General features: G+C 37.3%; 3 protein-coding genes and 2 pseudogenes across 3 annotated transcripts; 2 read left to right on the forward strand and 3 right to left on the reverse strand.

The window, feature by feature from the left end:
* Positions 1 to 6,618: 6,618 nt before the first annotated feature.
* Positions 6,619 to 11,580, reverse strand: LOC133329103 (uncharacterized). The gene has a single exon (XM_061537601.1). The coding sequence runs from the start codon at positions 11,578 to 11,580 to the stop codon at positions 6,619 to 6,621; it is 4,962 nt and encodes a 1,653-aa protein (XP_061393585.1).
* Positions 11,581 to 12,730: 1,150 nt separating this feature from the next.
* Positions 12,731 to 13,757, forward strand: LOC133329104 (uncharacterized; annotated as a pseudogene).
* Positions 13,758 to 14,031: 274 nt separating this feature from the next.
* On the forward strand, positions 14,032 to 15,072 carry LOC133329105 (uncharacterized; annotated as a pseudogene).
* A 13,786-nt stretch (positions 15,073 to 28,858) lies between these two features.
* Positions 28,859 to 30,181, reverse strand: LOC133329106 (foot protein 1 variant 2). The gene has a single exon (XM_061537603.1). The coding sequence runs from the start codon at positions 30,179 to 30,181 to the stop codon at positions 28,859 to 28,861; it is 1,323 nt and encodes a 440-aa protein (XP_061393587.1).
* Positions 30,182 to 36,435: 6,254 nt separating this feature from the next.
* Positions 36,436 to 45,384, reverse strand: LOC133329119 (putative odorant receptor 69a). The gene is made up of 5 exons (XM_061537616.1): positions 44,973 to 45,384; positions 38,874 to 39,306; positions 38,619 to 38,817; positions 36,548 to 36,703; positions 36,436 to 36,486 (listed from the first exon to the last, which is right to left on the reverse strand). Exons 1-5 carry the CDS (start codon positions 45,382 to 45,384, stop codon positions 36,436 to 36,438), a joined length of 1,251 nt encoding a protein of 416 aa, XP_061393600.1.
* Between the last annotated feature and the right edge of the window lie 26,705 nt (positions 45,385 to 72,089).

Below are 72,089 nucleotides of genomic sequence, written 5' to 3' on the forward strand. Positions count from 1 at the left end.
AATCAAACTGACTTGGTGTTCGATATCTATACTCTACCAATTGAAACATTGGTTATATGCCCAGTTTTTAGTATAGTTTATTATAGGAACCCACATTGTATAGAGGTCATAGTTATTAGACATCTAATATTGATTGGGGGAACCCATGGCATCTAGCTTTCAGTACTCAATATAGGTGTATTCAGGGCAAAGTGTAGTTATTGGATGAATCAAAGTCATATTACTCATTGGAGACATGGAAATGGGATGAAAATGGGATGATTCCTCTCAAAAAGCAATGTTGTGTAATTTGAGGAGGAAGCCAAGTTGTAGTCAATGTAGTCGTAATTGGTGAATAACACCATGTAGTATTGCCTTCTGGAGGTAATGTGGTGGTAATATGTGTGGCGCACATATTTACTATTTTCTTCTAGAAAAAAGATGCCTGTATGAGGACTTAGTTGGCACCTTAATTGCTCGAGATATTCTTTGAGGAACCCATAAAATATATTCTTGATCAGAATAAAATTCTATGGCGAATCTATGTGGCATTCAGCGTTCCTCCTGGGGGGGAAATTATTTGCGGAAATGTTTTTATATAGGTCAATGTTTTCACGTCTCGCCTTCATATAAAAATCCAACCGATTGCATGTATTTCGATGTTGCTATCCTCATTTGTGCTGTGTTTCGATGAAATCGTTGCAGACTTGGATATAGCTTCCATATAAATTATCGGTGATTTTATGTAACTGCTGTTCCAAACTCCCGAATGGTTATACAGCGTTCCAAATTAAGTCTAGAAGGACATACAGTGAGTCACAGTCAAAAATATCCACTTGATTTTTTCATTATAAAAGCACGTGTTAATTAATGAATACAACTTTATTCTTTTTTATAGGTGAGCATGAACATCCTAACCTTAAATTAATGAGTTAAAATGGTTGAACTGTCCGAATGAATGAACTACATAGGAACTGACTAAACTATATTGCGGCTGATTTGTGTATAGTGAGACTGTCTGATTTATAGAGAGGCTTCTTTATAATGCAGTGAGGCTCTGTGAACTAATGTGTGGTGTTCGGTGAGGCTGTCTTATATATATTGAGACTGAATGAGCCTATTGTGAGGCTTCCTGAATCTATAATAAAATTATCTCAATTATATTGCAGGTCTAGACTGCATTGAAGCTACATATAGTCAGACTGGTTGAAATTAAGTGATGCTATCTAAATTATAACGACACTGGCTGAGCTATAGTGGAAATGTACCGACATTGATGCTAGCTGAAACTCTAGTTAAACCGAAACTTAATGAACCTATTGTGAAGCAGACTGTATCGATAGTACAAATATCTGAATTATAATGCAGGTCTATAACAAGGCTGATTCTCTTTATTAAGCCTTATTTGACTGTAGTTAACATTTAATGCGTTTCTCTTAGCCATTGTGGCGTTGGCAGAAAAACATTGGGTATTTAGGACATTGCATGAAATCGGACGGAAATATATAGGAGTTACATCTTAGGATATTTGTTGGACCATTTATACGAAATCGGACGATATTTTGTGCGGAAATTATATCTATATCCGAATAGATATCAGCAAAACCCACATTAATATGCCATGCAAAATTTCGTCTCTTTTGGACAAACCCTGGGGTTTACACGCCTGCCACGTTTACATAAAATCGGACGAATGACAGGTATATGTATATATGTATATGTATATAAAGCTTCAGGTATAGGCTCTCAACATTTTTTTCCTATACAACTATGTTGTGAGGTCATTATAGCATTGTGTGGCCCCAAGTGTTTGTAACGCCGCGAAATATCGGTCCTAGATCAACCATTTAGCTTAGCGATATCGACTAACTAAGCCGATCTAGTCATGTGTGTCCTTCTAGCCATCTGTCCATTGTAATTTCTAAACTACACACAGGCCAATGGCCAATGAACCCCCTACTGTTTTTGGTAATGATCGGTAAGTATTTAGGGGATGAAATTAATCAAAAACGTTATAAATGTTTTTATTCCCTTCACCACACTGTGGCCTTTGTGCATATGTTTGTAACAGGCAAAAGGAAACGAGATAGACACATGGTTTCTTTTGAGAATATACATAGAATCACTCTCTGAGTCGATTTATGCATGTCCGTGCATCTTTCTGTCCATGTCTAAGGACGAATCCTATAAAAAAATTGGGAAAAATCAAAGATCAAAGAAAAGTCCTTATTTTTGATGGCGGGCATGATAACTCCTCACTGGAACATCGGTGAGCCTATTTTTTACCACAAACTAAGTTAAACAAGTGAAAAAGCGTTAAGTTCGGCCGGGCCGAACTTTGGATACCCTCCACCATAGATAAATTGGCAGGTACTTGAAATGAAGATATAGGGAAAACCTCAAAAATAGGACCTATACCGACATTTTTACAAACCGATTAAGTAAACAATAATACAAATTTCATAAATTTTTGGTGGATTATTATACCCTCAGTGTTATGGCTAATGAAGATGTATACAATTTAACACGGTGAAAATGTGCCTCATCGAAATATTGGTTCTAGACCCCATGTTTCTTTGGACCAAATTTGTTTAAGAACATTTTAATTTCATCCAAACTTTGCCCATCTTATTATTTCTTCCAAACTTAGTTCAAATTGGAAGATGGGGAATATCGGTCCACTCCTTCTGGAACCTCCACACAGTGGCTAGGTCTAAATGCGGCTATAGTTCATTATCGAATTTGTTATCTCTCTATCCTCCGCAGGTGAAATTATTACAACAGAATCTTAGAACCAAACTCAAAAGGCGGAACAAATCAGATAACTATTTTAATATAAACAAGTGAAAAAGCGGTAAGTTCGGCCGGGCCGAACTTTGGATACCCTCCACCATAGATATATTGACAGGTATTAGAAATGAAAATATAGGGAACATACCAAAAAGTGGACCTATACCGACATTTCTAAAAACGGATTATGTAAACCATAATTAAAAATTTTAGAAAATTTTAAAGGATAATTATACTCTCAGCCTTATGGCTAATGAGGGTGTATAGACTTTAACACGGTGAAAATGTGTCTCATCGAAATATTGGTTCTAGACCCCATGTTTCTTTGGACCAAATCCGTTTCAGAAAATTTAGATTTCATCCAAACTTTGCCCATATTATTATTTCTTCCAAGCTTAGTTCAAATTCTCGAACTTCCAATCAGGGGCTAGGTCTAAATGCGGCTATAGTTAATTATCGAACCTTACGTTCTAATTGTTTATCTCTCTATCCTCCGCAGGTGAAATGATTACAAAAGAGACTTAGAACCAAACTCAAAACGCGGAACAAATCAGATAACTATTTTAATATAAAAAAAGGGGGTTATATGGGGACTACCCCAAAAAGGGGGTGAATATTAAAAATTTTTGCTAGAGAGATTTGTTACCATATACGACTACAAATTACCAAATTGCAGCAAATTCGGTTGAAAAATGCGCTCAAGAACCCCCAAATACCGAAAATTGGGGGTACCCTTATATGGGGGCTATCCGAAAAAATGGACCAATATTCATAATTTTTGGTGGAGAGATTTGGAACCTATTAGGAACCCAATGTACCAAATTTCAGCGTATTCGGTTGAAAAACGCGCTCAAGAAACCCAAAATTCCGAAAATTGGGGGGTACCCTTATATGGGGGGTATCCGAAAAAATTCACATATGTTTATAATTTTTTGTGGAGAGATTTGGTACATATTAAGAACTCGAAATACTAAATTATAGCCAATTCGGTGGAAAAATACAATCAAAACCCCCAAAATACTGAAAATTAGGAGGTACCGTTATATGGGGGCTACCAGAAAAAGTGGACCTATATTTATAATTTTTTGTGGGGACATTAAGTACCCAATAAGAACCCAATGTACCAAATTTCAGCGTATTCGGTTGAAAAACGCGCCCAAGAACCTCAAAATACCGAAAATTGGGGGGTACTGTTATATGGGAGCTATGTCTAAACGTGGACCGATATATCCTATCTTCGAACTTGACCTTCCTGCAGACAAAAGACAACCCTATGCAAAATTTCAGCATCCTATCTCAATTCCTTCAGAAGATAGCGTGATTACAACAGACGGACGGACAGACGGACGGACGGACGGACATGGCTAGATCGTCTTAGAATTTTACCCTGATCAAGAATATATATACTTTATAGGGTCGGAAATGAATATTTCGATGAGTTACAAACGGAATGACAAAATTAATATACCCTCCATACTATGGTGGAGGGTATAAAAAGGGGGTTATATGGGGACTACCCCAAAAAGGGGGTGAATATTAAAAATTTTTGCTAGAGAGATTTGTTACCATATACGACTACAAATTACCAAATTGCAGCAAATTCGGTTGAAAAATGCGCTCAAGAACCCCCAAATACCGAAAATTGGGGGTACCCTTATATGGGGGCTATCCGAAAAAATGGACCAATATTCATAATTTTTGGTGGAGAGATTTGGAACCTATTAGGAACCCAATGTATCAAATTTCAGCGTATTCGGTTGAAAAACGCGCTCAAGAACCCCAAAATACCGAAAATTGGGGGTACCCTTATATGGGGGCTATCCGAAAAAATGGACCAATATTCATAATTTTTTGTGGAGAGATTTGGTACCTATTAAGAACTCAAAATACTAAATTACAGCTATTTCGGCAGAAAAACACAATCAAAACCCCCAAAATACTGAAAATTAGGAGGTACCGTTATATGGGGGTACCTCCTAATCCTATGGGGGTACCTCCTAATCCTATACCTCCTAATACTATACTTATAATTTTTTGTGGAGACATTTAGTACCCAATAAGAACTCAATGTAGCGAATTCGGTAGAAAAACGCGCTCAAGAACCCCAAAATACCAAAAATTGGGGGGTACCCTTATATGGGAGCTATGCCTAAACGTGGACCTATGAAGCCCATCTTCGAACTTGACCTGCCTGCAGACAAAAGACGACTCTATGCAAAATTTTGTCGACCTATCCCAATTCGTTTAGACGCTAAAGTGATTACAACAGACAGACGGACAGACAGACAGACAGACGGACATGCTTAGATCGTCATAGAATTTTACGCTGATCAAGAATATATATACTTTATAGGGTCGGAAATGATTATTTCGATGCGTTACAAACGGAAAAACAAAACTAATATACCCTCCATACTATGGTGGAGGGTATAAAAATAAGGAAGTTCTTCACCGATTGGCTTTATCCTAGTTCATACGAGAGCTATACACTCCCAGAGAAACGTGTCAAAATTTGGAACCGATTGGATTATTAGTTTTTGAGTTATCGTGCCCGCCATTCGCGTTTAAAGTTTGAGAAGCCCTTTAGCCGTCACTTGATGCTGACACAATAAATCGGCTATATCTTCAAGGGTTCTTGAGATTTTCACTTGAAATTTTGTAGGGACATTCTTAAATTAGTGTAGATTTGAATTAAATAAAGAAATGGGGGTTCCCTTAATTTCATATCATATGTAGAATATACCCATAGTGGTGAAGGCTAGCCCATTCCGACTTTACTACTTTCCTTACTGTTTTTTCTGGGTCAGAATTATGACCCGAACACCACAAATTTTACACGGAGAAAGAGATTAGACCAAGGAACGAGTATGAATCTTGTCAGATAATCGACTAATGTTTGGCAGATCAATGGACCCAGACTATTGTGTGAAATACTGCAAAATTTGTATTCTTTGGCGTATTTGTTTATTCCTGTAGACCATAGACCAAAGATGTTAGCAGTATATTCAAGAGAAGTATTTGACCTTCAAAGTGATACCAACTGCATTGGTGCATGTACTCGAATAGGTTAGTTATACGTAAATTATTTGTCTGTTTTTTATTCACTATAGAAGTCACAGGTATGGCCCGAATTTCACAAAATTAAACACATCACTTTTTTGAATATAATCGACCAATAGAAAAAATATCGCAAACGTTTGAACAGGTCTGGGATTTGCCCCGTAGAAATTTGAAGTAATAGAGTATCATATGAAGACAATACAAAAGACATTTAAATCATCCGATTTTCTATAGATAGAACTTGTGTACCTGTCGTAGGTATTTCTTATCAATCGCTTCTTATTTCTTATCATAATTGTGTGTGCTGTCAATATGGTGACTCTAATCAGCAACTATGTATAATAGTATATTACTTCCTCACTCAAAAAAAAAGTAATTATATTTCAATAATAGATAAAAATATTACAACAATGTGGATAAGAATAAAGTAGCTGAACAATATAACACCGATAACAGCCAATACACATCTGGCTTATAGTCAATATGTATTGAAAATGCGAACACTTAAAAAATCACAACAAATGACAGTTAAATAGCCATAAAAATGACAGATAAGTTTAGAAAACAAAAGTCCAGTTGCAAAACAAAACAAAAAACTAAAAAGAAATCACGTGCCAACAGTTATGATAAGTAACTGTCAGCTGCTATCAATCACTATAAACCAGCATGATGAACTAAGCCCTAAAATAAATAAATAAAATATTTATCGATTTATTAATGCATAATAATATTTTATTGTCGAGGGAATATCATAAAAAACAATTATTGAGTGATAAATAAAATCAAGATTTATTCCTTAATACCCAAAATGCCCGTGGTTGTCAAATCATCCAGAGGTAAATGTTTGATCACCTTGATAAAATCAGGCACTGAGCAGGCATAGGAATAGCCCTTGATCAAATCGTCCTTTTTCCAATTGATCCAATCGATTTTGTGGCCAATATCTTCGCAGATGACATATTCCTCCTTAATTTGTTCCAAGGAAGCATGGGGATTGTTGACACCAATCAGGACAATACCTTTGCGTGTCGCTCGATCGATGACCACACGGAAATAGATTTTGGGCACAGGAATCAAACCATTGTTATTTTCATCAAAAGCCAAATACAATTCCTGCTGCTGGCCATTTACATCTGCCAAGGTGGCAACTCCCCAAATGCCTGTATAACAATCAACTGTCATCTGCTGATCGACCACGAATTTCCTTACACCATCCTCAACACGTTCCCAATTACCGGCATTAAATGCCTGCCACTGGGGAGCAGCATTGACAAAGTAGAAGGTAGCCCTCTGGGGTGAACCAAAAATGAAATCCACCTTGGCAGCCATATGACCTCGGGCCAAATAAATATTGGTACCCTCAAAGTACGGAGAAGCATCCATACCCAAAATTTCGCTAATGGTTTTATTCTGTTGGACCTGGGTATACAACTGATCGACATTTTTGCCAGCATAAAAATCACCTGGCTTAAAACTTGGACGACTAACCGATCTCTGATAGCCATTACTTGAGGGTGTCAAAACGTGGTGTACGTAACGGGTCACTTCATTTACCTCATCATGACAAACATCCATGGTCTTCATAAAACCATCACTGACATCAAAACCAATTTCCAAAAGATCGGTACCACCATTGCAGCTGCGTCCAGTTCTGCGTGCCGTATAGACAGGCCAGGCACTGCAGCTAAAGTCACTGAAATTATATCTTTGACCTTCCACCAGGTATGTGAATTCACCTAGGCACTTGGCTGTTATTTTGACTTGGTTTACAAATGGAGCCGCAAATGACTTGGTACAGTACATATCCAATGATTCACCGGATTTTATTTCCATCACACCACTTGGATTGGGTTCTAACCACTGAAGACTGCCGAATTGGCTAAACAATGGAGCTGGGTCTTTTAAATCTCCGGTAACACGGAAAGTACAGTCCTCTCCTGTAATATCTTCATCCTCGTCGATACCCAAAATGCCCGTGGTTGCCAAATCATCCAGAGGTAAATGTTTGACCACCTTGACAAAATCTGGCACTGAACAGGCATAGGAATAGCCCTTGATCAAATCGTCCTTTTTCCAATTGATCCAATCGATTTTGTGGCCAATATCTTCGCAGATGACATATTCCTCCTTAATTTGTTCCAAAGAAGCATGGGGATTGTTGACACCAATCAACACAATACCCTTGCGTGTAGCACGATCGATGACCACACGGAAATAGATTTTGGGCACAGGAATCAAACCATTGTTATTTTCATCAAAAGCCAAATACAATTCCTGCTGCTGGCCATTTACATCCGCCAAGGTGGCAACTCCCCAAATGCCTGTATAACAATCCACTGTCATCTGTTGATCGACCACGAATTTCCTTACACCATCCTCAACACGTTCCCAGTTACCGGCATTAAATGCCTGCCATTGGGGAGCAGCATTGACAAAATAGAATGTGGCCCTCTGAGGAGAACCAAAAATGAAATCCACCTTGGCAGCCATATGACCCCGGGCCAAATAAATATTGGTACCCTCGAAGTACGGAGAAGCATCCATACCCAAAATTTCGCTAATGGTTTTATTCTGTTGGGCCTGGGTATACAACTGATCAACATTTTTGCCAGCATAAAAATCACCTGGTTTAAAACTTGGACGACTAACCGATCTCTGGTAGCCATTACTTGAGGGGGTCAAAACGTGGTGTACATAACGCGTGACTTCATTCACCTCATCATGACAAACATCCATGGTCTTCATAAAACCATCACTGACCTCAAAGCCAATTTCCAAAAGATCGGTACCACCATTGCAGCTGCGTCCAGTTCTGCGTGCCGTATAGACAGGCCAGGCACTGCAGCTAAAGTCACTGAAATTATATCTTTGACCTTCCACCAAGTACGTAAAGTCACCCTGACATTGGGCTGTCAGTTTCACTCGATTGACAAAGGGAGCCACAAATGATTTGGTACAGTACATATCCAAATATTCACCGGATTTTAATTCCACCACACCACTTTGATTGGGTTCTAACCACTGCAAACTGCCGAATTTACTAAACAATGGAGCTGGATCTTTTAAATCTCCGGTAACACGAAACGAACAGCCATTATCTAATGTATCGGGTTCTTCATTTATTCCCAAAATGCCCGAAGTTTCCAAATCTTCTAAAGGCAAATCTTTCACAACCTTAATGAAATCTGGCACCGAGCAAGCATAGGAATATCCCTTATATAAATCTTCCTTGGCCCATTGTAACCAATCGATTTTATGACCAATATCTTCACAGATGACATACCCCTCCATAATTTGTTCCAACGAGGCATGAGGATTATTGACACCAATCAGGACAATACCCTTACGAGTCAGGCGATCAATCACCACTCGGAAATAGATTTTGGGTACCGGGATCAAGCCATTATTATTTTCATCAAAGGCCAAATATAACTCCTTTTGGGTTCCATTGACATCAGGCAGGGTCGACACACCCCAAATGCCAGTATAACAATCCACAGTCAGATTCTGCTTGGCCACATATTTCCTTACACCATCCTCAACCCTTTCCCAATTGCCACCATTAAAGGACTGCCATTGTGGTCCAACATTCACAAAGAAAAATGTGGCCCTTTGTGGAGCTCCGAATATAAAATCGGTCTTAGCAGCCATATGTCCACGGGCCATATAAATATCGATGGTATCATTGAAGTAAATCGAAGCATCCATACCCAAAATCTTGCTCACGGTTATATTCTGTTGCACCTTGGTATAGAGATTATCAACATTTTTACCCTGGTAAAAATCTCCCTCAATAAAACGAGGACGAGCCACCGAACGCTGGTACATGGCACTGGATGGGTTTAGAACATGATGAACATATCGCGTAACTTCATTCACCTCATCATGGCATATGTCCATGGTTTGCAGGAAACCATCGCTAACCTCAAAACCCACCTCCAATAGATCTGTACCACCATTGCAATTGCGCCCAGTTCTACGTGCCGTATACACCGGCCAATCGGTACAGCTAAAGTCACTGAAATTGAATTTTTGACCACCAACCAAATATGTGAAGCCACTATGGCATTCCGCAGTGATCTTGGTGAAGTTTTCAAAAACACCCACAAATGATTCGGAGCAATACATATCCAAAGATTCACCAGATTTTAATTCGACTGTACCATTGGCGTTGGGAACAATCCATTGCAGAAGTCCCGCATGGCTAAACAATGGAGCAGGATCTTTTAAATCCCCTGAAACTCGGAAGCTACAGCCCGCCTTTTCTTCATTCTCCTCTATACCCAAAATGCCGGAAGTTTCCAAATCTTCTAAAGGCAAATCTTTCACCACCTTGATGAAATCAGGCACCGAGCAGGCATAGGAATATCCCTTGTATAAATCTTCCTTGGCCCATTGAATCCAATCGATTTTATGTCCAATATCCTCACAAATGATATATTCCTCCTTAATTTGTTCCAACGAGGCATGAGGATTGTTGACACCAATCAGGACAATACCCTTGCGAGTCAGGCGATCATTTACCACTCGGAAATAGATTTTGGGTACCGGGATCAAACCATTGTTGTTTTCATCAAAGGCCAAATATAACTCCTTTTGGGTTCCATTGACATCAGGCAGGGTCGATACACCCCAAATGCCAGTATAACAATCCACAGTCAGATTTTGTTTGGCCACATATTTTCGAACTCCATCCTCCACTCTCTCCCAATTGCCACCATTAAAGGACTGCCATTGTGGTCCAACATTCACAAAGAAAAATGTGGCCCTTTGTGGAGCTCCGAATATAAAATCGGTCTTAGCAGCCATATGTCCACGGGCCATATAAATATCGATGGTATCATTGAAGTACATCGAAGCATCCATACCCAAAATCTTGCTCACTGTTATATTCTGTTGCACCTTGGTATAGAGATTATCAACATTTTTGCCCTGGTAAAAATCTCCCTCAATAAAACGAGGACGAGCCACCGAACGCTGGTACATGGCACTGGATGGGTTCAGAACATGATGAACATATCGCGTAACTTCATTCACTTCATCATGACATATGTCCATGGTTTGCAGGAAACCATCGCTAACCTCAAAACCAACCTCCAATAGATCTGTGCCACCACTGCAGTTACGTCCAGTTCTACGAGCCGTATACACTGGCCAATCGCTGCAGCTAAAATTGTTAAAGGGCCTGATGATACCATCGACCAAAAAATAAAGACCCTGCAAACATTGCGCCGTAATTTTCGTTACATTTTCATATGGAGCCAGGAATGATTCCGAGCAATACATATCAATGTATTGGCCATTTTGAATTTCCACAACACCTTCCGGATTCGGTACAAGCCATTCCAATTCACCACTCTTGGTGAATAATGGAGCCGGATCATTTAAATCTCCCGTTACACGAAATGCACAATCACCTCGGACAATTACTCCCCCTGTTTCGGGGCCCTCTGTTACAGGTGGTCTGGATGTTGTTGGAGGATATGTAGTGGTGTCATTGTTATTTGATTCCGGACCCTCAGAGGTCCACGGACCCTCAGTTGTCCAAGGACCCTCAGTGGTCCACGGTCCCTCTGTTGTTGTTGAGGTATAAACCGGTAGCGTAACTGGCTTCCACACCTCCGGACCCTCAGACGTCAATCCATTTCCCAAATTTTCCCTTTCATTTGGATGCGAATAAATTATACCCGCCCTTACTACCGCACTCACGCATAGTAGACAAGCTACTACGTTAATTGTTACGTTCCTCATTGCGTCGCGAAATTTGACGTAACGCTTTACGTCGTCTTCAGTGGCCAAAAGTTGGCACTAAACTAATCGCCACAAATGACCATAACATTTATTATAACCAAGTTTGCAAATATTTTCGTTTATTTTAATCTAGAAAATAAAAAAAATATTTTTAGATTTGAAATCATATCGTTGCGGAATGATTTAGAGCATCCTGATTAGATCGGCCAGCTAGCTGTCTTTGGAGGCATATATGCGGGTTTCTGTTCTTGTTGTTCCCCTGGCGCGTAATTTGTGTCACAATTTGTTGCGATAATAAGTCGGTTACTTACAATGTCAGCGGTATAAAATATTAGCGATATGATAAGTTGCGCCGGCGATCGCTAGTTATATTTTGGGGTAATTTGATGGGAGAGCAAATAAATAACAGCATAATAAATGACGTATATACACCTGTTATTTTTGGAGCTCCATATAAATGTATTTTTTTATAAATGTGCGACCACAATATCCAGGGCTTTAATGATGTCAGTTGTGAAATATATGGCTAAACGGAATGTGGGTGTGGCTTTAATGATTCCATTAATATTTATATGACCCACTGACATATGACTGTTACGACAGAATTTATTTTTGAAACTAGGCCAAAGAAGATATTCTTGCTTATTAATTTACTGGCCACAATACCAGGTATTTAATAATTATGGCGATTGGGAGCAGCTTTAGGGTGGTGTAAGGAAATATATCGCTAAGCTGAATCTATATACTGGCATTTGGGTGATGTGTTGACTTTCCCGGATGTCAATGGAACCAGGTAGAGCTATATTTGGCTCTTCATTCGGGTAGGAATTGATCGCCTGACTTGTAAAGGTATTGTCCTGAATAATGCCAATAACTCCCATGCATTTTTTGGAACAAATTAAAAAGGAGTATGTCATCTGTGAGGTTATTAGTCATTAAATCGATTCATGGACCAAGGATGATTTATACAAGGGATATTCATATGCCTGTTTGGTGCCTGATTTTATAAAGGTTGTGAATGATTTGCTTTTAAAAGATTTAGAAACTTCCGGCAATTTAGGTGTATAAAAAAATGATGTAGAGACTTCTAATGTATTGTCTCCAATGACCAATGGTACAGTTAAATTAAAATCTGATCAATCACTTAGATATGTATTGCTCCGAATCATTTGTGAGTGTTTTTGAAAACTTCACCAAGATCACTGCGAAATGCCATAATGGCTTCACATATTTAGTTGGTGGACAATTGACCTGTATATATATCACGAAAAACTGGGAGCAACTGCAGTTTTTTGGCACAGGTCTATTAGACGTTGGCTTTAAGGTCAATGATGGCTTCTTGCAAACCATGGATATCTGTCATGATGAAGTCAGTGAAGTTACCATTTATGTCCGACATGTCCTGAACCAATATTCATGGTCTTCTAGAAGCCAGTGTATCAACATTCTGTGTCCCGTCCCTGTTTTATTGAAAGTGATTTTTACCCGGGAAAAAATTTATATAATCTCTATATCAAGGTGCAACAGAATATAACCGTGAGCATAATTTTTGGTAAGAAAACTTCGAGGTACATTAATAATTCCATTGATATTTATATATATATATATGGCTGCTAAGACTGATTTCAGGACTTTAATGGTGGCAATTGGGAGAGAGTGGAGGATGGATTTAGGAAATATGTGGCCAAGCAGAATCTGACTGTTATACTGGCATTTGGGGTGTGTCTACCCTGCCTAATGTCAATGGAACCCAAAAAGATTTATATTTGGCTTTATCTAAAAATAATAACTTCTTGATCCCGGTACCCAAAATCTACTTCCAAGTGGTAATTGATCGCCTGACTCACAAAGTTATTGTTCGAATTGGTGTCAAAAATAATAACTTCTTGATCCCGGTACCCTCTACTCCAAGTGGTAATTGATCGCCTGACTCGCAAAGTTATTGTTCGAATTGGTGTCAACAATCCTCATGCTTCGCTGAAACAAATTATCAAGGAATATGTCATCTGTGAGGATATTGGCCATAAAATCGATTGGATACAATGGAACAAGGAAGATTTATATAAGGGATATTCCAATGCCTGATCGCTATCAGATTTTATCAAGGTTTTTTACCCTTAAATTATTTGGAAACTTCAGGCATCTTGGGAATAGATGAAGAATCCAATACATTTTAAAACCTAATATATTCGTGTCACTAGAGACCTAAAAGATGGTTACAACCCAATCAACGTGGTGTGCTGGAATCAACATCCGGTGAAGCGTTGGATATGTACTGTACAAAATCATTTGTCAAAATAACAGCAAAGTGCCTAGGTGGATTCACATACCTGGTAAAAGGTCAAAGATATAATTTTAGCGTCTTGAGATGTATGACCTGGCCTGTCTATATGAACCTGGCCTGTCTATATGGTGATATCGATCTTTTGGAAATTGGCTTTGTGGTCAGTGATGATTTGTCATGATGAGGTAAATTATGTTACCCGATATGTACATCACGTTTTGAACCCCTCAAGTAATGGCTACCAGAGATCGATTATTCGTCCATGTTTTAAACCAGGTGACTTTTATGCTGGTAAAAATGTTGATCAATTGTATACCCAGGTCCAACAGAATAAAACCATAAGCGAAATTCTGGTTATGGATGCTTCGCTGTATTTCGAGTGTATCAATATTTATTTGGCGCGTGGTGATATGGCTGCCTGGGTGGACTTCAGTATTGCTTAACCCCAGAGGGCCACCTTAAAATTTTTATTAATGCAGCTCCCCAATGGCAGGCCTTTAATGCTGGTAACTGGGAACGTGTGGAGGATGGTGTTAGGAAATTCCATCAGCAGCTGACAGAGAATTTTTATACAGGCATTACCACAGTTACCACCTCGGCGGATGTAAATGGTCAACAGCAGGAATTGTATTTGGCCTTTGATGAAAATAATGATATGATCCATGTACCCAATATCTACTTCCGTGTGATTGATCGTGCTACACGTTAGTGTATTGGGCTGATTGGTGTGAACAATCCTCATGCTTCACTGGAACAAATAATGTCGGAATATGTCATTTGCGAAGATATTGGTCACAAGATCAAAGAGATCAATTAGAAAAAGGACGAATTATTAACGGATATTCCTATGCCTGTTCAGTGCCTGATTTTATCAAGGTTGTGAAACATTTACCTTTGGAGAATTTGGGTAGGATTAGGTATTTGGGGTATTGACGAAGATGAAGATATTACAGGAGAGAATTGTACTTTTCGTGTCACCGGAGATTTGTAAGATCCACCTCCAATGTTTAGCACAATTCGGCAGTCTTCAGTGGTTAGAACCTAATCCAAGTGGTGTGGCAGAATTAAAATCTTGTGAATCGTTGGATATGTACTGTACAAAATCATTTGTGGGTACCTTTGTTAATGAAGTGAAAGTGACAGCCCAATGCCAGGGTGGCTTTACATTTTTGGTAGAATGTCAAAGATATACTTTCAGTGACTTTTGATGTAATTCCGCAAGCAGAACTGGTCGCACTTGCAATGGTGGTACAGATCTTTTAGAAATTGACTTTGAGGTCTGTGTTGGTTTTATGAAGACCATGGATGTTTGTCATGATTAGGTAAATAAAGTGAACCAATCTGTACACTATATTCTGAACAAAGTAATGGCTGATAGAGATCGGTTAATCGTTCATTGTTTAAACCCAGTGATTTTTATGCTGGTAAAAATGACGACTTTTCTCTATATGGCGTTAACGCCTTTAACAGTTCGTATTGATTTATAAAACAGGCCTCCAGTTGCAAAAGTTCCTTGTGGAAGAGATTTATAGGTATCAGAATTTTTAAATAACTGCTGGCATTTTATGAAAATCCTAATATTTTCATCCCGGCCCCTACAATTAATTTCCATGTTCATACATCACATTTCCAATTGTACTGTCCTGATTGGTTTCAATTAACTTGATGATCTTTGTAACAATTTATAAAGGAGTAAATATTGCGACCAGCTTGTTTTTTTCCGTTCCCTGGTGTAGAATTTATAATCTACGTCAAATATTCTAATCGGGTGATAAAACTACAAAGAGTTTTTTTTCAATTTTTGAAAATAGTCATTAATTTTCAATTGTAGCCCTTATCAAAATAAATTTTAGAAATTCCCAGCTGATAAAAACACTCATTTAATGCTCTATGTCAAATAAAATCTTTACCATCTGGTAAAAAATATAAACAAAACTTCGGGGTATTAGACAATCTAGAGGCAGTCGTGAATTTATACTAAACCAGCTTCGGACAAATTTGTTGGACTTTGGACTTGTTAGACATAAATTACTCTCATAGAAAACACCTGTGTGGTTATTAGCCTGATGCTGTATTAAATGGCTATAAAAATTATATTTGAGCTTTATTCAGAAATTTTAAAAATTTTTTAATTCACTATTTAATCGACCGATCAAGAATACAATATGGTTATCTCCAGCAAATTTCTCTATAAGTGATAGAAATATATATATATATATATATATAGCAGACTGTGAACAAAATCAAGTATAGACAATAATTTTTTTTTTTTTTTTGATTACATTGATTTTTCACATCAAACCCTAATTATCAACCAATAACCACCAAATAAGATATGTGTTGCCTTTTACCATAACCTCAGTAAGAAATCTCATGGCGATCGTCGCATAACTGTGAACTGTATAAGTGGCAAACGCACACATACTTGAATCCAATCGTCAAGATACGATAACCGTTATACTTAACGGTATGACCATTATAAATAACAATTGATGGCATACTTTTAGGCGTTATATTGTAATTACACTTTTAAACCGAATTGGCCATAATTCTATATTTTGGTTTCTCATCGAAAGACACAATTATAACCAGTAAGGAAATCAGTAAAGTCGGACTGGGCCGACAATATGATACCCCTCAACTTGATACGTTGTGCAAAAAATCGTGTTAATCGGACAAACATTAGAAGGTTGGTGCATCATTTATGTAAAATCGGACGAATATATATGTATATGTGGGAGCTATATCGAAACCAGAACCGATTTTTCCGAAACTTAGCACACATCATTCTAGACTTAATTCAGTACGATGTGCCAAATTTCATGCAAATCGAAAGGTATATAGGAACTTTTGTGCACCATTTATATAGAATCGAAAAAAAACTATATATGGGAGCTATATCTAAATCTGAACCGATTTACACGAAACTTAGCACACATCATTCTGGACCTAATTCAGTACTCTATGCCAAATTTTGTGCAAATCGAATGATATATAGGGACTTTGGTGCACCATTTACCTTAAATCGGACGAAGATATATATGGGAGCTATATCTAAATCTGAACCGATTTTCTCGAAACTTGGCACACATCGTTCTGCACCTAATTCACTACTCTATTCCAAATTTCATGCAAATCAAAGGATATATAGGGACTTTGGTGCTCCATTTACTTTAAATCGGACGAAACTATATATGGGAGCTATATCTAAGTCTGAACCGATTTTCTCGAAACGAGGCACACATCATTCTGGACCTAATTCAGTACTCTATGCCATATTTCGTGCAAATCGAATGATATATAGGGACTTTGGTGCACCATTTGCCTTAAATCGGACGAAACTATATATGGGAGCTATATCTAAATCTGAACCGATTTTCTCAAAACTTGGCACACATCGTTCTGCACCTAATGCAGTACTCTATGCCAAATTTTGTGCAAATCGAAGGATATAGAGGGACTTTGGTGCCCCATTTACATTAAATCGGACGAACCTATATATGGGAGCTATATCTAAATCTGAACCGATTTTCTCGAAACTTGGCACACATCGTTCTGCACCCAATTCAGTACAAATTTCATGCAAATCGAATGATATAGAGGGACTTTGGTGCCCCATTTACCTTAAATCGGACGAAAATATATATGGGAGCTATATCTAAATCTGAACCGATTTTTCCCAATTTCAGTAGGGTTCGTCCTTGGGCCAAATAAGTGACTTGTGCCAAATTTCATCCAAATCGGATCTTAACTGCGACCTATACTTTGTTTACAATTTAACATCTACAGACGGACGGACATGCATAAATCGACTCAGAAAGTGATTCTATGCATATTCTCAAAAGGAACCATGTGTCTATCTCGTTTCCTTTTGCCTCTTACAAACATATGCACAAAGACATAATATCCTGTACCATAGTGAGGTGAAGGGTATAAATATTGGTACATGTTTAGGCAGAGCCTTCATATAACCGAACCCTCTTTTTTCGGTATTTTGAGCCTCTAATATAACATTTTCGGTTTTCTTTTGGTAGCAAATTGATTTCACAACCGAATTTGATTTAGTATAAAACACTCCTACATAAAATTATCGTTATTGGTCCATATTTATGTATTACCCCATATCACGATAACCCCAATGTTTGGCATTTTCAGAACAGGGTTCTTGTCCTACCGCTGCACTATGGGCAGGAACCACCCTTTATTTCTTCCATCAGCATACTGTTCTAATTATGGGAAAAAATGTGATCTCTGATCTACTACTGTCCCATTTACACACAATTCTGAAAGACTCCATTAAAAATTATAGAGAATTACAACCACATCGGTACAGCTAATACCTTCAAAATATTGAAAATGGGAGCTATACCAAAACATAAACCGGTATTGTTTATTTTTTGTAGAACAGGTACAAAAGTGTCAAACGGTGTTGCCGATCGGTCAGCCTATGGTTTACGGAGTTCTTCGGAATTACACACAGGTTTTGTTATTAGCTCTATACGTTTTTATACATTCTAATACAGTTTTGCAGAATTATCGTGAGAAAAGGAGAGAGCAGAAAGAGAAATTTTACCAACGAGTAAAACACCAAACCGAAGGCTTTGGCGCATCCTCCTGCAGGGATGAAGATGGAAACCTGGTGGCAGATACAGACAGCGTGGAAGGATCATTTTGAAAAGCTTCTGGTATCAAATAGTGGCGTTGAAGAAGATACCCCAGAACCAATAAGAGATGACGGTATAGATTGTATATCACCTAGCCCAGATAAGGTCAGAATAGCAATCAATCGGCTGAAGAATAAAAAAGCAGCAGGTGCTGATGGATTACCATCCGAACTATTCAAGGCAGGTGGTCAGACATTGATTAGTACAATTTGGCTAGAGGAATGCATGTCCAATGATTGGAACCTCAGCATCCTGTGTCCCGTACACAAAAAAGGAGACAAGACAATATGTTCCAACTATAGAGGAATAAGTCTCCTTCCCATCGCCAATGGAGAATGACATTATTAGACCATACCAATGCCGCATTCGACAGCCCTATCCGTTCAGAGGTGTTTAAAGCCATGTCTTCGTTTAGCATTCCAGCAAAACTAATTCGGCTATGCAGGATAACAATAACTGGCACAAGATCAGCAATTAAAGTCGGAAGGCACCTCTCGGATCCCTTTAATACCGAACGAGGATTCAGACTACAGTTGACAGTTTGTCGTGTGACCTTTTTAACATTCTGCTGGAAAAGGTCATACGAGAGGCAAAAGTGAACAGAAATTACACTCTGTACACCAAACAACACATGTTACTCGCCTACGCGGTAACAGCCATCTTTGAACAAATTTAGAAGGAGTCTGCTAAAGTGGGTCTGGCAGTAAACGGCGAGAAGACCAAGCTGATGGTATCAACGCGCAAGACGTCCAGTAGACTCGGACCAAATGTGGAATTTGAGAACTACAGCTTGGAGTTAGTCACAGATTTTATATACCTTGGTACCGCCATAAACAGGACGAATGACATCAGTTTTGAAATTCGGAGAAGGATAGTGTTGGTCAACAAATGCTACTATGGTCAAAGTAAGCAGTTTAGAAACAAGGCCACCTCCCGCCAGAGCAAACTTCTACTCCACAAGACGCTAATACTACCCGTGCTGTTGTATGGATCTGAAGCATGGGTACTTGCACAAGCAGATGAGGCAGCTCTTGGAGTGTTCGAGAGAAAAATTCTCCGAAAGATCTCTCGCCGTTCTGCATTGCTGTCCTCCAGACTACTTCAAAATTCCATCCGATATATCAAAAAGTGCACCGATGTAACCCAAGTAATAAACATCAGTTGGAAATGCGCATAAAATCATCAAAATACTTAAAGTCGGTATGCACCCAAACATCAGTGTCTGTGTAAACCAGAAATGCCCTCGGACCTAGGACCTATGAACAAACATGAACTTATATTGAAAATATTCTATGAAAAAGTGATTTACCAACCAAGTACCAACTCAAATATTATTTTTGGTATGTATATTTGCTACCCAATATATATTACAGGTATTTGGTTGAAAACCCTGCCCAAAATCCGCAAAGTTCCGAATTTTGAACGATCCGTTATATATGTGGCTGTATATGCCAAAGGGTATTAAAACATATACGAATTAAATGTGGCGCTAACATAATTTTGCAACCACCCAAACCACGCTCAAACCAGTAAGGAAAGTAGTAAAGTCGGACTGGGCCGACTATATGATACCCTTCACCACTTTGGGTATATTGTACATATGTATCCTAACAATATTATGTCTATGTTCCCTCTTTCTCCAACCTATCCTAACTTTAATTTCATTCGAGCAGATTTAGAGCCGTCTGCGTAATATGGGAAAACTTTATGGAAAACTATTGATAGCAAAATTGAAACACGCTATTCGGTACGCCGCGTTGTTAAAAATATAATCTATATGTGGGAGCTATATCTAAATCTGAACCGAAAATTAACACACATCTTTCTAGACTTAATTCAGTACGTTATACAAAGGGACTTTGGTGCCCTATTTACCGAAAATTGGACGAAAATATATATGGGAGCTATATCGAAATCTCGACCGATTTTCCCGAAACTCACCACTCATCATTCTAGAGTCAATTTAGTGCGCTAAGCCAAATTTTGTGCAAATCGAAGCATATAAAGGGACTTTGGTGCACTCTTTACCTAAAATCGGACGAACATACATATGGGAGCTATATCTAAATCTGAACCGATGTTCACAAAATTTACCAAGCATCGTTCTCGACTTAATTCAGAACGCCATGCCAAATTTCGTGCAAATCGAAGTATATAGAGACTTTGTTACACCATTTACCTTAAATCGGACGAAAATATATATGGGAGGTATATCCAAATCTGAACCGATTTTCAGGAAACCTAACACACATCATTCTAGACCTAATTCATTACGCTGTGCCAAATTTCGTGCAAATCAAAAGATATATAGGGATTTTGGTACACCATTTACCTTAAATCAGACGAAAATATATATGGGAGCTATATTCAAATCTGAACCGATTTTCAGGAAACTTGTCACACATAATTCTAGACCTAATTCATTACGCTGTGCCAAATTTCGTACAAATCGAAAGATATATAGGGACTTTGGTACACCATTTACCATAAATTGGACGAAAATATATACGGGAGCTATATCCAAATCTGATCCGATTTTTACGAAACTTCACACAGATCATTCTATTCATTACGTTGTACCAAATTTCGTGCAAATCGAAAGATATATAGGTACCGTTTACAATAAATCGGACAAAAATATATATGGGAGCTATATCTAAATCTGAACCGATTTTTCCCAATTTCAATAGGGTTCGTCCTTGGGCCAAATAAGTGACCTGTGCGAAATTTCATCCAATTCGGATTATAAATGCGACCTGTACTTTGTTTACAATTTTACATCGACAGACAGACGGACGGACATGCATAAATCGACTCAGAAAGTGATTCGATGTATATTCTCAAAAGGAACCATTGGTCTATCTCGATTATTTTTGCCTGTTACAAACATATGCACAAAGACATAATACCCTGTACCACAAAGTGGTGAAGGGTATAAACACTCATCCCCTATCAAATGATATATCGATCTTTTTTCTACTCTGCACCACTGTACATCATTACAAAACCCACATAACCCGAACTGACATAACATTTCAAAATGTAATTTTTATTCTAGACAAACAATCAGGAACACATTTCAGTGTTATCTCATTGTTCAGTGTTGCTATGGCACACTTCGCAATCCCCAACTGTCAAGATATTCGATGATTAATTTCGAAACGTGTTTGTTCACTACTCAAACACTAATTACTAATTGAATGCTTTCTGGGGAAATTCGATAAAAACTGAACAGAACAAAAAAAATTGAGTGTTGGGATCATTTAAACGGAACTTGCACAGTATTGGCTATTATTTAGTCCGATGAGATGAACTATATCGGTTCAATGTAATCAACAAGTAATAGATCTATACTTTCTAGGTCTATATTTTCGAGGTCTATAATTTCAATATATCGCGTACAAACGTTATTGTCCTCATGTAACGTTTTTGCGGTTAATATTTTAGGCCAGTAGATAGAAATTCTACATGTCAGAAAACGGGGCACACAAATGGACATACCTTTGACCTGTTCTGCTAGTTGAATTAAAGCCCCAACTATCGTTAAAATATGCGAGAACAAATTTTCTATTATTTTAGGATAATTTAATTTATTTCATAATTTACTTTATTTATAATACAATGATTCGTAAAAATATATTCAGATGCAAAGTCGTTACAGGTAAGCCTCGTTGAATGCACAACCATAATTTTGACAATTAAAAAATAGAATTACATTTTTAATTGTATTCCACTACCTTTGAGATCAACAATGACAAAGAAAAATATTTAAATTTCAAAATTTGCGTTAAAGGAGGCTTACCTGTTAATTGATTAATTCTATTATTTAAACAGGGAGTATTTAAAAACTATGTCTAAGTTTTTCGATGAGACCTGGTTTTGATTTGCTCCTAGTTAAATTATAGCTGGGTGTATTCCAAGGCCATGTGAATTTTTTTGTAGTCCATGAGCTATTCCAGGATGGTGTGGTCCAGCTGTAATTCCATGTTGGGGTACTCCATGAGTTATTCCAGGAGAATGTGGACCAGCTGTTATTCCACTGCGGTGTGCTCCATGAGTTATTCCAGGAGGGTGTGGTCCAGCTATTATTCCATTGCGGCGGGCTCCATGTTGGAGTAATCCATGAATTATTCCAGAAGGGTGTTGTCCAGCTGTTATTCCAGGAGGATGTTGTCCAGGAGTTATTCCATTGTGGAGTACTCCATGAGTTATTCCAGGAGGGTGTGGTCCAGCTGTTATTCCATTGGGATGTGCTCCATGTTGGCATACTCCATGAGTTATTCCAGGAGGGTGTTGACCATGAATTATTCCATGTTGGGGTACTCCATGAGTTATTCCAGGATAGTGTGGACCAGCTGTTATTCCATTGTGGAGTATTCCATGAGTTATTCCAGGAGGGTGTTGACCATGAATTATTCCATGTTGGCGTTGTCCATGAGTTATTCCAGGAGGGTGTGGACCAGCTGTTATTCCATTGTGGAGTACTCCATGAGTTATTCCAGGAGGGTGTGGTCCAGCTATTATTCCACTGCGGCGGGCTCCATGTTGGAGTAATCCATGAATTATTCCAGGAGGGTGTTGTCCAGCTGTTATTCCAGGAGGGTGTTGTAAAGGAGTTATTCCATTGTGGAGTACTCCATGAGTTATTCCAGGAGGGTGTGGTCCAGCTGTTATTCCATTGTGGGGTACTCCATGAATTATTCCAGGAGGGTGTGGTCCAGGAGTTATTCCATGTTGGCATTGTCCATGAGTTATTCCAGGAGGGTGTGGTCCAGCTGTTATTCCATTGCTGTGTGCTCCACGTTGGATTACTCCATAAATTATTCCAGGAGGGTGTTGTCCAACTATTATTCCAGGAGGGTGTGGACCAGCTGTTATTCCATAGTGGAGTACTCCATGATGGTGTGGTCCAGCTATTATTCCACTGCGGTGTGCTCCACGTTGGAGTACTCCATGAATTATTCCATGATTGTGTTGTCCAACTATTATTCCAGGAGTGTGTGGTCCAGGAGTTATTCCATGTTGGTGTACTCCATGAATTATTCCAGGAGAGAGTAGAATAGAGACCGGTCATCGATGTTGGTGTGCTAAATGTTGGTGTACCCCATGAATTATTCCAGGTGTGTGTTGTCCAGCTTATATTCCACAACGGTGGACTCCATGTTGATGGATTTGTTAATGGAGGAAACCATGTACTGTTCCAGGAAGGTGTCAAATTAGTTGTTGATGGAGCCCATGTGCTATTCCATGATGGTGGTCGCCAGGTGAAATTACTCACTGGTGGCCACCATGTTGTATTCCACAATGGCGGAGTCCATGTGCTGTTCCATGATGGCGGACGCCATGTCGAATTATTCACTGGTGGTGACCAAGTAGTATTCCACCAAGGTGGACTCCATGTTGAATTTGAATTTGGCGGAGACCAAGTGCTGTTCCATGAAGGTGTCGAATTATTCGTTGGTGGAGTCCATACAAATTTTATACCCTCTTCAACCTGATGATTTGGAATTTCACCATCCCTGACATCATAATTACCAAACCATTGTGGAAAAACTCTGGCCTCTATTTGGTTTATACACAGCAGGCATAACACCACCACTACAAATGCTGTCGAATTCATATCGACAACTTTTACAATCGAGACTAGATAGTTAACTGATTGTCAGCATGTTTAAAGGCATTTTATATGGTTATAAAAATTTTGGTTCACTATTTCCTTATCGCATTGGGAATGTTTTGCCCAAAGCCTACCGATTTTTTTCTGATAAAACTGATTAATTGAAAAGTTTTATTTGTTGTTTTTTTTTTTTTTGGGCTTTCTTTCACCCACTTCAACTATCATTTGTGATAAGAATCATTTCGTAGTTCACGTTAAAGAGATTTTATATTGAATGATAAGGTTATCACTCTTTTTATTTTAAAGCCGAAATAATTGTTGTAATCTATAATTGAGATATAAATGAAATATTACTTGAGTCCAATAGTATTTAATAATTAACTGTCGTTAATTATACTAGATTAGAAGAGAAACACATACGTGGATTTACCATTTAAATAGACCAATTAGTTTCTGCAGAAACCAATTGGTCTTTGCATAGAACATTTGTTCTTTATAGAGAACTATGGTCTCTACAAAGACCAATTGATCTCTCTATAGAACTCTATGGTATTCAAATAGACCAATTGGTCTTTATAGAGACCTGCGGTCTCTAAATAGGCCAATTGGTGTTAATAGAGACCTGTGGTCTCTAAAAAGACAAATTGGTCTTCAAAAGGACCTGTGGTCTCTAAATATACGAATTGGTTTTCATAGAGACCAGTGGTCTCAAAATAGAACAACTGGTCTTCATAAAGACCAGTGGTTTCTTAATAGACCAATTGGTCTTCATAGAGCCTCAATGATCTCGCAATAGACCAACTGTCCGTTATAGAGAACTGGGGTGTCTAAGTAGACCAATTGGTCGTTCTAGAGACCAATGGTCTCTACATAGACCAAGTGGTCTTTATAGAGACCAATGTTCTCTACAAAGACCAACTGGTCTTTATAGAGACCAATGGTCTCTACATAGACCAACTGGTCTTTATAGAGACCAATGGTCTCTAAATAGACCAACTGGACTTTATAGAGACCAATGGAGACCAACCAATGGTCTCTACATTGACCAACTGTTCTTTATAGAGACCAATGGTCTCTACATAGACCAACTGGTCTTTATAGAGACCAATGGTCTCTACATAGACCAACTGGTCTTTATAGAGACCAATGGTCTCTACATAGACCAACTGGTCTTTATAGAGACCAATGGTCTCTACATAGACCAACTGGTCTTTATAGAGACCAATGGTCTCTACATAGACCAACTGGTCTTTATAGAGACCAATGGTCTCTACATAGACCAACTGGTCTTTATAGAGACCAATGGTCTCTACATAGACCAACTGGTCTTTATAGAGACCAATGGTCTCTACATAGACCAACTGGTCTTTATAGAGACCAATGGTCTCTACATAGACCAACTGGTCTCTACATAGACCAACTGGTCTTTATAGAGACCAATGGTCTCTACATAGACCAACTGGTCTTTATAGAGACCAATGGTCTCTACATAGACCAACTGGTCTTTATAGAGACCAATGGTCTCTACATAGACCAACTGGTCTCTACATCTCTACATAGACCAGTTGGTCTCTACATAGACCAACTGGTCTTTACAGAGACCAATGGTCTCTACATAGACCAACTGGTCTTTATAGAGACCAATGGTCTCTACATAGACCAACTGGTCTTTATAGAGACCAATGGTCTCTACATAGACCAACTGGTCTTTATAGAGACCAATGGTCTCTACATAGACCAACTGGTCTTTATAGAGACCAATGGTCTCTACATAGACCAACTGGTCTTTATAGAGACCAATGGTCTCTACATAGACCAACTGGTCTTTATAGAGACCAATGGTCTCTACATAGACCAACTGGTCTTTATAGAGACCAATGGTCTCTACATAGACCAACTGGTCTTTATAGAGACCAATGGTCTCTACATAGACCAATGGTCTCTACATAGACCAACTGGTCTTTATAGAGACCAATGGTCTCTACATAGACCAACTGGTCTTTATAGAGACCAATGATCTCTACCGCAACTGGTCTTTATAAAGACCAATGGTCTCTACATAGACCAACTGGTCTTTATCGAGACCAATGGTCTCTACATAGACCAACTGGTCTTTATAGAGACCAATGGTCTCTACATAGACCAACTGGTCTTTATAGAGACCAATGGTCTCTACATAGACCAACTGGTCTTTATAGAGACCAATGGTCTCTACATAGACCAACTGGTCTTTATAGAGACCAATGGTCTCTACATAGACCAACTGGTCTTTATAGAGACCAATGGTCTCTACATAGACCAACTGGTCTTTATAGAGACCAATGGTCTCTACATAGACCAACTGGTCTTTATAGAGACCAATGGTCTCTACATAGACCAACTGGTCTTTATAGAGACCAATGGTCTCTACATAGACCAACTGGTCTTTATAGAGACCAATGGTCTCTACATAGACCAACTGGTCTTTATAGAGACCAATGGTCTCTACATAGACCAACTGGTCTTTATAGAGACCAATGGTCTCTACATAGACCAACTGGTCTTTATAGAGACCAATGGTCTCTACATAGACCAACTGGTCTTTATAGAGACCAATGGTCTCTACATAGACCAACTGGTCTTTATAGAGACCAATGGTCTCTACATAGACCAACTGGTCTTTATAGAGACCAATGGTCTCTACATAGACCAACTGGTCTTTATAGAGACCAATGGTCTCTACATAGACCAACTGGTCTTTATAGAGACCAATGGTCTCTACATAGACCAACTGGTCTTTATAGAGACCAATGGTCTCTACATAGACCAATTGGTCTTTATAGTCTTTATAGAGACCAATGGTCTCTACATAGACCAATTGGTCTTTATAGAGACCAATGGTCTCTACATAGACCAATTGGTCTTTATAGAGACCAATGGTCTCTACATAGACCAATTGGTCTTTATAGAGACCAATGGTCTCTACATAGACCAATTGGTCTTTATAGAGACCAATGGTCTCTACATAGACCAATTGGTCTTTATAGAGACCAATGGTCTCTACATAGACCAATTGGTCTTTATAGAGACCAATGGTCTCTACATAGACCAATTGGTCTTTATAGAGACCAATGGTCTCTACATAGACCAAATGGTCTCCATATAGACCAATTGATCTTTATAGAGACCAATGGCCTCTACATAGACCAATTGGTCTTTATAGAGACCAATGGTCTCTACATAGACCAATTGGTCTTTATAGAGACCAATGGTCTCTACATAGACCAATTGGTATTTATAGAGACATGTGGTCTCTAAATAGACCAATTGGTCTGCATATAGCGTTGTGGTCTCTAAATAGACCAATTGGTCTTTATAGAGACAGAGACCTGTGGTCTCTAAATAGACCAATTTGTCTTCATAGAGACCAGTGGTCTGTAAATTTATCATGAAGACCATTTGGTCTACATAGAGACCAGCGGTCTGTAAATAGACCATTTGGTCTTCATAGAGACCAGTAATATCTAAAAAGACAAATTTGTCTTTATAGATACCTGTGGTCTCTTAATAGACCAATTGGTGTTAATCGAGACCAACTGGTCTTTATAGAGACCAATGGTCTCTACATAGACCAATTGGTATTTATAGAGACATGTGGTCTCTAAATAGACCAATTGGTCTGTATAGAGCGTTGTGGTCTCTAAATAGACCAATTTGTCTTCATAGAGACCAGTGGTCTGTAAAATTATCATGAAGACCATTTGGTCTACATAGAGACCAGCGGTCTGTAAATAGACCATTTGGTCTTCATAGAGACCAGTAATCTCTAAAAAGACAAATGTGTCTTTATAGACACCTGTGGTCTCTTAATAGACCAATTGGTGTTAATCGAGACCTGTGGTCTCTAAATAGACCAACTGGACTTTATAGAGGCCTGTGGTCTCTAAATAGGCAAATTGTTCTTTATAGAAACATATGGTCTCTAAATATACAAATTTGTTTTTTTAGAGATTAGTCAGTTCACCCAACTAATTCTATTAATATTTGATAAGTAATCATATATAAATTTTCATCGCTTATTGTGACTCTCAAAAATGGGGCGGTCTCTAAACCTTATCATGATTTTATTACCGGCTTCTGTTAATAATAATTTCCTTCATTTCCATTGGTCTGTGTGGGAAGAAAAAAAATAAAGTCATAAAACTCTTATCTCTCTCTATTCAATAAAAAAAAAATCAGTTATTTCGATTACGAAGAAAAAAAATAAAGTCATAAAACTCTTATCTCTCTCAATTCAATAAAAAAATCACTTAGCGATTGCGAAGTGCATTTTTGTTTTCAAAATGTCCGAATAAGCTCAAAGTTTTAGATCTCATTTACATTTATGATTGATGATGCATATACGTGTTGACACAACGCATACGCCATCGGCTATATGTGTATATTTTTGTAGGCAGTGTTAAATATTTCTAAGAAATCCGCCATGAGTCAAACATTTCTTTCAACTTCACAGTCAAGCCCCATAAAAAAACCAATCAACTTTTCTTGCCATTTTTTTTAATTTATTAGAAATTATTGTGGATTATTAAAAAATTTAGAAAAAAGTCAATATTTTCGAAATATAAATATTAGTTAGACTCGAGGAAAATAATCTATTAAGCTGGAGTTTTGAAATTTTAAATGGATCTCTTTATAAACGGGTGCTAAACCATCTTATCTGAGCGTATAGTTTTTTTAATTCCATGTCGGTGGAGTCCAGGTGAAATTTCCAGATGGAGGTGCCCATGTTGAGTTATTCGTTGGTGGCGCCCAAGTGGTATTCCATGAAGGAGGTGCCCAAGTGGAGTTCGATGAAGGAGGTGCCCAAGTTGCATTCCATGAAGGTGGTGCCCAGGTGGAGTTCCATGAAGGAGGTGCCCATGTCGAGTTGTTCGTTGGTGGCGCCCAAGTGGTATTCCATGAAGGTGGTGCCCAGGTGGAGTTCCATGAAGGAGGTGCCCAAGTTGAATTCCATGATGGAGGTGCCCAGGTTGAGTTCCATGAGGGGGGTGCCCAAGTGCTATTCCATGATGGTGGTGCCCACGTAGAATTATTCAATGGTGGCGACCAGGTGGTATTCCAAGAAGGTGGCGCCCAGGTGGAGTTCCACGATGGAGGTGTCCAAGTAGAATTCCAGGTAGGTGGCGCCCAAGTGGAATTCCATGAAGGTGGTGCCCAAGTCGTATTCCATGAAGGAGGTGCCCATGTGGAATTCCATGAAGGTGGTGCCCAAGTGGAGTTCCACGAAGATGGTGCAATGGTTGAGTTCCATACTGGAGGTGCCCAAGTGGAATTCCATGAAGGAGGTGCCCAAGTGGAATTCCATGAAGGTGGTGCCCAAGTCGTATTCCATGAAGGAGGTGACCATGTCGAATTCCATGAAGGTGGTGCCAATGTGGAATTCCATGTTGGTGGTGCCCAAGTAGTATTCCATGCTGGTGGTACCCAAGTAGAATTCCATGATGGCGGAGCCCATGTAGAATTATTAATTGGTGGACTCCATGTCGTATTCCATGAAGGAGGCCTCCATGTCGAATTATTTATTGGTGGCGCCCAAGTTGAATTCCACGATGGTGAGGAATCGTTACCCGATGGATTCCAAGTTGTATTCCATAATGGTGGAGCCCATGTCGAATTATTCACAGGTGGTGTCCAAGTGGTATTCCATGAAGGTGTCGAATTATTTTGTTGTGGACTCCATGTCGTATTCCATGATGGAGGACTCCACGTGGAGTTATTCACTGGTGGCGCCCAAGTACTGTTCCATGACGATGTCGTATTATCATTTGGTGGAATCACAGTTGTATTCCAGTGGGATGAATTGCCATGATGACCATAGTGATGGTGAGGTAGATGATGATGTCTTCTTCCTTCGTAATGTTTACCCTCAATTTTATAGGGTGGCTCATCACTTTCATGACTATCTTCCAGTTCACGGCGAATATCTTCACCCAGCCAACGTCCATCAATGGCACTGGCACACAGCAGACCAATCAATAATATTGCTAACGACCTCATATCGATAAGCAACTAATGTTTCCGGTGGTAACTAAATTACCAACTGATTTTCATATTTGACAGTCACTTGTTTTTATAGGCGGATGAAAGTTTTCTTTTCATTTTTCGGATATTTGAAATGTGTTGTCATGAGTCACTTTCTTTTTAAATTTTGTATGGTAGATAAGATTTCACTAGAAATTTGAATTAAATAGAACATTTTATCAACTGATAATATATTCGAAATGGATGTATATACCCGGACAACTATTTATTTCGGATGGTATTCGGATAAAAAGGGGAATAACTGTTATCACTTATGTTGTATCCACAATTGTTGGAAATCATATAAAAATGAATACAGTGTGTTTATTAATGTGTCTTCAGACACATTAAAATATTGAAACGATATAAAAGTATAATAAATGTTCTATTTATTATACCCTACACAACTATGATGTCAGGGTATTATAGCTTTATGCAGCCCCAAAAGTTTGTAACGCCGCGAAACCGATCGTCATATCTCGACTAGCTGAGTCGATCTAGACATGTGTGTCCGTCCGTCCGTCTGTCCATTATAAATTGTAAACACGATACAGGCCACAGTTATGGACCAATCTTCACGAAATTTTGCATGTAGGATGGGTTCTGACCAATGAAGACCCCTATTGTTTTTGGAAAAGATCGGTTAATATTTAGGGGATGAAATGGACCAAAGACATTATTTTTGTCGGGTTTTCCCAAACATGTTTTGATAAAGATCAAAACATGTTTGGGAAAAGATCGGTTAATATTTAGGGGATGAAATGGACCAAAGACATTATGTGTTTGATAAAGATCAAAACAGTCGGTTAATATTTAGGGGATGAAATGGACCAAAGACATTATTTTTGTCGGGTTTTCCCAAACATGTTTTGATAAAGATCAGTCAATATTTAGCGGGTCTAATGGACCCTGACTTTTGTGTGAAAAATGACAAAATTTGTATTCTATGGCATATATATTTACTCCTGAAGGATGTAGACCCGAGGAGTTGATAGCATATCCAAGAGGAGTGGTTGGACTTTAAATTGATACCAAATATAGAGATGTATCTAATCAGATGTGGGAGTTACAGTGAAATATTTACAGGCGCTTACGTATTCAGATATTATTTAGTAACCCATTACCACATTAGAGGGGGAAATATCGCGCTGATGGCTTTGAAATTTTTCATGAAGTTCCAGTTATGGTCAAGGAAAACGCCTACAATTTTCGGTGATGATCAGATTAAAATCTTGGGATTTGTTTTCGAGTCGAGTATAATCCGAAAATCACAACACAACCCACCGTGAAGGTAATCTGGACAAGTAATTAGAAGGACCGTACTGAATATTCAAAAAAGTAAGGAAAATGTGCTGTTGACTTCTAATCGGGCAAGAGGGAGCAAATATCACGAAATATTACTCAGACTCGGAATAAAGATCCTCAGAAAGTTAGAGTTCGTGGTAGTTGTGTAGGGTATCGTATGGTCGGCCCCGTCCGAATATACTGCTCCGCTCACTGGTTTACTATTTTTTTTATTAATACCAATTGAAACCTATTCAAATTCGAGACATTTTGGAACCATTGATATATTTGGTTGTAGTAATGCCATTGTGTACAACCAAATATTCTACAAATAACCAGCAGTTTTATCAATTTCTTACGTTCTGACTCAATCAACCCAAAAAAACCAGTAAGGAAAGTAGTAAAGTCGGACTGGGCCGACTATATGATACCCTTCACCACTTTGGGTATATTCTACATATGTATCCTAACATATGTAGGATATATCTGAACCGATTTCAGGGAAACTTGCTAGACACTAATATATATTACATCAGTACGTTGTGTAAATCGGCCTAGCTATGGATCTTTTAACGAAGCTTAGCAACATCAGTACTTAATTCAGTACCCTATACCAAAATTCGTGCAAATCGAAAGATATATAGGGACTTTGGTGCACCAATTACATAAAATCGGACGAAAATATATATATGGGAGCTATATCTAAATTTGAACCAATTTTCACGAAACTTACCACACGTCATTCTAGCCTTAATTCAGTACTCTATGACAAATTTCGTGCAAATCGAATGATTTTCAGAGATTTTGGTGCACCAATTACCTAAAATCCGATGAAAATATATTTGGGAGCTATATCTAAATCTAAACCGATTTTCAAGAAACATTGCACACATTATTACAGACGCAATTCAGTACGCTATGCCAAATTTCGTGCAAATCGAAAGATATGTAGAGACTTTGGTGCATAAAATCGGACGAAAATATATATAGGAGCTATATGTAAATCTGACCCGATTTTCAAATTTGCCAAATTTGTGCCAAATTTCGTGCAGATCGAAAGATATTTAGGGACTTTGGCACACAATTTACCTTAAGTCGGACGAACATATATATGGGAGCTATATCTAAATCTGGACCGATTTCCAGGAAACTTAACACACATCATTCCAAACATAATTCATTACGCTATGCCAAATTCCATGCAAATGAAACGATATAGAGGGACATTGGTACACCATTTACATTAAATCTTACGAAAATATATATGGGAGATATATCTAAATCTGGACCGATTTTTCCCAGTTTCAAAAGGTTCATCCTTGGGCCAAATAAGTGACCTATGTCATATTTCATCCAAATCGGATCATAAATGCGAGACGGACTGACGGACGGACATGCATAAATCGACTTAAAAAGTGATTCTATGCATATTCTAAAAAGGAACCATGTGTCTATCTCGTTTCCTTTTGCCTGTTACAAACATATACACGAAGACATAATACCCTGTACCACAGTATGTTGTACCTTGTACCACAGTGTGTGTTTTCTACAATAAAAAAATTAAAGCCGTTCGGCTTCCTTTTCGCTGATAAAAATACAATAATGATAAACAGAATAATTAGAAAAATAATTAAATAAGCAGTATTATGAGTATTTTATGAGTCATGGCAGCCCTACGGCACTCATATACCGATTGATCTGTTGTTGTAGCTTGTACTGATGTGTATTTCTTCTTAATCTTCTTAATGACGGGCAGATATTATCGAACTTGCCTTCAATTCGTGCCCAATATGAATTGATGTGGCTACACCATCCTGATCTTAATTGTACCAAGACCGCTCTGATTTGTCGAGGTAGCTGCTGCTCTTCTGCAGCTATCGTAGTCAGATGATCACCGATGATTGTATTCACACCATATTCTCGAATTGCTTCCTCAACTGTATCCATGTGTATACGATCCAATCCCGCTTAATAGGCCTGTTGATCTAAAGGCTCCCTTTTGTACCTTTGGACCACTCTCTCTCTCTCTCTCTCTCTCTCTCTCCAGATCATGAAGATCCTTCCCGAAATGCCTAGATGATGGGTGTCTACATCTATAACACCCAAGCAGGTATTGCATCGACAACATCTTGTTGTGGTGATGCACAGGAAGAATCTTCATCTCCTCATGAAAGTGGTCTATGGGAGTCATGAGGAGATACCCTGTTGCAGTTCTCAGGGCGGCATTCTGGTAGTATTGAAGACTTTTCCACTGTTTTGCACTGACGTTAGCGGACCACACTGTGTATGTCGTTAACAAGGTTTCTTTGTCAGCTACCCAAGTGCTGCCGGCTAGCGACTTGAGAACATTGTTTCTGCTTCTTATCTTATCGCAAACAGTTGTGGCATGCGCGAACGATTTATAAAGGCTATCTAATGTGACCCCTAGGTAGTCGAGCGCAAAAGTCGACTTTTCCATTATTGCCACAGATCAAAAAGTCTTCTTTTCGATTTTTGCTTTTGACTAAAAAATCAACATTTCGATCTTTCGATTTTGTCAAAACTGTTCAAAACCGATTTTCGACTTTTACCGACTAATGTAAAATCGACTCGAATTTTTATTTTTAATGTTGTCACTCCGTTTGTAACTCATCGAAATAATCATTTCCGACCCTATAAAGTATATATATATATTCTTGATCAGATCAAAAATCGATTTTTGCCTTTGACTAAAAAGTCAACATTTCGATCTTTCGATTTTGTCAAAACTGTTCAAAACCGATTTTCAACCTTTACCGACTAATGTAAAATAGACTCGAATTTTTATTTTTATACCCACCACCATAGTATCAAGGGTATATTAATGTTGTCACTCCGTTTGTAACTCATCGAAATAATAATATCCGACCCTATAAAGTAAATATATTCTTGATCAGGGTAAAATTTTAAAACGATCTAGCCAAGTCCGTCTGTCCGTCACTCTATCTTCTGAAGGAATTGAGATAGTGTGCTCAAATATTATTATAAAATATATTAAAATAGTTATCTAATTTGTTACGCGTTTTGTTCTGTCGCAATCATTTCACCTGCGGATGATATCGAGATAAAAAACTAGAACGTACGGTTCGATAATGAACTATATATGAACGCATTTTGGCATAGCCCCTCTGTGGGAGGTATCAGATGAAGTGGACCCATATTTCCCATCTTCGAACTTGAACTAAGTTTGGAAGAAATAATAAGATGGGCAAAATTTGAATGAAATCAAAATTTTCTGAAACAAATTTGGTCCAAAGAAACATTGGGTCTAGAACCAATATTTCGATGAGGCTCATTTTCACCGTGTCAAAGTGTATACACCCTCATTAGCCTGAGGGTATAATTATCCATTAAAATTTTCTGAAATTTGTATCATGGTTTACATAATCGGTTTGTAGAAATGTCGGTATGAGTCCGCTTTTTGGTATTTTCCCTATATTTTCATTTCAAGTACCTATCAGTATAACTATGGTGGAGGGTATCCAAAGTTCGGCCCGGCCGAATTTAACGCTTTTTCACTTGCTTATATTAAAATAGTTAATTGAATTGTTTCGCGTTTTGGGGGTATTCTGTTCTCGAAAATATACAATTCTAAGAAGTTCTTGCTTATTTAGCCATCTGTTGTTGTCATTCCATCTTCGGAGGATATCGAGATAAAAAAAATTAAGCCTAGCTCCCATAAAATGATACCTACCGATTTTCGTATTTTTAATACTTAGCGTGAAGGAAGGTTTTGTGATGGAAAAAGGTTAGGTTCAAAATTGAGCTATATGAGTCCTCAATTAGGCATATCACCTCATATAATGTAAACTCCAAATATTCGGTAATTCCTACACGATGCAATTAATACTGGTCCTGCATTAGGTATAGCATCCAGGGAAACTTTTGATATTGAAACAGCATCTTCCATCCCACCACCCGACAAAATAAATTTGCCTGACATTGACAGGGCCTAGAAATTATCAAAATTTTACTAAAAACATTGGGGTTCTGCCACAGCCAGCTACGGGTATATTAATAAACCAAATTGTGGTATTGGGGGTTCTGAGAACCCTGTAGTAATTAAATAGTAAACTGTGGCTCATCATTTTCGACATTTTCAATGCCTTAGCACATTTTTACAACTTGAGTGTCTGTAGTTTGTATTTCGTTTTCTTCTGGTAAAATTTATTCATGTCATAATCGCCATATAAAGTCCCTATCAATTGAATGTCCTAATCATGACCGAGGGTTTTAAACTCTTAGCATCTCGCTGTGCATATCTGCTTCTGTCTATAAAATACTAATCAGTCCTATTTAAAGTTCGCTTCATATGATGACCTGCAATAGCCTCACTGTTAATAGCAGATCTTCTGCTTGTAAAAGACCTATCGATAAAAAACTTCGAGTGTATTTTTTTCTTTGTGCCTTCAAAAGGTCATTAGATGATATCTACCTACCTATCTAGAAGATCTTGCAACCCAACACTCCCCCATGTTATCTATTTTATGAAAAAAATAATTATTTTTTATACAATTTCCATTTCCCAGAATACCGAAAAAATATTCGATAACACCTGTTCCGATAAATAAATCCACTGATTGTTATTAGTTTTCAGAATTATGTTAAATTTTAATTTTTTTTATTTTCACTAATTTGCAATCAATTCCCGATAACAAACACTTCTTAGAACTACAAGCATATGTTTGAATATTTTTTTCCAGTTGGCCAGTTGGTAACCTAGTTATCTAGAATTCTCCGAATTGAAACAACATAGCCAAACATCAAATGACCAGCACAGAAATTAGGTTTTACGTCAATTGCTTTCAGGAATTAACTTGTTTAGATTAGTTGTGATTTTATTCATAGGAAAATGGTTTTGATTTCAACGATTAAAAAGTTTTATAGGTCGAATCTTTTTGTAGGTATTTTAGTAATAGGTTGGCCCCTTAATCCATTGCCTGAAGAAATGTGAATAGTTGATAGGAAAATTTCAAAATCTGCAAGAAATATGAAATTATTATCAAATATCGATTTCATAGAATCCGCAACTCATCTTACCGCCATAAATGTTGGCAGCGATACTGTGGTAAATTTATAAGCTCTCAAAACATTCGACTCCCCAGAACGTAAAATGAAAAATAAAATCATGCGACGATATGCAGCATTGCCTTCATACCAGTTATTATAGAATGCCGATGGCATTATGGCATCGCTCTGGAAAAAAATTAATAAAATTAAACAAGCAAACAAATTTCTTTCGAAAATGTGTCAAAAATACTCAATCCTCGGGAGCGACATAAAATACATCTAAAAGTGGATCTAAGAGTTCTTAGTCCAATGTTTAAACCCTTCACCACACTGTGGTACAGGGTATTATGTCTTTGTGCATATGTTTGTTACAGGCAAAACGAAACGAGATAGACCCATAGTGCCTTTTGAGAATATGCATAGAATCACTTTCTGAGTCGATTTATGCATGTCCGTCCGTCCGTCTGTCCGTCTGTTGGTGTTAAATTGTAAACAAACTACAGGTCGCATTTATAATCCGATTTGGATGAAATTTGGGACAGCTCATTTGTTTGGCCCAAGGACAAACCCTATTGAAATTGGGAAAAATCGGTTCAGATTTAGACATAGCTCCCATATATATTTTCATCCGATTTAAGGTAAATTGTGCACCAAAGACCCTATATATCTGTGGATTTGCACTCAATTTAGTATAACGCACCGAATTGAGCCAAGAACGATGTCTACCGAGTTTCGTGAAAATCGGTCCAGATTTATATATAGCTCCCATATATAGTTTCGTCCGATTTCATGTAAATGGTGCACCAAAGGCCCTATATATCTTTCGATTTGCACGAAACTGGGCATAACATACTGAAATGAGCCTAGATTGGTGTATGCCAAGTTTCGAGAAAATCGGTCCAGATTTAGATATAGCTCCCATATATATTTTCGTCCGACTTCATGTAAATGGTGTACCAATGGCCCTATATATCTTTCGATTTGCACCAAATTTGGCATAACGTACTGAATTGAGTCTAGAGTGATGTCTGCCAAGTTTCGAGAAAATCGTTCCAGATTTAGATATAGCTCCCATATATAGTTTCGTCCGATTTCATGTAAATGGTGCACCAAAGTCCCTATATATCTTTCGATTTGCACGAAACTGGGCATAACGTACTGAATTGAGCCTAGAGTGATGTCTGCTAAGTTTCGTGAAAATCGGTCCAGATTTAGATGTAGCTCCCATATATAGTTTCGTCCGATTTCATGTAAATGGTGCACCAAAGTCCACATATATCTTTCGATTTGCACGAAATTTGGTACAGCCTAATCATTTAGGTCTAGAATGATGTCTGCCAAGTTTCGTGAAAATCGGTTCAGATTTAGATATAGCTCCCATATATAGTTTCGTCCGATTTCATGTAAATGGTGAACCAAAGTCCCTATATATCCTTCGATTTGCACGAAATTTGGCATAACGTACTGAATTGATCCTAGAGTGATGTCTACTAAATTTCATGAAAATCGGTCCAGATTTAGATATAGCTCCCATATATATTTTCGTCCGATTTGATGTAAATCAGGCACCAAAGTCCCTATATATCCTTCGATTTGCACGAAATTTGGCATAACGTACTGAAATGAGCCTAGATTGGTGTATGCTATGTTTGGAAAAAAAAGCGGTCCAGTTTTATATAAAGCTCCCATATATAGTTTCGTACGATTTGATGTAAATGGTGCACCAAATGCCCTATATATCTTTCGATTTGCATCAAATTTGGCATAATGTAGTGAATTGAGCCTAGAGTGATGTCCGCCAAGTTTCGAGAAAATCGGTCCAGACTTAGATATAGCTCCAAAATATAGTTTCGTCCGATTTTATGTTAAAGATTCACCAAAGTCATTCACAGACATAGCCCAACGGTCCAACATTTGTCCCATTGTAACAAACAAATGACATGCTTATAGATTGATCTAAGTTGATTCACATTTAGATAAATATCGCATATTTTAGTTCATCCAATTTCATGTTAATTGTCACCCGATAGTGGTGAAGGGTATCATATAGTCGGCCCCGTCCGACTTTACTACTTTCCTTACTGGTTTTAGTTTTACTTACCGCCTCGGTAAATTCCTCACCATTATAGCAGATGAAAAACGTAAAGACCAAAAATGACAACAAGCCCACCGAATATTTAACAGTATGGATCATGCTTAACATGACCATGGAACAGGCCATCATGCAAATGGCTATCGAAGAGGTTATAAAGTTGACCAAAAATGAAATATTGAAAATGTCATTTATTTCCTTCGAGTATCTGTAAGAGAAGACAATTTTTACCGAACTCTCTCTCCTCCCTTTCCCCCTCCTTACCTCAACAACTTCGTATGATAAATAATTAAATATTTCAATTTTGTATTGGCCCTCGGCGTCGCAGCATCCAAACTTGCCAGCGCATTGGTCAAATAATCGAAATGCATTTGCATCTGGGTTATGAAGAAACACAACATAAATTCCCCGGCCATTATAAAGCCAACTCCTGTTAATGAGGATTGCACTTGGCATAGATAGCAGGCCGCGAAATTCCACCATGTCTTCGTATTATCCTTCGTCTGCCACGGATACCAGGTGTTCGATTGATAACGATACATAACCTCACCATCCGACCGAGTAACTTCATACAATAATCCGCCAATGGGTAGGCTATTGTAAACGCAAAAGGCAAATATGAAAAACTTCATGGTGCGGCCCATCAGCTGTTGCGAGTATTTAGCAAAGTGGTGTACGCGATAGAGACGTGGGGTGGCTGGATGTGTAAACAAAATGCAAGAGAAAACAATTTGTTAACAGTCCGAAATGGAATTTCAATAGAATTTTTTGCCAATAAAATATTTGTAGCTACAAGGTGTCTTCTATGTAGTACTGTTTGGAGGTCTTCTACCTCCAGAGCAATTCTCGGAGGAGCTCCAAAGAGTAAAAAAAAAATATTGTCAAATAAAAACCTGCAGCTACAAGGGGTATTCTAGGTAGTAGTTTTCAAAGATATTCTACCTTTTGGGGCATTCTCGGAGGACGTTTCTCTAAAAAGACATTCAGGAAGTATTTTATATGTAAAAGAGGTACTAGGATATATAGAGGACCTATATTATATAGACGTCCAAGGTTTGTATATCGGAGAACTACTAACAGAAGTGTTGCATGAGGTATTCTATACATTAAAGTGCTATATGAGGTTTTATTTTTTTGTTATAGATGACCTAATACCAGACCTGCTGCAGCTGCATGTTCAAGGTATATATTAGGTATTTTACCTCTAGAGTAACTGTCGAAAGTCTTCCATATATATAAGAGTTCAGGAAGTCTATTATCTGTAAAGGGATACGATAGGTTCTCTATGTACAATATGTGGTATATTCGAGGTATATTATGTATACACAGATTTCAGAATAACTTCTATCAATAGAAGAACTGCTGGAAATTCTCTTTTTGCAGATGACCTCCAGGAAATCTCCAAATCTCAGATGGGAAGAGAGCAAAATAAAAATATGAAAAATTTTACCACCAAATGGGTCTCTAGGAACTCTCGACGATCTTTCACTTATAAATGAGCTCCCTGTAGTCTTATTTTTGTAAAAGAACTGTTAAAGAAGGTCAAACCGAGCTCTTTTATATATTAAATAGCTTTTTACAGATTACCTACAGGAGGTATCACGTCTGTAGACGAGATTCGATGGGCAAACTATTTACAAAAGAACTCTGAGAGCTATATAAGTTCAACAAGAGAGCTTCTACATACGGTAGGTCTGCCCGATGTTATTTATTTATAGACCCTACAGATGACAAGCAGGAGATCTCACATCTACAAAATATAACACTGCATATCCCCTAGGTATTTAATATATTCAAAAACTTTTTATAGATAACCTGCTGGAGGTCTATGTCTATAGATGATATTCGAGAGGTCCAATATTTACAAAAGAACACCAAAAACATTCATATTAGAGTTTCTATATACGGATGGGCTGCCCGATGTGTTCTACATATAGACGATCCAGAAGAGAATTTTATCATTCTTCTTTTCATTCGCAACTTCAGGTTGCCTTCTACGAAATATAATACAGCATTAGGACGTCCATCTATAGATAGGTCTATAGGAGAGCCTTAATATAAAAGATTTCCAAAAGGTATTACAGGTCTATCTATAGATAGATGTATAGGAGAGCCTCTCTGAAAAAGATTTCCAAAAGTTCTTACAGAAGTGCTAAATAGCTATAGGTCTTTTTAAAGAGTTCTGAACATTTTTTTAAAGATGAACTACAAGAAGTCTTCCACATATTGAATAGCTTCGAGGCGTATTTTATGTAAAAGACCTTCAGGAGGACTTATATATTGAGGAGCTTCAGGAGGTCCTCTTTCTATAGAACTTCTATATATAGAAGAGATGAAGGAGGACATTTAGAAGGGCTGCTGGAGGATTTTTTTTCGAGATGGCCTAATAATCCTCCCATTTAATCAAGAAGAAGAGCTGCAAGAGGTATTCAATACATAGAAGTAGTTAATTTTATATAGAATATCCGAGGAAGGTTGTATTTATAAAAAAATCTGCACGAGGTTCTCTATCTATAAAGAGACTGCCCGAGAACCTCTATGTATGGAAGAATTGCAGGAAATCTTCTAGAAGAGCTAAATAAGGTATTTTTTATAAAATACCTGCAGAAGAACTTCCCTCTATTCGAGAGATCTTTCGTGCCAGTAAAATTTCAGTAGGCCTTCTGAAGAAGGTCGTCTATATAAAATAAATGAAGAATTATAGAATGCCAGGCCCAGGCATATAGAAGATATGAAGTATGTCTTCTAGAAGGGCTACAGAATGTATTTTTTCGAAATGACCTGTAGGAAGCCTTTCATCTAACACACAGGATGCTCTCTTCAGGAGACTCTCTATTTATAAAGGGGCTGCCCGAAGTCTAAAATGTACCGATGATCTGAAAGAGAACATCTATTTTCTAAAAGAATAGAAGAGCAGGGCAATAGAAGAGCTATATAAGATATTTGTATAGATAACCTGAAAGTACTCTTCCATTAATTGAAGGCGTTCGATAGGTCTTCCATGTGAGGGAAGCTTCAGGGGGAAATTCTATATATAGAAGCGATAAACTGTTTATAGATGTTCTAAAGAGGGTCACCTGTAAAAAAATCTACAGAAGATCCACTATTTTCAGTAGGACTTCCGGAGGCATTCCATGTGTAGATGATCTACAGAAGAATCTATATGTATAGAAGAGCTGCAGGAGGTCTTCCAGAAGAGTTAAATTTTAATGCAAAAATAGCTTCGGTAGCTATCTATGTACCGAATAACTCATAGAAGACGAACTCTATTGGAATTGGAGATAATCGGTTCACATTTAGATATATAATATCTCACCCAAATCACGATGGCTTCGAGATGGCTTCTACACAATAGTAACTACAAAGAAATTGCATAAAGGCTTCTATAAGTAGTTCTACAAATGGTCTCTAGGGAATGATTCCAGGATAACTTCTTTATTTTGAAAACTTCTGGAGGATTTTTTATCTTGAAGTGTTTTGTGCGAGTACCTGCCCATAGGCCTACCTCGCAGTGGCGGAGCCACAGGCGGATATGCGCCCACCAGCGCACCAGCACCGAAGTGCTGTACCAATCGGAGATCATGTTGAAGACATACTCTCCCCCCGCGAAGGTCCCCAGGGGCCACACCAACTGTCAGGCTGGATCAACAGATCCAGGGGCACCTGACACCCGCGGTACGGAAAACCTCCGCTCAGGCTCGAGACCGAAGCCTATCCCAGTTCGACGCAAGTCCGGGCTGGTATTCGAAAACAAATATCAACAGCATTCAAAAAACGCAGGCGGCAAGGAAAAACATTGCACCAAGCAGTGGCGACGTCGAACAAATACACATAACACCAACAATTAACATGCTGTCCTCACGGACTGCACAAAGGGCCCAAAGGACCGCGGCATCGGACATCACAACACAAACAATCAACGAAACTGCCTACACGACATCCACAAATGCAGAAGTGAAGTAGACCACAGCAGCAACAACAACTGCAGCTCTCCACCAACAACAGCACAACCGCACCACCGCCACCCGGCGCACCAATCCACCACCACCCGGTGGACCAACTCCACTAAGTACTGTCCTTCTCCTAAATGCTTCACGAGCAAAACTATTTAAACAACTAAAGGTCCGATCGTCTTCAAGAGCACTACTGAAATCCCACCCCGCCCCTCCATTCGATATACCCATACTTGCTAAATCTCTAATGTCATCATAGTAACAGCATTCCGTCAGTATATGCTTCCAGTCCTCAGTCATCCCGCACTCAAATAAATCCGTCTGGGACAGGTCTCTTTTATGCAGAAAAGCATTGAGAGAATCATTCCCCGTCAGTAAGAAACCAGTACTTAAGCCGAAGCGAAAGTCTAGCCGGTCCACTACGAACGTTGCGTCACGAATAAATTCGTACGTCACCCTCCCTTTGTCACTCTTCGTCCACCTTGTCCTCCACCTATCAACAAAACAAACCCGAAGGATAGTGCTGTACCGCCTACTCTCCCCATCCACCAAATCAGAAGACCTGAGCCAATCATCCTCATCCAACTGCAAACCACGCTTAAGCTTATACATGAAAGCCGTACATCTCAATATCAAGCGACGAGGCGCAGCACCTGCAACGCCTCTATTGAAACAGTGCGACACACTGGCAAGCTCGCTAACATGACGACCCGCAGACACGAAAGGAACTTCTTCTGCCCAAAGACAGAAGAGGTAGTTCTGTATCATATAAGTGCACCATAAGTTGCGCAGGCAACAAAAAGCCCACCATATATGATATGCACAGAACGCCTACTCAAGCCCCAATCAGTCCGCAAAACACTGATCCCAACGACCGTTGTCAGCTTCTCCTTCAAAGTGGATGTAAATTCAAACGCTCTGACACCGTTATTCCGAGATATTTAACAGTACACGAATACCTTATGCCGCGTTTACCAGATCGAATGCTTCTGGAGGACAGTCGGAGGTATACTAAGCGTAGAGATCCTACAAAAGTTTTCTGTCTATAGAAGAGTTGCTGAATACACCGGAAAGTCTTCAAAGTGCAGAAGGTGTAAAAAACTTGCAAGACCTCGTTTTTATCTATTGAATTGAATACCCTGATATTATACAGACAGAAAACTAATACCCTGCTTCTCTGCAGATTTAGTTAGAAGTATCTGCTTCTGTGTCCTATACAAGACTCTGCTCTTGAATTCTTCAGATACAAGGATCTAAGTTTTTCAGACCTCATATTCTACAGATAGAAAACCAAGTGCTTATATAGATAGAATACCCTGCCCCTCTTCATATAGAAAAGTCTGCTCTTCTAAAATACAGAAGACCCTATCCTATCCATAAGATAGGAGACACTTCTCTTGTCTACACCTCTATAAGTTAGATATTTCCTTTCTTCAGTATGATAGAAAACACTAGTCTTCTATATATAGCGAACACTGCTATTTCTGTTGTTCTATTCTATAAAATACCCTGCACTTCTATAGGACAGAAGACCCAGCCCTTCTATTAGATAGAATACCATTGCAGTAGGATAGATGAACCTGCGCTTCTACAGATACAAGGTCCTATACTTTTCTTCTATTTGATTGAATTGAAAACACTGAAAATCTACGGACAGAATACCCCGCTCTTCTACATATAAAAGGCCGTGCTATTTTATAAGACAGAAAACCTATGTCCATCTACAGAATACAGGGGAAAGTTCTTATACGGGACATAAGGTCCTTCTCTTCCATAAATAGTATACCAAGATAGTCTTCAAATGAATAGCCCATTTCTTGAGTAAATAAAAGATCCGGACTTACTGTAAATAAAGTTATAAGTTTTTGTAGACAGAAGACCTAGGTCTTCTATCGGTAGACAGAAGACCCAGGTCTTCTATCGGTAGACAGAAGTCCCAGGTCTTCTATCGGTAGACAGAAGACCCAGGTATTCTATCGGTAGACAGAAGACCCAGGTATTCTATCGGTAGACAGAAGACCTATGTCTTCTATCGGTAGACAGAAGACCCAGGTCTTCTATCGGTAGACAGAAGTCTCAGGTCTTCTATCGGTAGACAGAAGACCCAGGTCTTCTATCGGTAGATAGAAGACGGGTCTAATACAGCTTGTATACAGAAAACCGAGGAGTTCAATAGGTAAAATACCAAGGTCTCTTGGTAGAATATTCAGATCAGATAAATGTATCAGAATCGGGTCTGCGCATTTCTTTTACAGATAAAAGGTCATTCTCTTCTACTGATAGAAGTCCTAACTCTTCTGTAATATAAGGAAGACTATGATCTTATGCAGGATATATAACACTGATTTCCTTTAGAATAGCAGACCCTTCTCATCTATAAACAAAGTCCACTGCTTTTCCGTTTACTCACCAAATTGTTCGTGTTCCCCTGGGAAAATCTCCTGCAATTCCTGCAACAACATCGATATACGTCCACCATGCCAAAATATAACAAACATCTTACATACAGCGACTATTGTTAGGCCCATTATGCCACATGTTTCCGATATTTTAGCCACAAATTCCACATCATCAAATATTTCACTGAGTTGGGGTAGCAGCAGATAGGCCAACATGCCAACATTTTGATAAATCAAATTTACAACACCAAAAACGAACCACACCTTAATTAGCACAGATTTCATAAAGCCACGGCATCGGCTTGATGCTGTTTGAATCTCTTCCATTGTACCACCATTCAAATCAAATGGCTGAACCAAGGCCATAGTCAGGGCAATATTTGGATAAATCATAAAATCTTGCAAACGATAGCTGTGGTACATGACGATTGGTGGTTTGGTAGCCTGTTGAATGTTGTTTCGGGTTTTTTTTTATTTCTATTCCGTAACTTGTTGCTTGAAGTGTTGCCCAGGATGGTTTGGTAACTTTTAAAGCGTTTCACAGACAATCATTGGGGTTTTATGGAATTTTATGTGTGTGTGTGTTTTTTTCCGAAACCAATTAGTTGCAATAATGTGTGGGAAAATATTTCAGTGCTTGGCTAGAAATTTGGGCAGGAGTTGCCATTGAAAAAATATGCCATAATAAATTTATATGTAAACCAGTAAGGAAAGTAGTAAAGTCGGACTGGGCCGACTATATGATACCCTTCACCACTTTTGGGATATTCTACATATGTATCTTTACAGATGTCGTCTTTTCGGAGGAAGGAAGGAAGGAAAGGGAAGAAGAAATTGAGCGAACCTTAAAATGCAATCTTCATCTATAAATAAACCGACTAACATCAATCCTTACACATTCTGCAATCTATTCCATACTTCGTAAATATATTTTAAGCAAACTGAACGCACGCTATTTGGTATGCTTCACTGTTTAAAATGTAATATCAATCAAGCACCCATTGATTATTTGGTTTACAATCAACATGAATAGGTCGAAATTATATATAGAAGCTATGCTATACCTAAATCTGAACCGATTTCAAGGAAACTTACCCAAGATTAATTTATATTAATTTTAGTACGTTTTGCCAATCGGCCTAGCTTTGGGTCTTTAGTACACCATTTACTTCAAATCGGACGAAAGTATATATTGGAACTATATGTAAGTCTGAACCAATTGCAAGAAAACTTGACACACGGAAGGCTATAGCAACTCTTTGGTTCTTTAGTGCACAATGTACATTAAATCGGACGAAAATATATATTGGAGCTATATCTAAATCTGAACAGATTTTCACGAAACTTAGCCCACATTATTGTGGACCCACTTCAGTACCCTATGCCAAATTTCGTGCAAATCTAAATATATATAGGGACTTTGGAGACCCATTTACCTTAAATCGGACGAAAATATATATGGGAGCTATATATAAATCTGACCCGATTTTCTCGAAACTTGGCACACGTCATTCTTGACCAAATTCAGTACTTTATGCCAAATTTCGTGCAAATCGAAAGATATATAGGGACTTTGGTGCCCCATTTACCTTAAATCGGACTAAAATATATATGGGAGCTATATCTATATCTGGTCCGATTTTCACGAAACTTAGCACACATCATTCTAGACTTTATTCAGTACGATGTGCCAAATTTCGTGCCAATCGAAACATATAGGGACTTTGGTACAACATTTACATAAAATCGGAGAAAACTATATATGGGAGCTATATCTAAATCTGAACTGATTTTTCCCAATTTCAATAGGGTTCGTCCTTGGGCCAAATAAGTGACTTGTGCCAAATTTCATCCAAATCGGATCATAAATGCGACCTGTACTTTGTTTACAATTTAACATCTACAGACGGACATGCATAAATCGACTCAGAAAGTGATTCTATGCATATTCTCAAAAGGAACCATGTGTCTATCTCGTTTCCTTTTGCCTGTTACAAACATATGCACAAAGACATAATACCCTGTACCACAGTGTGGTGAAGGGTATAAAAATTGGGAAGAAATGTAATATGTGTGAAGTATGTCCATGGTCGTATAATGAACTAAGGAATCTTACCAAAAATGCCCACAAATATGGCAAGGCTGTTTAAAAAGCTTTCCTAATTGTTTAAATGGTTAGTTAATGTTGTGACAATTTTTTGTTTGGTGGTAATATCTCACACATTGCACACTTTTACATACACATATAGATAATATGAATATAATAGCTCAATTCTCAAAATTTCCAACCAATTTATTTTATTTAAAAATTTACAAATAAAGACAAAGTGCTGAGTTAATACCAATTTAAATAAATAATTGCTAGTAAACAGCGTTAAAGGTTTGGGAATTACTAAATACACAATTTTAACATATCAAGGATGCGTGGACAGAATATTAAGTAATTACTTTATAGAAACATATGAATTCGTACACTATTGTTATACCCTTCACCACACTGTGGTACAGGGTATTATGTCTTTGTGCATATGTTTGTAACAAGCAAAAATAATCGAGATAGACCCATGGTTCCTTTTGAGAATATGCATAGAATCACTTTCTAAGTCGATTTATGCATGTCCGTCCGTCTGTCTGTCTGTCTGTCTGTCCATGTTAAATTGTAAACAAAGTACAGGTCGCATTTATGATCCGAATTGGATGAAATTTGGCATAGGTCACTTATTCGGCCCAAGAACTAACCCTATTGAAATTGGGAAAAATCGGTTCAGATTTAGATATAGCTCCCATATATATATATATATATATAACCGATTTAATGTAAACGGCCCCTATATATCTTTCGATTTGGACGAAATTTAGTACAGACTAATCATTTAGGTCTAGAATGATGTCTGCCACGTTTCGTGAAAATCGGTCCAGATTTAGATATAGCTCCCATATATAGTTTCGTCCGATTTCATGTAAATGGTGCCCCAAAGTCCTAAATATATTTTCGATTTGCACGAAATTTGGCATAACGTACTGAATTGAGCCTAGAATGATGTCTGTCAACTTTCGAGAAAATCGGTCCAGATTTAGATATAGCTCCCATATATAGTTTCGTCCGATTTCATGTAAATGGTGCCCCAAAGTCCCTATATATCCTTCGATTTGCACGAAATTTGGCATAACTTACTGAATTGAGCCTAAAATGATGTCTGCCAACTTTCGAGAAAATCGGTCCAAATTTAGATATGGCTCCCATATATTTTCGTCCGATTTCATGTAAATGGTGCCCCAAAGTCTCTATATATCTTTCGATTTGCACGAAATTTGGCATAACGTACTGCATTGAGCCAAGAATGATGTCTGCCAAGTTTCGTGAAAATCGGTCCAGATTTAGATATAGCTCCCATATATAGTTTCGTCCGATTTCATGTAAATGGTTCACCAAAGTCCCTATATATCTTTCGATTTGCACGAAATTTGGCATAACGTACTGAATTGAGCCTAGAATGATGTCTGCCAACTTTTGAGAAAATCGGTCGAAATTTAGATATAGCTCCCATATATAGTTTCGCCCGATTTCATGTAAATGGTGCCCCAAAGAACCTATATATCTTTCGATTTGCACGAAATTTGGCATAACGTACTGAATTGATCCTAGAATGATGTCTGCCAAGTTTCGTGAAAATCGGTCCAAATTTAGATATGGCTCCCATATATTTTCGTCCGATTTCATGTAAATGGTGCCCCAAAGTCCCTATATATCTTTCGATTTGCACGAAATTTGGAATAACGTACTGAATTGATCCTAGAATGATGTCTGCCAAGTTTCGTGAAAATCGGTCCAGATTTAGATATAGCTCCCATATATAGTTTCGTCCGATTTCATGTAAATGGTGCCCCAAAGAACCTATATATCTTTCGATTTGCACGAAATTTGGCATAACGTACTGAATTGAGCCTAGAATGATGTCTGCCAACTTTCGAGAAAATCGGTCGAAATTTAGATATAGCTCCCATATATAGTTCCTTCGATTTCATGTAAATGGTGCACAAAAGTCCCTATATATCTTCCAATTTGCACGAAATTTGGTACAGCCTAATTATTTAGGTCTAGAATGATGTCTGCCAAGTTTCGTGAGAATCGTCCCAGATTTAGATATAGCTCTCATATATAGTTTCGTCCGATTTCATGTAAATGGTGCTCAAAGTCCCTATATATCTTCCGATTTGCACGAAATTTGGTACAGCCTAATTATTTAGGTCTAGAATGATGTCTGCCAAGTTTCGTGAGAATCGGTCCAGATTTAGATATAGCTGTCATATATAGTTTCGTCCGATTTCATGTAAATGGTGCTCCAAAGTCCCTATATATCTTTCGATTGTTTCGTCCGATTTCATGTAAATGGTGCATCAAAATACCTATATGTCCTTCGATTTGCACGAAATTTCGCATAACGTACTGACTTGAGCCTAGAGTGATCTGCCAAGTTTCGAGAAAATCAGTCCAGATTTCTATATAGCTCCCACATATAGTTTCGTCCGATTTCATGTAAATGGTGCACCAAAGTCGCTATATATCTTTCGATTTGCACGAAATTTAGCATAACGTACTGAATTGAGCCTAGAGTGATGTCTGCCTTGTTTTGTGAAAATCGGTCCAGATTTAGATATAGCTCCCTTTTATTATAGATTGATTTTAAGTAATTGACGCACCAAAGAACCAATAGGAACAAAACGTTCTGAAATTAGTATAACCTAACCTGTGACAAGTTTGTTTGAAATCGCTTAATATTTGGTTAGAGCTTCCATATATATTTTCGCCCGATTTCAAGTAAATTGGACATCAAACTCCTCATGTTAGTCAGATTGACATCAAATTTTGCACATCGTACAAAATTGAGCATAGAATAACGTAATTGTGTTTTCTAAAGTACAGACATAGCCCAACGGATGACCTATGTATATTTGTTTGAAGTCGATTTACATACTTAATTGATAGATCTAGGTAGATTCACATTTAGATAAATACCACATTTCTAGTTCATCCAATTTCATGCTAATAGTCCTGTTTAATATACCCATAGTGGTGAAGGGTATCATATAGTCGACCCCGTCCGACTTTACTACTTTCCTTACTGGTTTATTATAAATTAATATGCAAACAATGGTGAATGCATACCCTTCAAAATAGTTTTTATAGAACTCATACTGATCAACAAAATATTTTATTGATATAAGGCTTTTATATCTCATTCTCAGTATGCTAAGGACATTACCTGGATATTAGACCACCTAAAGACTTTTAAACATTTATAGAAAGAACTCAAAAGGAACTATGCATCAATCTCCTTTCTTGTGTATGCGAAAAATCGTAGAGTACCCAAATAAATATTCTATAGATAGATGAGCATTTACGTGATAGAAAATATTCTACAATTTCGGGTCTCTATCTGTAGCTGTTTATTAAATTCCTAATACAATATTTTACCTCGTATTACCTTACCAGTATTTCGTTTTATACTTCGTAGATGTAATAGATTAATGAAATTATTGATTAAATGCCCAATGCAACCATTCTATCTACAAATCTACTGTTTCCACATATAACATAGATACACTTAAACTCACCAAATTAGAGTGTTATTCAGATAGAATTGTTTTAAAATTTTGACGTAGGCAGTTTTTAAGCTATCTAAAATAAGCATTTTCGAATTGAATATCTAAAATAAACATTTTCGTATCGTTTATAAACTCATGAATAGTATGTTAGGTTTTCAGATATGGTGCCTTTTAGAGGGCGAGTGAGTTTCCAGATCTCTATTAATCTTAAATAATTGTGAAGGCTTTCATTTTATGGAAAGTACTGTTTTCGTCTTGCATTGATTTGTTAAATTTTTCGGATTAAAATAAAATCATTTAAGAAATGCTCTGTGAAAATGGCAGCGAAATCGGTTAAGCCGTTCTGAGTTCTGTATTCTGTATTCAAAATTGTATGTGAGGGAGGTATCACATGCCTTTCGATTTCCCAAAAGTAATATCCTATTTTCACCACAGTGAAATGCTGCATGTTCTGGGCAAATTTTATCGAAATCGGTTCAGCCGTCTTGAGAATAATAGAGCGTATGGGAGATACCACACTTGCATGTTCTGTCAACATTTCCGCTAAATCGGTTTAGCCGTTTTCGAGTCTATAAGAAGTATACAAACAAACACACATACAACCAGTAAGGAAAGTAGTAAAGTCGGACGTGGCCGACTATATGATACCCTTCACCACTTTGGGTATATTCAACAGATGAATCCTAACAAACGTCGCATTTTTAAAGGACCAGTAAAATGAAATTGGATCCATAAATATGTCATTCTGCACCCGATACTAAATTTTTCATTTGGACAGATATAGAAGATATACCTTGACCTAATTCATTACGCTGTGCAAATGTTTTGTGCAAATCGAAAGATATATAGGGACGTAGGTGCACCATTAACATTAAATCGGACGAACATATATATGGGAGCTATGCCTAAATCTGAACCGATTCCCAATGAAACTTATCACACATCATTCTAGACCTAATTCATTACGCCGTGCAAATCGAAGGATATATATGGACTTTAGTGCACCATTTAAATTAAACCGGACGAAAATATATATGGGAGATATATTTTATGTGGTTATTTATACTCTTTCGAGTCGAGCTTGATGATCTAAGTTTTGCAATGAAAAGGAAAGCCAGGAGAAGAACCTACGTAACCACCATTATGCGACGCGTTTCGCCGTTGGTTAAGCGGCTCATCAGGCATATTGGGCTATGTGGCTTTACAAATGTCGTACGTTGATAACTTGTATTTATTCCGCCCTGATGCGAAACTTGCATATGCGAATTAAATTCAAATTTGTCAAAGTTCGACATTTTCTTCATTCTAGGAACAGTCCTTTTCAAAGCAGATTTTTGTTGTAGCGATGGATAATTAATCCACACACCTACAATTGCTTCCTGGTATACACATGTTTTTGCGCAACCGTTTTTGGAACTGTTGATGGCTCAGAACGTTAAGCGGTCGTGGCAACATTTGTGTTGCTCTGAGGACCTAGGTTCGAGCCCTAGCCGTGCTCGGCTGAAATTAATTTTTGTTATCTGAATTTTGCCTTGTAAGGGCAGTGATCATTTGAAAGTAATTTTAAGTGGTTATTTATACTCTTTAGAGTCGAGGTTTATGATCTAAGTTTTGCAATGAAAAGGAAAGCTAGGAGATATATATAAATCTGAATCGATTTTCACGAAACTTGACACACATCGTTCTAGACCAAATTCATTACGCTGTGCCAAATTTCGTGTAAATCGAAAGATATATAGGGACTTAGGTGCACCATTTACATTAAATTGGTCGAACATATATATAGGAGCTATATCTAAATCTGAACCTATTTTCAGGAAACTTAACACACATCATTCTAGACCTAATTCAGGATGATGTGTGTTAAGGTTTATTGAAATCAGTTCAGATTTAGATGTAGTTCCTATATATATTTTCGTCCCATTTTATTTAAATAGTGCACCGAAGAGTTTATGCTTATTCGATTTACGCAGAAGAGTTTATGCTTATTCGATTTACGCAGAGTGAGATTTTTTTTAATTTTATTTAAGTAGAGCACCGAGGAGCCTATGTTTTTTCCATATTTACGAAATTTGGCAGGGGGTATGAGATTTAGTCTAGAATGCTTTGTGTTAAGTTTGAAATCGGTTCAGATTTAAATATAGCTCCTATATATACTTTAGTCTTATTTATTGTAAACGATGCACCATCTATCCTGTTCAATTTGCACGATATTTTGTTTTGCATATTGAATTGAGTCTATGAGAATGACATGTATTAAGTTTTTGTGGATGAGTATATTATTCTTACTTCTTCAATTAAGGTTTACTGTAAGTAGATGGTTCTATTTGAATTTGGTCGTGTTTAACAAACCACAGTGTACACTGCTGTGTTGTTTGGAGCTAATGTACATAAACTCATTTTTCATAACCTGAGACAGTCTTATAGACGTATACTGAAACATGTCGAACTATTTCTTAAAAATTTCTTTGTAGCAATGAACACTTGCCTTGGTAGAAATGTCCAAGTATGCCTCAATCTCACGGTATGTCACATGACGATCTTGCTTTATCAGTTCAAGTATGACTTCTAAAAGTTTTATAAAAATAGAAGGCCCTTAGGTATTTTATGATACCTAGATAAAAAGATGTTTACTATCTATATTGGACCTCTATTCATAAAGATAACATAAAATAAGACTTAGAAATATTAAATGTGTTTTAGAGGTATTAGGAGCCATCTAAAATAAGAAGAGGTTTTTTTTCTACAGACAAGAGTTCTTCTAGATTCCCTTCATAGCTACAAAACTTTATATATATATATATATATATATATATATATACATATATTATAAATTCAAGCATTATATTTAATCAAGGGGTCTGTGTGTTTCTCCATATAGGATAACTTTTTGACTTTACACAGAAGGCCTTTCAGTGGTCATAGATACTTTAATTTCAATTTCCCCTATTTTGAGGTCATAGCAGATCAATATAATAAAACCACCTAGAAGTTATATGCATATAGAAATTATCCTAGATGAAATTTAAATATTATTCAGTGTTTAAGGTGTATTCTATAGCCACAAGGCCTTTAAGAGTCCAGTGTAGATAAAAAGTTTCCTAGTGAACTGATATTAATTGATAGCTACAAGGTAAAAGACATTCTAGAGTCTCTATAGATGCAAGGTCTCCTATAAATGGAAGACCTATTCTATAGTGAGGAAGTATTCCATAAGCAAAAACCATTCTACTGATCATATATATAAAGTATGTCTTCTGGACGTGGCCTATAATCAGACCACTTTAGATAGTGAAACTATTTTAAAGGTGCTGTCTAGAGTTCCTTTTTAAGCTCAATCAAATAAAGCAAGGCAAGGTCTATATGCCGGCAAAAGTCACACCACAAAATACTGACCAGTAAGCTCCTAGGGTGTATTACATTATGCGTTATTACAAAATGAACGAAACGGATGAATAGGCAATTTTATACCAACCCAGGCTTTCGTGACAATTAGACTCTCATATTCCAAAACCGAGCATAAAAAACTTCTCAGAGAACAGAACACTGCGAAGCTCTACTAGAACAATAAGAACTTCCCATGGAAATATAAGACCCAACTTAGTACAATTTCAATTAAAACCTACATCCTTCAGTGTAGGATCTCAGACGACAAAAATAGGTAACGCCTAGTTGAAAGTACGAGGCGAAGTGAAACAGATAACCTATCAATCAGAACTAGGAAACCTTTGAAGAACCAAACATTTCTACATATACGGAAAGCTCTGTATACGTGCAATACTGCAAGAACTACCCTACAAATACTACGGAAACCATTCCTCCATGATTTGGTTAATAATGGACTAATGATATTGTACTGTACAAAGCAGCCTATCAATGCTTGTACCATCGAAGAAGACACACATTTTGTGTTGCGGAACCTATCTAAAACGAATGTTTTTATATGGTTTGGCTCATAGTCGGAAAGTCTTCCCTAGGAAAAATTCAGAAGGATTGTGCTATTCTTGCGATATGTATCGGAAATATTTGCTTGGCCAATCTGGAACATCGGAATCCGAAAATTCCAACGGTGTTAGAAAGAGGACATGTCTGGCTCTCGTATGAACTAGGATTATTGACTTCGCTCTAAAATTAACAAAATAACGGACCTTTGAAAAAATATTTTTGGAAAATCGCCGATTTTTGACCAAAAACCAAGTTAGAAAATAAGGAAGATATTCACCGGTTGGCTTTATCCTAGTTCATACGATAGCTATACACTCACAGAGAAACGTGTAAAAATTTGAAATCGATTGGGTTATTAGTTTTTGAGTTATCGTGATCGCCATTCGCAAAAGAGAAAAACGTGTTTAAAGTTTGAGAAGCCCTATAGCCGTCACTTGATGCTGACACAATAAATCGTCTATATCTTCAAGAGTTCTTGAGGTTTTCACTGGAAATTTTGTAGGGACATTCTTGAATTAATAAGGTTCGAAATAAATCAAAAAATTTTTTGACGCCGAGAATGAGGGGCTCCCCTTAAAATCGCTGGAAAACATATATGAGAGCTATATCTAAATCTGAACTGATTTTCACTTATCCTAACACATATCATTCTAGACTTAATTCAGTACGCCATTTAAATTAAATCGGACGAAACATTTTCCCAATTTCAATAGAGTTCGTCCTTGAGCCAAGTAAATGAGCTGTGTCAATTTTCATCCGATTCGGATCAATAATGGGACCTGTACTTTTTTATACCCTTCACCACACTGTGGTACAGGGTATTATGTCTTTGTGCATATGTTTGTAACAGGCAAAAGGAAACGAGATGATGTGTGTAAAATTTCATAAAAATCGGTCCAGATTTAGATATAGCTCCCATATATAGTTTCGTCCGATTTCATGTAAATGGTGCCCCAAAGTCCCTATATATCTTTCGATTTGCACGAAATTTGGTACAATGTACTGAATTGGGACTAGAGTGATGTCTGCCAAGTTTCGAGAAAATCGGTCCAGATTTAGATATAGCTCCCATATATAGTTCCGTCCGATTTCATGTAAATTGTGCACCAAAGTCCCTATGTATATTTCGATTTGCACGAAATTTGGCATAACGTACTGAATTGAGCCTAGAATGATGTGTGCAAAGTTTCGAGAAAATAATTTCAGATTTAGATATAGCTCCCATATATATTTTCGTCCGATTTAATATAAATGATGTACCAAAGTCCCTATATATCTTGCGATCTGCACGAAATTTGGTATAACGTACTGAATTGGGCCTAGAGTGATGTCTGCCAAGTTTCGATAAAATCGGTCAAGATTTATTTATAGCTCCCATATATAGTTTCGTCCGATTTCATGTAAATGGTGCACCAATGTCCCTATATATCTTTCGATTTGCACGAAATTTGGCATAACGTACTGAATTGAGCACAAAATTATGTCTGGTATGTTTCGTGAAAATCGGTCCAGATTTAGATATAGCTCCATATATAGTTCCGTCCGATTTCATGTAAATGGTGCACCAATGTCCCTATATATCTTTCGATTTGCACGAAATTTGGCATAACGTGCTGAATTGAGCATAAAATTATGTCTGGTATGTTTCGTGAAAATTGGTCCAGATTTAGATATAGCTCCCATATATAGTTTCGTCCGATTTTATGTAAATTGTGCACCAAAGTCCCTATATATCTTTCGATTTGCACGAAATTTGACATAACGTACTGAATTGAGCCTAGAGTGAGTTCTGCCAAGTTTTGTGAAAATCGGTCCAGATTAAGATATAGCTCCCATATATAGTTTCGTCCGATTTCATGTAAATTGTGCACCAAATCTCTATATATCTTTCGATTTGCACGAAATTTGACATAACGTACTGAATTGAGCCTAGAATGATATCTGCCAAGTTTCGAGAAAATCGGTCCAGATTTAGATATAGCTCCCATATATAGTTTCGTCCGATTTCTTGTAAATGGTGCACCAAAGTCCCTATATATCTTTCGATTTGCACTAAATTTGGCATTACGTACTGAATTGAGCCTAGAATTATGTCTGCCAAGTTTCGAGGAAATCGGTATAGATTTATATATAGCTCCCTTATATTATAGATTGATTTTAAGTAATTGACGCACCAAGGAACAAATGTATATCTGATAGGAACAAAACGTACTGAAATTAGTATAACCTAACCTGTACCAAGTTTCGTTGAAATAGGTTCATTTTAGCATCCATATATAAGTAAATTGTGCATCAAACTCCTCATATTTGTTAGATTGACATCAAATTTTGCACAACGTACAAAATTGAGCATAGAATAACGTAGTTGGGTTTTCTAGAAGTACAGACATAGTCCAATGGATTAACTATTGATATTTTTTTTGTGCTATTCTTGCGATATGTATCGGAAATATTTGCTTGGCCAATCTGGAACATCGGAATCCGAAAATTCCAACGGTGTTAGAAAGAGGACATGTCTGGCTCTCGTATGAACTATTATTGACTTCGCTCTAAAATTAACAAAATAACGGACCTTTGAAAAAATATTTTTGGAAAATCGCCGATTTTTGACCAAAAACCAAGTTAGAAAATAAGGAAGATATTCACCGGTTGGCTTTATCCTAGTTCATACGATAGCTATACACTCACAGAGAAACGTGTAAAAATTTGAAATCGATTGGGTTATTAGTTTTTGAGTTATCGTGATCGCCATTCGCAAAAGAGAAAAACGTGTTTAAAGTTTGAGAAGCCCTATAGCCGTCACTTGATGCTGACACAATAAATCGTCTATATCTTCAAGAGTTCTTGAGGTTTTCACTGGAAATTTTGTAGGGACATTCTTGAATTAATAAGATTCGAAATAAATCAAAAAATTTTTTGACGCCGAGAATAGGGGCTCCCCTTAAAATCGCTGGAAAACATATATGAGAGCTATATCTAAATCTGAACTGATTTTCACTTATCCTAACACATATCATTCTAGACTTAATTCAGTACGCCATTTAAATTAAATCGGACGAAACATTTTCCCAATTTCAATAGAGTTCGTCCTTGAGCCAAGTAAATGAGCTGTGTCAATTTTCATCCGATTCGGATCAATAATGGGACCTGTACTTTTTTATACCCTTCACCACACTGTGGTACAGGGTATTATGTCTTTGTGCATATGTTTGTAACAGGCAAAAGGAAACGAGATGATGTGTGTAAAATTTCATAAAAATCGGTCCAGATTTAGATATAGCTCCCATATATAGTTTCGTCCGATTTCATGTAAATGGTGCCCCAAAGTCCCTATATATCTTTCGATTTGCACGAAATTTGGTACAATGTACTGAATTGGGACTAGAGTGATGTCTGCCAAGTTTCGAGAAAATCGGTCCAGATTTAGATATAGCTCCCATATATAGTTCCGTCCGATTTCATGTAAATTGTGCACCAAAGTCCCTATGTATATTTCGATTTGCACGAAATTTGGCATAACGTACTGAATTGAGCCTAGAATGATGTGTGCAAAGTTTCGAGAAAATAATTTCAGATTTAGATATAGCTCCCATATATATTTTCGTCCGATTTAATATAAATGATGTACCAAAGTCCCTATACATCTTGCGATCTGCACGAAATTTGGTATAACGTACTGAATTGGGCCTAGAGTGATGTCTGCCAAGTTTCGATAAAATCGGTCAAGATTTATTTATAGCTCCCATATATAGTTTCGTCCGATTTCATGTAAATGGTGCACCAATGTCCCTATATATCTTTCGATTTGCACGAAATTTGGCATAACGTACTGAATTGAGCACAAAATTATGTCTGGTATGTTTCGTGAAAATCGGTCCAGATTTAGATATAGCTCCATATATAGTTCCGTCCGATTTCATGTAAATGGTGCACCAATGTCCCTATATATCTTTCGATTTGCACGAAATTTGGCATAACGTGCTGAATTGAGCATAAAATTATGTCTGGTATGTTTCGTGAAAATTGGTCCAGATTTAGATATAGCTCCCATATATAGTTTCGTCCGATTTTATGTAAATTGTGCACCAAAGTCCCTATATATCTTTCGATTTGCACGAAATTTGACATAACGTACTGAATTGAGCCTAGAGTGAGTTCTGCCAAGTTTTGTGAAAATCGGTCCAGATTAAGATATAGCTCCCATATATAGTTTCGTCCGATTTCATGTAAATTGTGCACCAAATCTCTATATATCTTTCGATTTGCACGAAATTTGACATAACGTACTGAATTGAGCCTAGAATGATATCTGCCAAGTTTCGAGAAAATCGGTCCAGATTTAGATATAGCTCCCATATATAGTTTCGTCCGATTTCTTGTAAATGGTGCACCAAAGTCCCTATATATCTTTCGATTTGCACTAAATTTGGCATTACGTACTGAATTGAGCCTAGAATTATGTCTGCCAAGTTTCGAGGAAATCGGTATAGATTTATATATAGCTCCCTTATATTATAGATTGATTTTAAGTAATTGACGCACCAAGGAACAAATATATATCTGATAGGAACAAAACGTACTGAAATTAGTATAACCTAACCTGTACCAAGTTTCGTTGAAATAGGTTCATTTTAGCATCCATATATAAGTAAATTGTGCATCAAACTCCTCATATTTGTTAGATTGACATCAAATTTTGCACAACGTACAAAATTGAGCATAGAATAACGTAGTTGGGTTTTCTAGAAGTACAGACATAGTCCAATGGATTAACTATTGATATTTTTTTGAAGTCGATTTACATACTTTTGTCCCATTGTAAGAAACGAATGACATGTTTATGGATAGATCTAGGTCGTTTCACATTTAGATAAATATCACATATTTTATTTCATACAATTTCATGATAATAGTCCTGTTTAATATACCCATAGTGGTGAAGGGTATCATATAGTCGGCCCCGCCCGACTTTACTACTTTTCTTACTGGTTTACAATTTAACATGGACAGACATGGCATCGGATACGCATGAATCGACTCGGAAAGTGATTCTGTACATATTCTCAAAAGGAATCATGTGTCAATCTCGTTTCCGTTTGCCTGTGGTATGGTGAAGGGTATAAAAAGGGTGTTGTTGTATGAGGACTACCCCTAAAAGGATGGCGAATATTAATTATTTTTGGGAGGGAACCTCAAAATACCGAAAATTGGGGTTACCCTATATGGGGACTATACCTAAACGTGGACTGATATAACCCATCTTCGAATTCTACCTGCCTGCCCATACTATGGTAGACGGTATTAAAATATATTTCGCATTTGTGATCAAAATGATATGAAATTAGTCACGGATCATTTATTCGGGCCAAGGACGATCCCAGCTCCCATATATTGAATTGTCCTATATCCGCAAAAAAGCTAAGTATAGATCGAGGTGTGTGAAGTGTTGTTGAAATTGGTTCAGATTTATATATAGTTTCCATATATGTTTTAGTCCGAGTTTATGTAAATAGTGGACCAAAAGCCAAAGCCGATCGAAACGAAAATGTGTATCGTAATAAATTAAGTCCAGAATGAAATCTGCTAATTTTTGTAGAAATCATATACATAAATTTTGTACATCGTGTATTCCCTAGTGACATACCATTGTGCATAAATTGTAAAATGACATGTTTATGCATTGATTGAAGACGATTGGAACCTAGTTTGTTGTAGTTTCCTTACAGGCTTTAAATATGTTTTATGTTCACAAAAATTATTTGTAAAAAGTCTGTTTTAAATTGTTCGGAAACCCTTGTTTTCTCCCTCATTTAAAATCTCCATTGTTACTTTTGTTTGTTAGTACTTAATGTTACTTTGCAACAAAACAAAAAAATAAAATTTAGGTACTTTCATTCACATTCGTCTCCATTTGTTCTGATGATGCCATCAGCTCTTTGATGACATTTCATCATTTATAATGACAGCTTTAGTTCCACATCACAACAAACCAAGCAAACAGGTCACAATAGTAGAAAAAGTATTTTCTTTTCTTCTTCTTCCTCGTATTACCTTTTTAAAATTTCAAAAGTAATTCACAAAGAAAATCATCATCGTCAACGTCAATGCTGTTTGCTCGTAAATGTTAAATCTACAGGAAAAATGAAATTTCATAAAAGATGAATTTTACGTTCCACACACAAACACACACACTCCCACACTAAAAAGTTCCATGGAAAAAATGTCGGTTAGTTTGGAGTCTACAGAATTTTTGGGGGGATGATTTCATTTGACAATGTTGAAGAAACGGTATAAAAAATAAAACGTTTTTAAAGTTTTGTAAACAGGTTTAAGAAAATGGGGTATTGGATTTGAAATTGTTGATCATTTAAATTGTGTGAATGGGTAGGTTTGAGTTTACTAAGAATATTCTTAGTAGAGGTTTAGAAGGAGGTCTTTATGATTATCACATATATCAGAAAATACATGGGAAGAGTTAGTATTATTTTGAATAAATTCATTTCTGTGGTACTCTTGTTATGCTGTGATTTATCCTCTTTGAATTTCCAAATATTTGTAATAGAATTTCCTTGAATTTCAAAACCACAAAAAAATTCTATATAAAAAATGTTATGTGTACACAATTTGAATATTTTGCTTAACATCGCCATTAAGTTACATGTTGACATTTCATAAATATTTTATATGGAAATTATTTTTAATGTCCTCCCTTTACGCTGAGTAATTTCAACCTTTAATAGACCTCTATTAAAATTTATTACCGCAATTGACTCATAACCAAGCACAGTTGGGCGAGAATGTAAAAAAGAAATGTTGGATGAATAATATTCATTTAGGGATTTCTGTAAATGAAAACATTTTTCTATGGAAAATCAAATGAATGGAGATCAATATTAATAAGGAAAGGATAACATTCTGACGGGGCCGATCCTACACTACCCTGTGTATATAGAAGATATACATATCAGATTTTTAGTAATAGTAATATGTACCAATTTAAGCCAATCTGTATATATGTATGTATATAATATCCTGATATTAAGCAGAACGAAATTGAATATGTGATATATATATATATTGTAGTAGAATAGAATAAGGAACCCAGCTATTGTGAATAATAACCGAATTAGTTTGTAGAGAATACCAAATACTTACGATCATTTAAATAACCGCTTATGTATACTAGATTTAAGAACAATGGATGATGAAATAAAGAAAGGACGCCATTCTGTATTGAGCGACCGAAAAGACAACATCATCAGGTGTGCGCGGATCCACAAAGCCGAGGAAAAAAAGGAAAAGTACAGTAGTGGAAAAGTGCAAAAAGAAATTAAACTTTTTGAAAGGAAAAAACTGAAGTGAAGAAATTGATTAAATAAAAAAAGAAAGAAAAACTGAAGAACTGAAGAAAAATATAAATAAAACATAAAAATAGTGATTTTTGCGAAGTGGTGGCTGGAAAACGCTAAACAAAAAGACAGCAAAAATGGTGCGCGAGCAGCTAATGAAGGAGTTGCAGCAGTTGGGAATTGATTTCCCCGAAACGGCGTCAGTGACGCAGCTAAGAGACTTGTTGAAGGAGGTGGTTGGAGCGGCAAGATCACCACAGGCCGACATAGAAAAAGGCACGCCAGAGCAGACAGAAAAAACGGTTGAAGGCGAAGCAGAGGAAAGGCAGATAAAGCTTCTCGAAACAAGGCTAAGAATGCTGAAGCTAGAAAAGGAGATAAATGAAATGGAAGCGCAGAGAGCTGGAAAGAGAAGCATGTCCAATTTTGCAGATATTGAAGGGGCGTTGCCAAAGTTTAACGGAGATGATGAGTATGGCATAGAAAAATGGGTAACGGAATTTGAGAAGGTTACAAAGGTGGTTGGCTGCGCAGAGGCAGAGAAGTTTTTGTATGCACGCCGCATGATGGCGGGAAGCGCAGCGTTATTTCTGAGAAATACGAAATCGGACGACTGGCAAGGGCTGAAAAATGAAATGATTGCCGAATTTAAAAAAGCTGTCGGTGCAAAGACCATTTTAAAAAAATTGGACAGCAGAAAGTGGAGCAGAGGCAAGGAAAGCCTGCACCGGTACGTCCTGGTAATGCAGGAAATAGCGGAGGACGCTCCCATAAGCGAGTGTGAGCTGGTGGAGTATATCATAGAAGGACTCCAAGAGAAAACGATGGCGGCAACAATATTCCTCAATGTAGACACGGTAGCCGGCTTTAAGAAATTAATCCCAAAATATGAGAAATTGGTGGAGGAAAGAAGCCAGAGGCAGACAAAAAGCGGTTTTGAAATGAAGACGTTGGCTGAGTTGAGGTGCTATAATTGCCAGGAGTTTGGGCATTATGCAACCAGTTGCCCGAAGGAGAAGCGGCCGTTGGGATCGTGTTTTAAGTGTGGCAGAATGGGCCATTTAAGAATGCATTGCCCTTTAAGAACAGTAGCAGCAGTACAGGAGGAGGAGCTGAGCTGGAACACAAAGGTAAGAGTAGCTTTGGGTCGCGAAACGTCTGGTTCTGATTTTTATTTTGTTTCTTCCCTAATCGACACTGGTAGCCCTTGTAGTTTCATAAACAAGGCAGTAATACAATCGTTGAGCCCCAATTTGATTTTGAAGGAAGAAAGAAATTTGAGGTTTAAAGGCGTGGACGGTAGATGGCTGAGGACATTTGGACAGATAGCAGCAGTAGTGGAGTTAAAAAATAAAAGAAGAAAAATGAATTTTTATGTTTTAAATGATAATGCCCCTTGTTCCTTATTGCTTGGGAGAGATTTTTTGAATTTGTTTTCTATTGTTTTAAGTATAAGAAGTGAGGGACCGGATCCCAATGAATTTGTTATTAATTCCGGAAATAAAATTAATTTATTTTTGTATACGGATACACAAAAGAAAGAGCCGTTTAAAATAAAAAATGAAACCAATTTAAATTTGTGTGGTGTTCTTGTGGAAATTAAGGAAGGTGAGGAAAATGGGGAGGTAAAACACCGACAGGCTATATGTGGTATTAACGAAATGAAGGAGGATGAAATTAGTCATATACAGGGGATAAGTAACATCGAAATAGAAGATGACAAAGAAAGCTGGGATATTAATCCATCTTTAGAACTACAGGATAAGAAGGCAATCCAGAGTTTGATTCAAGAGAATTATTTTGAGAAATTTAATGTGAACCCGAAGACATCAGGGTTCAAAGCGTCAATTTTGGTGAATTCTGGAAACGTCCCATACTGCTCACCGAGAAGGTTGTCGTTTGCCGAGAAGCAGCAAGTTAATAGTATCATAGCGGATCTATTAAATAAGGGAATTATTCGACCCAGTAGCTCGCCGTATGCTTCTCCAATTGTGTTGACCAAAAAGAAGAGTGGAGAAAGTAGAATGTGTATAGATTACAGGGCCTTAAATAAAATTATAGTGAGGGATAATTACCCCCTCCCGCTGATAGAGGATTGTTTAGAACATTTGGAGGGAAAATCATGGTTCACCATTATGGATTTGAAGTCAGGTTTTTATCAGGTCAAGCTGGATGAGGATTCGACAAAGTATACATCCTTTGTGGTCCCTAACGGACAATACGAATTTTTGAGGCTGCCTTTTGGGCTTAAAAATGGACCGGCTATATTTCAGCGGTTCATTGCCGGAATTTTTCAGGACTTTTTGGAGAAAAATGAAATGGTAATATATATGGATGATATTGTAATAGCCTCGAAAACACTAGAAGAACACATTATATTGTTAGAGAAGAGTTTGAGCAGATTAGCTACGTATGGGTTGAAGCTCAAAATTCAGAAATGTAAGTTCGCGTATACTAAGATAGAGTATTTAGGGTATAAGGTTTCAAGGAAAGGTATAGAACCATCTGATGCACATGTTGATTCAATTAAGCAGTATCCAATGCCGAAAAATGTGAGAGAGATGCAAGCATTTTTAGGTTTATGTTCATATTTTAGGAAATTCGTGAAGGGATTTTCTCTTATATCAAAACCTTTATATAAACTAACGAAAGAAGGAGCTAAGTATATAGTCACAGATGAATGCATTGAAGCTTTTGAGATCCTTAAGAAGCATTTAGCATCTAGTCCAATATTAGTGATATATAACCCGAGGAGGGAAACAGAGTTGCATTGTGATGCAAGCGCATCAGGCTTTGGGTCGATTCTAATGCAAAAGCAGGATGATGGACTATTTCACCCAGTATCGTATTTCTCAAAGCGAACTACAGATCCAGAAACAAGGTATCATAGCTTTGAATTGGAAACATTGGCAATAATTTATTCGTTGAGAAGGTTTAGAGTATATTTGGAAGGAATATGCTTCAAAATTGTGACAGATTGTAATTCACTCGCACTAACGTTGGCTAAGAGAAACATTAATAGTCGAATCGCAAGATGGGCGTTAGAATTAGAAAATTATAATTATTCAATTGTTCATAGGCCAGGAGTGAAAATGGGTCACGTGGATGCATTGTCTAGGATTGATCAAAACAATAACGTAGTAGCAACGATAGAGGCAGAGGATATAGATTTTCAATTGTGCGCAGCCCAGGCTAGAGACAAGGAAATAGCAGATTTAAAGGTAAAGCTAGAGAGAGGGATGGTGAGTGGGTATGATATGGTAAATGGTGTGGTATATAAAAAAGTTAATGATGATATACGATTTTTCGTTCCGAAGCAAATGGAAAACGAGGTAATTAGAAATATACACGAGAAGTTAGGTCATCTAGGAGTGGATAAATGCTATTTAAAAATGAAAGATCATTACTGGTTTCCTGAAATGAAGCAAAAAATAGACAAGTATAGGAAAAATTGCCTGAAGTGCATCATGTACTCTGCTCCTCAAAAGCCTAACGCGAGAACACTACACAGTATACCAAAGGAGCCAAGACCTTTCCATACAATCCATTTAGATCATTTGGGTCCATTACCATCGCTTCAATCAAAAAGAAAACACATCCTGGTCATTATTGACGCATTTACGAAGTTTGTTAGATTGTACCCGGTTCTCACGACGAGCACTAAAGAAGTCAATGCGGCATTATCAAAGTATTTTGACTACTATAGTAGACCAGTTAGATGCATTACGGATAGAGGAAGCTGTTTCACCTCGAAGGAGTTTTCTGACTTTTTAAGAGACAAAAATATAGATCATGTGAAAGTAGCAGTGCACTCGCCTCAGGCGAATGGACAGGTTGAAAGAGTGAACAGAACGTTAACAGGGATGTTAGCTAAATTAAGCGAGCCTGTAGCACATGCTGATTGGGTGAAGCAATTGAGTAAAATAGAGTTCGCTTTCAACAATACTACAAACAGGTCTATTGGAGATACTCCAAGTAGAGTTTTGTTTGGGGTTAACCAAAGAGGTGAAGTGGTGGACAAGCTATCCGAATACCTAGAGGAGAAATTTTTGGACCCCGGGGGGGGGGGTATTGAGGAAATAAGAGAGAAAGCAGAGGCTGCTATTACAAAGACACAAAAGTATAACGAACAAAAGTCCATGGAAAAGGGTTATAGAGTCAGCTCGTTCAAAATAGGAGATTTCGTAGTAATAAAGAATGTAGACACAACAATAGGAGTTAACAAAAAGCTTTTGCCAAAATTTAAGGGTCCTTACGTCATAACCAAGGTGCTACCAAATGATAGATACGTAGTCAAGGACATCGAAAATTGTCAGATCACCCAAATTCCTTATGATGGAGTGATCGAAGCTTGTAACATAAGATTGTGGAAGACGGATGAACCGGATGAAAGCACCCAGAGCTGCTCTGACCCACATTGTACATAGTGTATATATATTAGCTTAAGTAGTTTAAGTTTTAACATACTCATATCAAATATATTAATCCCTAGTATAAGTAATTTAACCCCAAGTGACCAGGGCGGTCACTATTGTCAGGTCGGCCGAGTTGTAGTAGAATAGAATAAGGAACCCAGCTATTGTGAATAATAACCGAATTAGTTTGTAGAGAATACCAAATACTTACGATCATTTAAATAACCGCTTATGTATACTAGATTTAAGAACAATGGATGATGAAATAAAGAAAGGACGCCATTCTGTATTGAGCGACCGAAAAGACAACAATATATATATATATATATATATATCGTTGGCTAAAATGCAAAAAGGCGTAACTAATAAAAAATTGAAAATTGACTTTTTGAATGAATATTGTGAATGTCAATAAACTACATGTTTTGACAAAGTTTTACACGTCTGCGGTCAAAAAAGGAGCTTCTATTAACAAAAAACAAAAAGACGTAACTACAAGTGAGTTTATTTGATAAATGCAAAAAGGCGTAACTAACAAAAAAATTCACGTTTTTTACTTAATTGTTATGACTGTCATTAAACTAAATAACTAAATTTGTTAAAATCCAAACTGTACCAAATCTAGTGCCGTTTAGTACTATTGGTACACATAAATACGAGTTTCCAAAGATGTCTCTATGGCTCAATCTTATCACTAGAAATCTTAATTCCAAATTTCAGGTTTTCAGTTTTATCCTTTCAAGCAAAAGTACCAATAAGTACGAATTTCATAATCTACCTCAGTCCTACACTCCAACAGTCATTTAACTCCAAATTTGAAGACTTCAGCTCTATCTGTTCACCTAAATCCAACTTGCACCAAATTTAGTACCATTTAATATTTAAGTACGATTTTTTAAAGCTAATTTCGATTATCAAGTTTCCATCTGAATGTAAATAATACCCAATTTAGTGCCATTTTACACTTTTTATACACATAAGTACTATTTCCGTACATCAACACCACTTCCCAAATTCCATTTAAAATGTCAAGATTCTAGCTATATATGTTCAATATATATACAATTGGAACTAAATTTAGTACCTTTAGTACACTTATAGGTCGAATTTCCAAAAAACCTTTTGCGCATCTTTCTAACTTACCATCAGTGACCCACATTCCAAATTTCAGAGGGTAACATATTTGGTACATTTTAGTACTTTTCGTACCCTTCTAGTTCGAATTTTCAAAAACCTTATCTCACACACAGTAGTACGAATTTCCAAAACCTCCTACTTACCCCAAACCTACAACTCCACAGTGATCCTAAACCCACGTTTAAGGATTAAAACTCTATCGGTTCACTCGCAATTCAAATTATACCAAATTTAGTACACAGTAGTATGAATTTCCAAAACCTCCTACTTACCCCAAATCGTCACCCCACAGTGATCCTAAATCCAAGTTTCAGGATTCCAATTCTATCGGTTAGCCCTCAATTCAAATTGTACCAAATTGAGTACATAGTAGTACCAATTTCCAAAACTTCCTACCTACCAATCCTACACCCCCACAGTGATCCCAAATCCATGTTTCAGGATTCCAACTTCATCGGTTCACCTACAATTCAAATTGTACGATATTTAGTACACAGTAGTACAAATTTCAAAAACTTCCTACCTACCCCAGTGACACTAAATGTTTCAGGGTTCCAACTCTATCGGTTCACCCACAATTCAAATTGTACTAAATTTAGTACACATTAGCAAAAATAATTAAAACATCCTACATATCTCGATCTACACCCCAACAGTGATCATGACTCCAAATTTCATGATTCTAGTTCTATTGGTTCGTATAAAATTCAAATTGTACCAAATTTAGTACCCATGAATATAAATTACTTAAACTAAGTCCTGACCCCAATCCTACACCCCTACAATGATCCTGGCAAATTTCATTGTTCGCGCTCTATCGGTTCACCCAAATCCAAATTGTACCAACTATACTACAATTTACTACTTTTCGTACACATGAGTAAAAAAAAAATCCAAAACTACGTACATATTCTAATCCTACACTTCGAGGGTAATGTTAATTTCAAATTTCAGGATTCCAGCTCGATTTGTGTCTCCAAATTAAATTTGTACCAAATATAGTACCATATAGTACTTTTCGTACACATGAGTAAACGCTTTCAAAACCATCTCTTCAAATAGACTCTACATCTCAACCCTAATTCGCATTCCAAATTTTTAGTTCTATCAATTCACATGCTACGAAATTGTACAAAATTAAGTACATTTTAGTACTTTTCGTATATTTTTAGTTTTAATTTCCAAAAACCCTTTGGTACATCTATCCTACACTCAGCGACCACCAATCCAAAATTCAGAGTTCTAACTCTACCGGTTCGCCAAATACAAATGTTATCACATTTAGTACTTTTTAGTACTTTTCGTACCGTTCCAGTACGAATTTCCAAAAACCCACAAAAAGATAGACGACCATGTATAAATAGACTCAGGAATACGTTATATGTATATCCTCAAAATAAGTGTCAGTGCGGGGGATGGTTTGGGTGGGTACAAACTGGCTGCATCCATATAGAATTGTATGTTGATCAAAATATATTATATATACTTTTTTGGCGGCTCCGACGAATACATCTAAGAGTTTCCAACGGAATCGCAAGTGTAATGTACACTCCATCCTATGGTGGAGGGTATAAGAAATAATAAATATTGATCTAGGTTCAGATATATCGTCCATATAACAGTACCTCTGGATTTTCGGTACTTTAAGGATTCTGTACACATTTTCGATCGATTTGGCTGCAACTTCGTGTATTGGGATCTCATTTTAAGGCTGCTATATAATATTATTTTCGGCCAGAACTTGAGATATTTGAATGCCCATATAACAGTACCGAATTTTTATTTCCAAGCTGCCAGAGAATGTTATTTTCTATTCACGCTTGAGGATTTTGAAGGTGATACTCCAATTTTCTAATTAATAATAAAATATGGTACAGGGTATTATGTCTTTATGCATATACATGTAACCGGAAAAAGGAAACGAGATAGAACTATGATTCCTATTTAGAATATCCATAGAAACCGTTCATTCGTCTGTCCATGTATTCTTGTGAACAAAGTAAAGGTCGCATTTATTATCCGATTTGGATGAAATTTAGCACATGTCACTTATTTTGTCCAAGGACGAACCCGGAGAACCCGGTTCAGATTTAGATATAACTCTCATATATAGTTTTGTACGATTTTATGTAAAAAGTGCACCAAACTCCAAAGGTTTGTCCGATTAGGGCAACATTTTGCACAGCGCACTGATTTAAGTCCAGTTTGATGTCTGTGAGTTTTTGTTGAAATCGGTTCAGATTTAGACTCCTATATATAGTTTCGTCCAAAAGATGCTATGTCTGTTATATCGAGAGTATATTGTAGATACACATTCCCCCACAAATATTATAGAGAGCTTTTATTATGCTTAGTTGTAAGTGGCGATAAGAATCTTAGCATCATCTTTATATACATCTCTTATATACGTCCGTCCAAAATTTGTCCTCTTCTTACCTATTTCCAACCCCACTATTCCACAAAGAAATATAATATTAACACATCAGAAATTTGTGATATGAATACATATATGTGTAACTATAAAAATCTTCTGCTGATGCCTTGCTTTTTCATACATCAATACAAGCTACCTCTACGATTCACTATCGTAACTTTAATAATTTTTCCTTTCTCTTCTTCTTAGTCTACATTTTTATTTTTATTGGATTTTAACACAACGAATAAGTTATCAATAATCGAACAAAAGACAAAAAACAAGAAAGGAGCAGAAAGGCAATGGAATGGAACATAACAATCGATTTAACGGAAAATTTTTATATACATTTTCGATGAAAAGATCTTCTAAAATATGTATGAATAGAACAATATGAGAAGGGGAAGAAAATCAAAAGATGAAGACGGCATGTCTTACCTGACGTTCTTAGACCAAAGTACAGAAGATAATAGTATTTCGCTTCGTAGTTCCTTCGTTTTTGTCGATAAAGGCAAAAAATAATCTAATAATTTATGGTGTTAACACACAAAGAGTGTAGAGCAACAATATTGGCAAATATTATAAATAATTGTAATTGCTTTGTGAGCTGAAAGGATGGCGGAGGATAAAAAGCTTTCAAAAGGATAGTTGAAGATTAAGTATGCAATATGGAATTACAAAAGAAATTATGGCAATGTCAATAAACTTTAATTTGATTGGCCGCCATTGTGTGAATGGGAGTTTTATGGGATGTTATTTATTTAATGACATTTTATAAGCCGAGGGTTTTCAAAAGTAAGAATATTTATTAAAGGGTCAATAATAGGTGTGGATTTTTTATACCCTACACAACTATGTTGTCAGGGTATTATAGCTTTGTGCAGCCCCAAGAGTTTGTAACGCCGCGAAATATTGGTCCTACACCCACCTTTTAGTATACCGATCATATCTCGACTAGCTGAGTCGATCTAGACATGTGTGTCCGTCCGTCCGTCTGCCCATTATAATTTGTAAACACGATACAGGCCACAGTTATGGACCAATCTTCACGAAATTTTGCATGTAGGACGGGTTCGGCCCAATGAAGACCCCTATTGTTTTTGGTAAAGATCGGTTAATATTTAGGGGATGAAATGGACCAAATACTTAATTTTTGTCGGTTTTTCTGGTCGCTCCAGAGGCCGCAATTATGGCCCAAACATCTCGAATTTTGGCATGGAGAAGGGGATTGGGCCAAAGTATAAGCATGCCTGTCTTGATAAAGATCGGTCAATATTTAGCGGGTCAAATGGACCCTAACTTTTGTGTGAAAAATTACAAAATTTGTATTCAATAGCGTATATATTTACTCCTGGAGGACATAGAGCCGAGAAGTTGAGAGTATATCCAAGAGGAGTGGTTGGCGTTTAAATTGATACCAATTATATAGTCGTAGGTACTCGGATGCGGGAGTTACACTTAAATATTTACAGGCGCTTACGTATTCAAATATTATTTAGTAACCTATTACCACACTGGAGGGCGGAAATATAGCTCTGATCGCTTTGAAATGTTGCATGAGGTTCCAGTTATGGTCAAGGACAACGCCTAAAATGTTAGGTGATGATCAGATAATAATTTTTCGGATGAAGTGGACCGAAAACTTTATTATTTGTACTTTTCGAGTCGAAAGCCGAACATCACAACACAACCCACGGTGAAGGGAATCTGGACAAGTAAGTAGAGGGGCTGTACTGATTATTAGTAACATTTGCTGACCTCTAACCAGTCAAAAGTGTGCAAATATCGCGAAATATTGCCCAATCTCAGAATATAGAACCGCAGAAAGTTAGATTTTCATGGAAGTTGTGTAGGGTATCGTATGGTCGGCCCTGTCCGACTATACTGCTCCGCTACCGGTTTTTAAAATATTTTTAAAGGGATTTTTATACCCTTCACCACACTGTGATACAGGGTATTATGTCTTTGTGCATATGTTTGTAAAAGGCAAAAGGAATCGAGATAGACCCATGGTTCCTTTTGAGAACATGCATAGAATCACTTTCTGAGTCGATTTACGCATGTCCGTCTGTCCGTCCGTCCGTCCGTGTATTTTTGTGAACAAAGTGCAGGTAGCATTTATGATCCAATTTGGGTGAAATTTGGCACAGTTCATTTATTTGGCCCAAGAACAAACCCTATTGAAATTGGAGAAAATCGGTTCAGATTTATATATAGCTCCCATCTATAATTTCGTCCGATTTTATGTAAAAGGTGTACCAA

Source organism: Musca vetustissima, unplaced genomic scaffold, assembly GCF_032173495.1.
Source record: "Musca vetustissima isolate MV318-11 ecotype Yass unplaced genomic scaffold, APGP_CSIRO_Mvet_v1 utg4710, whole genome shotgun sequence".
Lineage (NCBI taxonomy): Eukaryota > Metazoa > Arthropoda > Insecta > Diptera > Muscidae > Musca > Musca vetustissima.

Bases quoted from the DNA above. Each gene is read 5' to 3' on its own strand.
- LOC133329103 (XM_061537601.1), bottom strand. From the start codon at position 11,580: ATGAGGAACGTAACAATTAACGTAGTAGCTTGTCTACTATGCGTGAGT.
- LOC133329106 (XM_061537603.1), bottom strand. From the start codon at position 30,181: ATGAGGTCGTTAGCAATATTATTGATTGGTCTGCTGTGTGCCAGTGCC.
- LOC133329119 (XM_061537616.1), bottom strand. From the start codon at position 45,384: ATGTACCACAGCTATCGTTTGCAAGATTTTATGATTTATCCAAATATT. The intron at 36,704-38,618 runs GTAAGTAAAACT...ATTTTTTTCCAG, and splicing joins GTGAGGAATTTACCGAGGCG to AGCGATGCCATAATGCCATC. The intron at 36,487-36,547 runs GTAAGATGAGTT...TATTTCTTGCAG, and splicing joins CGCTGCCAACATTTATGGCG to ATTTTGAAATTTTCCTATCA.